The 71,857-nt window shown below is 45.1% G+C and overlaps 1 protein-coding gene across 1 annotated transcript; it reads right to left on the reverse strand.

The window, feature by feature from the left end:
* Positions 1 to 3,032: 3,032 nt before the first annotated feature.
* Positions 3,033 to 57,012, reverse strand: Pafah2 (platelet activating factor acetylhydrolase 2). The gene is made up of 11 exons (XM_004657494.2): positions 56,905 to 57,012; positions 49,377 to 49,512; positions 48,216 to 48,369; positions 46,739 to 46,835; positions 40,981 to 41,049; positions 40,369 to 40,510; positions 30,290 to 30,403; positions 25,005 to 25,096; positions 23,930 to 24,100; positions 19,648 to 19,802; positions 3,033 to 3,314 (listed from the first exon to the last, which is right to left on the reverse strand). The coding sequence occupies exons 2-11, from the start codon at positions 49,464 to 49,466 to the stop codon at positions 3,220 to 3,222; spliced, it is 1,179 nt and encodes a 392-aa protein (XP_004657551.1). The 5' UTR covers positions 49,467 to 49,512; positions 56,905 to 57,012; the 3' UTR covers positions 3,033 to 3,219.
* Positions 57,013 to 71,857: the final 14,845 nt, after the last annotated feature.

Raw genomic sequence — 71,857 nt, forward strand, 5'->3', positions numbered from 1 at the left:
AAGAGAGAGAATTGGCATGCCAGGGCCTCAGCCACTGAAACTGAACTCCAGATGCTTGTACCACCTAGTGGACATATGCAACCTGTACTTGTCTCATCTTTGTGTGTCTGGCTTATGTGGGATCTGGAGGGAGATCGAATATGGGTCCTCAGGCTTTGCAGGCAAGCACCTTAACCACTAAGTGATCTCTCCAGCCCCACACCTTATTTTTTTATATATATTTTTATTTGAGAGAGATAATTGGAGTGCTGGGATCTCCTGCTACTGCAAACCACCTCCAGATGCATGTTCCTCTGTGCATATGGCTTTACATGGGTACTGGGAATGAAACCTGGACCAAACATCAGGTTCTGCAAGCAAGCATCTTTAACTACTGAGCCATCTCTCCAGCCTTCTACCTTACTTTTTTGACACAGGATCTCTTACTGAACCTAGAGCTCAATAATTAAGTTAGACTAGCTAGCCAGCAAGCCCCAGCAATCCACCTATCTCTGCCTTCTCAATGCTGTGATTAAAGGTGCATGCTGGGGATCTGAACTCAGGTCCTCATCTTTGCCTGAAAGAAAGCACTTTACCTGTTCAGCCTTCTCCTCAGCCCCAAGTATCAATAAATCTTTAAGTATGAAAACCTTATGAGTCATTTTCTCTGACAAAAAAAGCAATTAATATAGAAATAAGCAGAGAGCCCACATGTCTGGAAATACACATTTAATCACTCATAGCGTATAAATCCTCTCAGTTAATCATCCCGATTATTCATAACACAGACTCATTTTAGATACACAGGAACTGAGATGAGAAGGAACATAATTTGCTCAAATTTAACCAGTGCTGGAGCCAGAACTCAAAGCCAGGTATGTAACTCCAGAGTCCAGGGTGCTAATGAGATCTTCCTAGTGCATGCCATGACTCCCTGGAGTTCACAGCTCCTCCAGCTTGCTTTGCCCTTGGGTTACTTTGAATTTCCCTTTTGCAGTTGCCTCCTCTGAGGTCCCCTCCTTGGACTGAGGTAAGAAGTCTTGTATGGTGGAGATGGTATTCCACATTGGTATTCTCACACAGTTGGGAAGACTGCCTTTCCATTTAAAGACTTAAAGATTCTACACAAGGGCCACATGGTTAATGAACAAAGAAAGACAGAAGGAAGAGTTTCTTCCAGATGGCTCCCCAACGTGCTCTAGTGCAATACTGCAACATGTCATTAGACAAACGTGAGTACCAATATTCAAATTGGAAATGGAATAATAAGGCAGGTGTGGGTGGCACATACCTTTAATCCTAGCCCTTGGGAGGCAGATGTAGGAGGATCGCCATGAGTTCAAGGCCACCCTGAGAATACATAGTGAATTCCAGATCAGCCTGGGCTAGAGTGAGACCCTACCCTGAAAAAAAAAAAAAAAGAAAGAAATGAAACAATAAAAAGTGGGTCCGAGCCCGGTGTGGTGGCACACACCTTTAATCCAGCACTCGGGAGACAGAGGTAGGAGGATTGCCATGAATTTGAGGCCACCCTGAGACTCCATAGTGAAGTCCAGATCAGCCTGGGCTAGAGTGAGACCCTACCTCGAAAAACCAAAAAAAAAAGTGGGTCCGTATCTTATGTTTGGTGCGAGGACCTTAGTGCCAAAAAAACCAAACAACTAAAGCATGTATATTCAGAGCACGTTGGTTCATGGTATTTGAGGAAAGAGGCTGACCCCAAATTTCTCTAGGAGTGGCCTCTTAGAGCATAAACTGACCAGCAAGTGTCCTCTGTGGCCTGGGTAAATGACTACTTAACTCTGTTATCCTATAAACCCGGTCCAGCTTACTCGAGTTGTTTCCTGACAAAACACACTTTGGGCAAAACTCCAAAGCGACCCAGAGCATCCATGGCGCCCTCTGTGTCTGTGGTGGTTTGGACACAGAATGTCCACCATGGCCCCATGAACTTGGGGTTAAGCTATACGTACTTAGTCCCCAGCCGGTGGAGCTTTGCTAGAGGAGCTGAGGGTGGCCTTGGGATCTGATAATCCAGCACCCCTTGACGGTGCTAGCCTGCTCACTCTTGCCGCTTCCTCCAGGCTGATGTGACACCTGGCTGTCTGTTCTTGCCATGTTTCCCCTGGCATGATGAACATTCCCCTTGAAACTGAGCCAAAATGAACCCTTTCCTCCCACAGGCCACTTCTGGTCAGGTGCTTTGTCCCAGCAATGACAAGGTTACTACGACTGTGTCTTTCGTGCCTCTCCCTGTGTTACGAGACTATCACTATCTGTCTATGGGCTTGCAACTTAGTACTGACTAAGTGCCCAGCACTGTGTTTCATACACTGGGAACACTTGAAAATAAATGGGAAATCAGCGATAATCTATATTCCAAAGAGTTACCTCAAGTGCCAACCAGGTGTGGTAGGAGAAGGCTGAGGGAGGGCCAGGAAGAGAGCACCCAGCTGGCTGGCAGCCCTGAGGATTTCCCCTGGCTTCATCACTTCCACTAAAGAGGCACAACCAGCCCAAGGTGAGAAGCACACCCACCAGGCCACCTCTCCACATCCAGCCATGGCCCCCTATGTGCTCCCCAACTGTCAGGGCTCAACCACTAAAAGCCAGCTTGCTAGGGCCTGAGGGTGTAATTCAGTTGGCACAGTGCATGCCCAGCATGCAGGAAGCCCTGGCACATGTAACGCCAGCACTTGGGAATCAGAGGTAGAGGATCTGAAGTTGAAGGTCATCCTCAGGTATATGTCAAGTCTGAGGCCAGCTTGGGTCTTTAAAAGAAAGAAGTCACGGCTGGAGAGATGGCTTAGTGGTTAAGGCACCCACCTGCAATGCCTTAGGACCCATGTTCAACTCTCCACATCCCATGTGAGCCAGATGCACAAGGTGATGCATGCACAAGGTGGCACATGCGTCTGGAGTCTGACTGCAGTGGCTAGAGGCCCTGAGGTGCCAATTCTCTCTCATAAAAAAAAAAAACCAGCCTGTTGGGCTTGCCTCAAAAAATGAAATAAAATAAAATAAAATAAGTCAGCTTGCTAATTAGTCAATGATCCACGTTCCAAGGTAACTTTAAGTTCAAGACCAAGTACTTAAGTTATCCAATCAGCAGTGTGGTTACATCTTCTCAATCTGCGAAAACAGGTCATGCTGACCATCATAACCATTAACAGGTTATGAGTGCCCCTGCCCCTCCCCATAGAAACTCAGCTCAAGTGACCTGCACATGGCCAGTTGTGCCTACAGACTAGATAGATGGTGTGGGCCGCCTGGAATGAGCGAGGGTCCGATGCCTTCAATGAAGCTGTCCCACTGATCGTAGTCCTCCTTCAGGTCTAAACAGGGAAGAAACAGGAAGGTTAGGCCAATCACCGCAAGGTCCGGTCAAAGAGTGGCACCCATGGGGTCAGTAGTTGTCCTCGGGGAGAAGCGCCTGGGAAGGTGACGGGACTGGGCACAGAGGCTGTGAGGGTTCCGTAGTAATGACAGCCATGACTGCGCGTCCAGGGCCTGTGTAAGTGACTGCGTCCATGGCTCCTCAATGGCAGCAGGGACAACACAGGGCAGCACTCGCCGAAGGGGGGCTTGTTCAAGGGACTGTGCCCGGTGCTTTTTGTATAGTGTTTCGTATAACTTTCACCATAGTCTGTTTAAATTTTATTTGCTTTTATTTGGTGTGTATTATGTGTGTGCATGTCCAAGTGCGTGTGTAGACCAAAAGACAATTTCCAGTTCAGTCATCGCCTTTACGTGATTTAAGGGAGTATATTTTATCATTTTTATTTGTTTATTTAATTATTTGCAAGCAGGGAAAGACAGAAGAGAGACAGAGAGACCAGGAATGCCAGGGCCTCCAGCCGCTGCAAACAAACCCCAGATGAATGTGCTATCTTGTATATCTGGCTTTACATGGGTCCTGGGGAATTGAATTTGGGTTGTTAGACTTTGCAAGCCAAGTGCTTTAACTGCTGAGCCATCTCTCTGGCCCCTATCAATTTTTTTTTTTAAGATTATTGAAATTTCCTTTTTTTAAAATGTATTTATTTAAGAGAAAGAATGTGTAGGAGAATTGGGCAAAGAGAAAATAAATATCCTTCTGAGTATGGTTATGGATGACTAGAGAGGAAGCTAAGGGCAAAAGAGTTATCCTTCTGCCCTCCCTCCATTTTTCCCTTGCTTTCCTCAAGCTGGGTATCAAACCCATCAAACGCAGGGCCCTGTGCATGTTAGGCAAGCAGTCTACCAATGAGCCACATTCCCAGTCCCAGGAGTTTTTGTTTGTTTTCAAGGTTAGGGAATCTTCATCAGCCAGTGAAGTGGGGGAAATACGATCTGATCAGAGGAGGATCCATCATCTCTCAGACACAGGAGAGAAGACAGAAGCTGGGGTGTGCGCGCAGGGGTGGCCTGAAGCAGGTGGCTGAGGAGGGGCCTCTGGGAAAGGGAGGGGCTGAGCCTATGAAGACAGTGCCACACAGGGAGGCAGAGGAAGCATTGCGGCTTCCATTTTCAGCACAGTGGGAGGAAGTTAACTTAGCTGAGAGACAAGCTGAGGGAAGAGGTGCTGGACGTTTGAGGAGGAAGGGGAAAGTGTGAAGCTGACTTCCAGGAGAATGAGAGAAAGTATGAGGAGGTAGGAGGCAGAGACAGGAGCCGGGAGCAGTTAAATAGGAAGGAAGTGGTGACTTTACTGAAAGGCAACATCCTGAATTAGCAGGAAAGGAGGTGTGCTGCACTCCCAAAGGTGTTTTTTTTTTTTTTTTTTTTGAGGGGGGGTGTTTTGTTTTGTTTTTCAAGGTAGGGTCTCACTCTAGCCCAGGCTGACCTGGAAGTCACTATTGTAGTCTCAGGGTGGCCTTGAACTCAGAGATCCTCCTACCTCTGCCTCCCTAGTGCTGGGATTAAAGGTGTGCACCACCACTCCAGCCCAGCTATCTCAAAGGTGTTTTTTAGGAGTGAGAGGGGCAGCTGAGCCACCTATGGTCCATTTTAGTTTCCCATGTGACATCACACTATGTGGCCACCAAAAAGCTTTTCTTTCTTTGTAAAGCCAGTCAGTCTAGGCACACAGCCAGTTTTCGGACTCTGCTTTCTCCCTTATCACCTGGGTCACTGAAAGAGCCTCCATCCGAGCTGAGGACTCTGCCTCTCAACTTGCACTTTGGGGGGGGGGGGGCGGTTTCGAGGTAGTCTCTCTCTAGGCCAGGTTGACCTGGAATGCACTATGATGTCTCAGGGTGGCCTCAAACTCACAGTGATCCTCTTACCTCTGCCTCCTGAGTGCTGGGATTAAAGGCGTGTGCCACCACGCCCGGCTCAACTTGCACCTTACCCATCTTCTGCAGGTAGCCAGACTGAGCCCAAGTCTAATCGTGACATCTGGCTTTGACATCTGGCTTTACGTGGGTACTGTACCCAGGCTATCAGGTTTTGCCAGCAAGCCCCTTTACCCACTGAGCCATCCCTCAGCCCCTACCTTTGCCTTTCAACAGCTCACTGTCCTGAGCTCCAGGTGCACAGAACATTTTCTCCAAATTGACCAGGTCCTGGCAAGCTTAGTGACTTCTGTCAAAAAGACCCTTGTTGTCCCTTTCCTACCTGGGACCTCTCTGCATCTGTCAAGATCAAAGGCAGCAAGGCCTTGTCCAGGAAGCCCCCATTCTGAAAAGCTGTCCTCATGCCTGCTGTGGGCCTGGCTTCTGGGTCTCCCTAGACTTCATGCCCACGACGATCGTGTACGTACTGCCGCGTGTCACTACAGCCCAACAAGCCATGAAGTGTGAAGGCTTTGGAATTAGACAACCGAGCTTGGCTTTGCCACTTACTAACCAGAGAGTCTTGAACAAACTACTGAAATTTTCAGAGATAGGAGTCTCATATGGCCTTGAACTACTGGGCTGGAGTGATCCTTCTGCCTCCACCTCACCAGTAGCTGAGACTGTGGGTGTGATTCATCACACCTGGCTAAATGACTGACATTTTCCAGGCATCATATCTTCATCTGTAAAATGGAGTTAATAAATCAAAATACTGGGGCTGGAGAAGAAGCTCAGCAGTTAAAGGTGTTTGCTTTCAAAGCCTGAGTTCAATTCCCCAGTACCCACATGAAGTCAGATGCTCAAAGCAGCACATGTATCTGGAGTTCATTTGTAGCAACAAGAGCACCTGGCACACTCATTTTCTCTCTCTTTTAAAAAATATTTTATTTTTATTGATTTATTTGAGAGAGAGAGAGACAGAGAAAGAGGCAGGTAGAAAGAGAGAGAATCCTTTTTTTTTCTTTTGAAGTAGGGTCTTACTTTACTTTAGCCCAGGTTGCCCTGGAAGTCACTCTATAGTTCCAGACTGGCCTCAAACTCAGCGGTCCTCCTACCTCTGCCTCCCAAGTGCTAGGATTAAAGGTATGTACCACCATGCCTGACTTTTCTTTCTTTCAAAGAAATAAATAAAAAATATCCATTGGGAGCCAGGTGTGGTGGAGCGCACCTTTAATCCCAGCACTTGGGAAGCAGAGGTAGAAGGATCACCATGAGTTCGAGGCCACCTTGAGACTCCATAGTGAATTCCAGGTCAGCCTGAGCTAGAGTGAGACCCTACCTCAGAAAAAAAAAATAAATACCCATTGGAAAGAGCTGTCGTCAGAATGACATGTAGTATATTAATGCATCCACAGTGCTGAGCAGAATAAATACTGCTCACATCAATTACCTGACATAAACACTGTGGGTCCTCGGCCATCTTGTACAGTCTGCCCCTAGCTCCTCTCGCCATGACTGCCTCTCACGAGCAGCTCAACAGGTTCTGCTATTAAGGGGAGGGATAGTCATGCTACGGTGGGCTTGCCTGTCATCTTTTTAAAAAATTTTTATTTTTATTTTTAATTTATTTGAGAGAGAGAGAGAGAATGAGAAGGTGCACCAAAGGCCTCCAGCCACTGCACATGAACTCCAGATACATGCGCCACCTTGTGCAACTGGCTTGTGTCCCTCTTTCCTCCGCCTCCTAAGTGCTGGGATTAAAGGTGTGAGCCACCACGCCTGCCAAGTTCACCCTTGAGAACTTAGCCACCCACTTATTTTTGAAAAAGCCAATTTCTCACAGTGTCTTAAGGGAGCACCTTGCAGGGAAGTAGGAAGGCTTTCACGCTGGGAGGGACAGACTTGTAGGAAGTAGCACAGAAAATGTCCTTTGAATCACCCTGGGCAGAAAGCAGCTCAAGGGAACAGCAGCTGTGCGCTGAGCAGCTGGGCTTGTGCGTGACATCACAGCGTGTGTAAGTCACAGAGTCAGTGTGGTGCAATTTGGAAATTTCGTAAATGCCTTTCCTGGAAAAATATGGTATCATCTCTTCACCAATACTAAGAGATCATGCGGGAAAAAAAGTTGTCAAAGCACTGAGGAAAAGTGACAGATGAGTGCTGAGCACAAAATGAGACATTTCAATCATTCTCTAGAAGGGGACCATTGAGGAAGAAGAGGCACAAAGAATGAAAGAGCCAAAGGATGGGAAGAGTGCTTTGGAACAGTCTTCCAGACACGAGGTGGTGGTTGTACTCATGACCTCACAGGGGCTGTCACTAGAATGGTACAAGAGGCACATAATATTGCCCCCATTAATATGTTGTTATGGATGATGAACAAGGGCAAAAAAAGGACATCAAAATAGAGAATAGAGGGGGGACTAGTAGGAAAGCAGTGGGGGCTGGGTGAAGGAGGAATGAATGAGAGGGGGCAAAGGGTGGTGGGAAGGGATTGTGATCAGGATACATTGCGTATATGTATGGAGGTTTTAAATAAATTACAGCTGGTTGTAGTGGCACAAACCCATAAGAAACTGCTGAAGAGGGACTGGAGATTTGGCTTAGCAGTTAAGGCACTTGCCTGCAAAGCCTCAGGACACATGTTCAATCTCTCTCCAGATCCCACATTAGCCAGATGCACAGAGGTGAGGCAAGTGCAAGCTTGCACACGCACACTAGGTGGCACAAGCTTCTGGAGTTCAATATCAGTAGCTGAGGCCCTGGAATGCCAATTTTCTCTGTGTCTTTAGTTCTCTCTTTTAAAAAAATCTGCAGAAGAGATAGAGTCAGGAGATTCAGGAGTTTGGGGCTAGCCTAGGCTATACATTTTGGGTCTCAATAAATTACCCAGGATGAGTGTGTTGGCACTTTAGAAACTGAGGTAGGAGACTGGCCATGCATTTGAGGCTAGCACGGGCTACAGAGTGAGTTCCAGGTCAGCCTTGGCTAAAATGAGACTCTGCTTTAAAGAAAAAAGGGGGTGCTGGAGAAATGGCTTAGCGGTTAAGGCCCTTGCCGGCAAAACCAAATGACTCAGGTTCAATTCCCCAGTACCCACATAAAGCCAGATGCACAAGATGATGCATGCATCTGAAGTTTGTTTGCAGTCGCTAGGAGGCCCTGGTGTACCCATTCTTTCTCTCTCTTTCTTTTTCTCTACCTGTCTCTCTCCCCCTCTCTCAAATAAATATACAATTATTTAAGGCCACTGGGCATGGTAATGTACACTTTTTATCCCAGCTTGGGAGGCAGAGGTATGATTGCCGTGAGTTCAAGGCCACCCTAAGACTACAAGTAAATTCCAAGTCGGCCTGCATGCAAAGGAAGGGACAATGCATGGTTGCCCAAAGAACCGAACAGGGAGCAGCTTCAGGCCTCATGGACACTTAGCTTAATGACAAGAGGACATCAGAGCTGGCTGCATATCTCAAGGGCAGCATGTGTCACTGGAGGCTTCTCTAGTCAACTCTTGAGGTGATAGCCAGGGCAACTATATTCATGTGTGGTGGTTGTGTGGGAGTGTGAAAAGGCATCAGTAGGTTAGAGTTAGGTCAAATCTTAGCAATCCAGACCAGCCTGGTCCCCTCCTGAAGGAAGTGGCCTGAACCTAGCACTTGCAAAGGGTCAGGCTCACAAAGGCAATGGCACCCTCCCACCATGCTATGTGTTTCAAAGGGGTGTGGATCAGGGAAGCTCCAGGCCTAGCTTGGCCAGTGGTCACCAATGTGCTTCGGCAAGCTGATACAATCAAGTCTCTCTCTTGGGAATCTGGTCTAAGGAAGAGTAATAATCACAGAAATCTATTGGTGAGCAGAAAAAGTTAGATGGGAAGGGCATAACCCACAAGGTAGAGAGAAGTGTCAGGAGGTTCAAGGCAAGTGACATTCTGAAGAAGCACAAACTGAATAAATGCTATCAAGAGGCAAGAAAAATACCACAGAGGGAGAGAGGCTGACTGGGACACAGAAAAACAGATGTCACAAGAGGAAGAGAGAGACTGAGCCCAGGAGATAGATGGGAAAAGAAGTCAATTCTGCAGATGGCCATGGCTCCTGTATCAACTGCCAACTGGGTCCAGGTACACCCTGACGGGGAAGAAGGGTCCAGGTATACCGTCAAAGGTCAGGAAGGGTCTGGGTACACCCTCACAGGTAAGAAAGGGTCCAGGTACACCCTCACAGGTAAAGAAAGGTTCAGGTACACTCTCACAGGTCAAGAAGGGTCTGGGTACACTCTCACATATAAGGAAGGGTCTGGGTACACCTTCACAGGTCAGGAAGGGTCCAGGTATACCCTCACAGGCCAAGAAGGGTCCAGGTACACCTTCACAGGTAAGGAAAGGTTCAGGTACAGTCTCACAGGTCAAGAAGGGTCTGGGTACACTCTCACAGGTAAGGAAGGGTCCGGGTACACCCTCATAGGTCAGGAAGGGTCCAGGTATACCTTCACAGGTCAAGAAGGGTCCGGGTACACCTTCACAGATCAAGAAGGGTCCAGGTACACCCTGACAGGTAAGGAAGGGTCCAGGTACACCCTCACAGATAAAAGTCCCTTTTCTTCTTAAGATAAACTACTGAACTTCTAGGGATTTTTTAATTTAAAATTTTTTTTTTTTAAATTTTGGAGAGTGAGAGAATTGGCACACCAGGGCCTTAGCCACTGAAATTGAACAACAGATGCTTGAGCCACCTAGTGGGCATGTGCAATCTTGTGCTTGCCTCACCTTTGTGCATTTGGCTTATGTGGGATCTGGAGAATTGAACATGGGTTCTTAGACTTCTCAGAAAAGTGCCTTAACTGCTAAGCCATCTTTGCAGCAACTTCTAGGTTTTAAAACCAAAGAAACTTAACTAGAATATTAACTTTTGGGTCTAGGATGTTGGCAGAATGCTTACCTGGCATGTGCAAAGCCCTGAGTTCGATGTCCAGCTTGGCATAAACCAGGCATGGAAAGCATCCCATCACTTGGGAGGTAGAGGCAGGAGGCACAGAAGCTTAAGGTTATCCTAAATTACATAGCGAGTTCCAGGCCAGCCTAAGGTACATAAGACCCCGTCTTAAAAAAAATGCTGTGAGGGCTGGAGAGATGGCTTAGCGGTTAAGCACTTGCCTGTGAAGCCTCAGGACCCCGGTTCAAGGCTCGATTCCCCAGGACCCACGTTAGCCAGATACACAAGGGGGCGCATGCATCTGGACTTCGTTTGCAGTGGCTGGAGTCCCTGGCACGCCCATTCTCCCCCCCACTCTCTCTTTCTCTGCCTCTTTGTCTGTCGCTCTCAAATAAATAAATAAAAAAAAAAAATTTAAAAAAAAGTGCTGTGTGTGGTCACTCACATCTTTAATCCCAGCACTGGGGTGGCTGAGGTAGGAGTGTCACTGTGGATTCTACCCCAGTCTGGGCTACAGAATGAGACCCTAACTTGAATAAACAAAGAGTCTCAACTTGTTTCCTGTTTGTTTGTTTTTTTAAGGCAGGGTCTCTAACCCAGGTTGGCCTCACAGCAATCTTCCCACCTCAGCCTCCCAAACACTGAGATTAAAGGAGGCACCAGATCTGGCAAGAATATCAATCCTTAAAATCATCCCAATGCTCAGTGGGGAAGACAGCTTGAATGACATGAGAAGACATCGCCTCTGGGTGGAAGCTCGGCCAGGTGGACCAGGGATCCTGAAAGCCTCTGCTGTTTAGTTGGCAGTAACTTATGGCATTTGTCACAACCTTCCATGCTTGGTTTCTCTATGGCATGTCCATAAAGTTTGCCCAGTCCTCACCCTAAGCTCCTTGCAATGCAGCTGAAGGAGGGACAGGACGGCTTAGGACTGAGGCAGTAGAAAAGAAAAACAAGAGTATACCATTCATGGTGAGGATACCAAGGTTCACTGAGGTTAGATGACATGGTGGTTTGATTCAGGTGTCCCCCATAAACTTAGGTGTTCAGAATGCTAGGTTGCCAGCTGATGGAGATTTGAGAATTAACACCTGCTGGAGGCAGTGTATTGTTGGGGGCGGGCTCATGGGTGTTATAGCCAGTTTCCCCATGCCAGTGTTTGGCACACTCTCCTGTTGTTATTGTCTACCTTATGTTGGCCAGGGGGTGATAACCACCCTCTGCTTGTGCCATTGTTTTCCCCTGCCATCGTGGAGCTTCCCCTCGAGCCTGTAAGCCAAAATAAACCTCTTTTTCCAAGAAGTTGATCTTGGTTGGGTGAGTTCTACAAGCAATGTAAACCTGACTGCAACAGTAAAGTGGTAGTGAGGAGTGGGATTGCTGCTGGACACCTGACTGTGTGGCTTTGGCCTTTTGGAGCTAATTTTCAAGAGGAATGTGGAAGGATTTGAAACCTTGGCCTAAGAGACGCCTTGCAGTCCAAGTATAGCTTGATGGTATTCTGGTCAGAGTTGAAAGACCTGAATGCAGTAAGAACTATGGACTGTGAGATTTGGCTTATGAGGGTGAGAAAGAGCTTTGCTTGGACTGGGTTATCTGTTTGTGTGAAAAGCTTACTGTTATGCCTGTGTCCTGAGAAGTTGTGCAGGGTTGCTTTGTGTAGAAATGAACTGTGGTGAGCAGAGGGATATGGCACAGAAAGAAAAATCTTTGGGTGAATTGCTGCCCGTTCAGCTGCAATTGAGAGATTACAACCTTTGAAACTGGGCCAGCTGACCTGCACTGGGGCAAAAGGAAAAATGTAGAGTCTTGTGGAGGGAACTGAGTGCTCAAGAAGTGCCCTGTTCTTCAAAGTCTGCTTTATTCCCCCCTGGATTAACAAATTGACACCCTACCTGGTATTGTGGAGTATAAGAAATGCAGGAAAGAGAGGGTCATTGAGTTTGCAACATGGTCTTGTGGTTTGGAAATGGCCATGGGCAGTATGAAGCAGGTTTGCTGGATGCCTGCATGGAGACCCCATGGGGCCATGAGGATGAACCATGGATTGCAGTGGAGACCCAGTGGAGATACTGGGACTACAAGGTGGCTGCCAAGGAAAGCTGACTGCCCCATTGAAGTTTTCCAGGACTGTGAGTAGCCTAGCTAGAGGGGCAGAATTGGAATGTCAGAGTCTTATTGCTGGTTAGAATTATCAGACTTGGAGATTTGCCATTGACTAAAGTTGTTGGACTTGGAGCTACAGTTTGATGTTTGACCTGTTGAAATCTTATATTGGTTGAATATTCCTTTACTATGCCCAATGCCATCTTTTGCAATGTGAATGTTTATTCTGTGCCATTATGAGTTTTTGGGGGACATTTTTGGTATTACGGCTCAGTTAAAAGACCTTGGGCTATGAGGATGCTTGAACATCATTGGGACTGATAAAAACTATGGGACTTTTAAAGTTGGACTGAATGCATTGTATTTTACATCATGTATGGATATCAGTTTATGGGGGCCAGGGGCAGAATGTGGAGGTTTGATTCAGGTGTCCCCCATAAACTTAGGTGTTCTGAATGCTAGATTCTCAGCTGATGGAGATTTGGGAATTAACACCTCCTGGAGGCAGTGTATTGTTGGGGGTGGGCTTATGGGTCTTATAGCCAGTTTCCCCATGCCAGTGGTTGGCACACTGTCCTGTTACTATTGTCCACCTTATGTGGGCCAGGGGTGATGTCCACCCTCTGCTCATGCCATCGTTTTCCCCTGCCATTGGTGGAGCTTCCCCTCGAGCCTGTAAGCCAAAATAAACCTCTTTTTCCCACAAGCTGCTCTTGGTGGGGTGACTTCTGCCAGCATTGTGAACCTGACTGCAACAGATGACTAGACCAAGCTTAAGATTGCCAAGCTGACTTCCGGTTAAGATGGCGGCGTAGGTACCATGCCAAAGCAGCCTAGGGGGGGAAAAAGACCAAAAAAACTCAGCAAAATACACACTTTTACTAAAAAAGTGAGGTGTATAGGAAATTGAAGCGGCAGCAGAGAAGTAGAAGAGTTCCAGAGCATCCAGAGCCTGCACAGGCGGGAAAAGCGGCTCCGGCAGCTCGGCCAACGGCGCACCAGAAAGCCGCCAGGCTCGGCTCGAGCCGCAGGAAAAGCCAGGTGCGGGATTTTCCCCTCACACCGCGCTCTCCGCAACTCGGGAAACGTGAGGGGAGAGCGGCAGCGAGCAGTGGAGGAGAAGACCGCGAGGTAGAAGAACACGTGGAACAGCGAGACAACCAGAGCAGCCGCGGCTCCCTCCCCTCCCCCACCACCTGAGCCCAGCTCCAGCGAACACAGCAGCGGCCCGGGACCCGGCCGCGCCAACTTGGGCTGACAACAGGACCCAAGCAGGAGCAGAGTTCGGCAGCAACATCAGCGGCTCCAGCACCGGTACCAGCGGCCCCAGCAGCAGCAGACCCAGGAGCGGCAGCAGTGGCAGATCCCGCAGCAGCAGCTTCAGGGGGAGCAGTGGCAGTGGACACAGCAGCAGCAGCTTCAGCAGCAGTGGTGGCTCCAGCAGTGGCAGCTACAGCAGCAGCAGAGGCGGCAGCAGCGGCTCAGTTTGCCCCGTAGGAAAAGCAAGTGCCCAGCTCCAGAAATCAGAACAGCAGCCCGACGACCCAGGCAGCAACTTGACTGAGACCAAAATCACCCAAGGTAACTGGGATTGCACCAGGGAAGGGTCTCACTTGGTCACAAGCTGACTTGGATCCCTCAACAGACCAGAAATCTAAACCTCTTTGTTGATAGAGAATCTGGTCATTATAATAACTACTCTTGCATACATACTCGGGGCTGTTTTTGATTGAATGTGTACAGTGTTTAGTTAAATTTTAGAATCTACCTGTATTTTATTCCACTCAGCCTGCTTGAATACTCCTATAGCAGGGAAACTCAACCCCTAAGAACATCTTTGTAGATACTCTGAGAGTCTTAAGAGCCACACCTAACACCTTAAGGTCCTACCCTGAAAATATATTACATCAAATCAATTGATACAGCTAAGAATACACAGCTAGCTAGAAAATCCAAGCATTAACTTAATCCAAGATGCAAAAATATATACATTATAACACAAGAAACACTAAAAAGCAAGACGATATAAATCCACCTAAAAGTATTAATGCATCAGAAATGTCCTCCAGTGAGAAAGAGTTAGAGGAAATGCCTGAGAAAGAGTTCAAAAGAATAATTATAAATATGTTCAAAGAGGTCAAAGAACACATGAAAACAATCAAAGAAGAAATCAAAGAGGAAATCAAAGGAATCAAAGAAGAGGCAGGACACCAATTTAATGAAATAAAGAAGGCAATACAAGACATAAATAGGGAAATAGAAATAATAAAGAAAACCAGTCAGAATTACTAGCAATGAAGAACACAGTTAATGAAATAAAAAACTCTGTAGAAAATCTCACCAGTAGGATGGATGAGGGAGAGGACAGAATATCTAAGCTAGAAGACCAGGTGGCAGACCTAATGCAGTCCAACAAAGAGAAAGACAAACTTATAGAAAAGTATGAGTGGGAATTTCAAGATATTCGGGACACTACGAAAAGATCCAATATAAGAATTCAGGGCATAGTAGAAGGAGAAGAACTCCACTCCAGAGGCATAGTAGGCATCTTCAACAAAATCATAGAGGAAAATTTCCCCCAAATTGGGAAAGAGGTGCCAATACAGATACAGGAAGCCTTTAGAACCCCAGCCAGACAAAACCCAGAAAGAACCTCTCCTCGCCATATTATAATCAAACTTCCAAACACACACACCAAAGAAAAAATATTGAAAGCAGTTAGAGAGAAAAATCAAGTTACCTACAAAAGCAAGCCCATCAGGATTACAGCACATTATTAAACACAAACTTTTAAAGCCAGAAGGGCTTGGAGTGATATATTCCAAGTTCTGAAAGATAACAACTGTCAACCAAGGTTACTTTATCCTGCAAAGTTATCCATTCAAATAGATGGAGAAATAAAGACATTCCATGACAAAAGCAGGTTAAAGGAGTATTTGAAGACAAAACCAGCTCTACAGAAAATACTTGATAGAATCCTCCATGCTGAACAAAAGGAAAAGCACACATATAAGGAACCTAGAAAAAACAAGCTATACTCAAATACCAGTTAACAGAAGAGAGCACAGGTAGAACCAGAAACACACACACACACACAAATGGCAAACATAAATACACACCTTTCAATAATATCTCTTAATAACAACGGTCTCAATGCCCCAACGAAAAGACATAGATTTGCAGACTGGGTTAAAAAACAGGATCCTACAATTTGTTGTCTCCAAGAAACTCACCTTTCTACAAAGGATAGACATTATCTTAGGGTGAAAGGTTGGAAGACGGTGTTTCAAGCAAATGGGCCTAGAAAACAAGCAGGGGTTGCTATCCTAATATCAGACAGGGTAGACTTTAGTCCGACGTTAGTCAAGAAAGATAAGGAAGGTCACTTTATATTGATTAAGGGCACACTCCAACAGGAGGACATTACAATCCTAAACATATATGCACCTAACATGGGAACTCCCAAATTCGTCAAACAAACACTATTAGAACTAAGGTCACAGATAACACCAAACACAGTGGTGGTGGGTGACTTTAACACCCCACTCTCATCAATTGACAGGTCATCCAGGGAAAGAATAAACAGAGAAGCATCTGGACTAAATGAGGTCATAGAAGGAATGGACCTAACAGATATATACAGGACATTTCATCCAAAGGCTGCAGAATATACATTCTTTCAGCAGCACATGGAACATTCTCTAAAATAGACCATATATTAGGACACAAAGCAAATCTTAACAAATTCAGGAAAATTAAAATAATTCCTTGCATTCTATCTGACCACAATGGAATTAAAACTACAAATCAGTAGCAAGAAAGGCTATAGAGCATACACAAAATCATGGAAACTAAACAATACACTACTAAATGATGAGTGGGTCAATGAAGAAATCAAAAAGGAAATCAAAAAATTTATAGAGTCAAATGATAATGAGAACATAACATACCAAAATCTCTGGGACACAATGAAGGCAGTTCTAAGAGGTAAATTTATAGCCTTAAGTGCCTATATTAAGAAATTAGAAAGGTCGCAAGTAAACGACCTAATGCTTCACCTTAAAGCCTTGGAAAAAGAAGAACAAGGCAAACCAAAAATCAGTAGATGGGACGAAATAATAAAGATTAGGGCAGAAATTAATGAAATAGAAACAAAAAGAACAATCCAAAGAATTAATGAAACAAAGAGTTGGTTCTTTGAAAGGATAAACAAGATTGATAAACCCTTAGCAAATCTGACCAAAAGAAAGAGAGAAGAGACACAAACTAATAAAATCAGAGATGAACAAGGTAACATCACAACAGATTCCAGAGAAATTCAAAAAATCATAGGGACATACTATAAAAGCATATACTCCACAAAGTATGAAAATCTGAAAGAAATGGATGATTTCCTTGATCTATATGACCTACCTAAATTAAATCAAAATGAGATTAATCACTTAAATAGACCTATAACAAACATGGAGATCCAAACAGTTATCAATAATCTCCCAACTAATAAAAGCCCAGGCCCGGATGGATTCACTGCTGAATTTTACCAGACTTTTAAGGAAGAGCTAACACCATTGCTTCTTAAGCTTTTCCAGGAAATAGAAAAAGAAGGAATTCTACCAAACTCCTTCTATGAGGCCAGCATCACCCTGATACCAAAACCAGGCAAAGATAGAACAAAAAAAGAAAATTACAGACCAATCTCCCTCATGAACATAGATGCAAAAATTCTCAACAAAATATTGGCAAACAGAATACAAGAGTATATCAAAAAGATCATTCACCCTGACCAAGTAGGCTTTATCCCAGAGATGTAGGGATGGTTCAACATACGCAAATCTATAAATGTAATACATTACATAAACGGGTTGAAGGACAAAAATCACATGATCATCTCATTAGATGCAGAGAAAGCATTTGACAAAATCCAACATCCCTTCATGATAAAAGTCCTACAGAGACTGGGAATAGAAGGAACATATCTCAATATAATAAAGGCTATTTATGACAAGCCTACAGCCAACATATTACTAAATGGGGAAAAACTGGAAGCTTTTCCACTAAAATCAGGAACAAGACAAGGGTGTCCACTGTCCCCACTTTTATTTAATATAGTTTTGGAAGTCTTAGCCATAGCAATAAGGCAAGAGACACACATAAAAGGGATACAAATTGGAAAGGAAGAAATCAAGTTATCATTATTTGCAGATGACATGATTCTATACATAAAGGACCCTAAAGACTCTACTAGCAAGCTGTTAGAGCTGATCAAAACCTACAGCAATGTAGCAGGATACAAAATAAATACACAGAAATCAGTAGCCTTCATATATGCTACCAACAAACACACAGAGGATGAAATCAGAGAATCACTCCCATTCACAATTGCATCAAAAAAAATAAAATACCTTGGAATAAACCTAACCAAGGAAGTAAAGAATCTATACAATGAGAACTTTAAAACACTCAAGCGAGAAATTGCAGAAGACACTAGAAAGTGGAGAAACATCCCTTGTTCCTGGATTGGAAGAATCAATATCATGAAAATGGCAATCTTACCTAAAGCAATCTACACATGTAATGCAATCCCTATCAAAATTCCAAAGGCTTTCTTCATGGAAATAGAAAAAACAATCCAAAAATTCATTTGGAATCACAAAAAAACCTCGAATATCTAAAATAATACTGAGCAACAAAAAAGAGGCTGGTGGTATCACCATACTTGATTTTAACCTATACTACAGAGCCATAGTAACAAAAACAGCATGGTACTGGCACAAAAACAGACATGTAGATCAGTGGAACAGAATAGAGGACCCAGATGTAAGCCCAAGTAGCTATAGCCACCTGATATTCGATAAAAATGCCAAAAATACTCATTGGAGAAGAGACAGCCTCTTCAGCAAATGGTGTTTTGAAAACTGGATATATATCTGCAGAAGGATGAAAATAGATTCTTCTCTCTTGCCATGCACAAGAATTAAGTCCAAATGGATTAAAGACCTTAACATCAGACTGGAAACTTTGAAACTGCTAGAGGAAAAAGTAGGGGAAACCCTTCAACATATTGGTCTTGGCAAAGACTTTCTGAATACAACCCCAATTGCTCAGGCAATAAAACCACAGATTAACCACTGGGACCTAATGAAATTACAAAGATTTTGCACCGCAAAGGACACAGTGAAAAAAGCAAAGAGGCAACCTACAGAATGGGAAAAAATCTTTGCCAGCTATATATCTGATAGAGGATTAATATCTAGGATATACAAAGAACTCAAAAAGTTAAATAATAAGGAATCAAACAAGCCAATCAAAAAATGGGCTATGGAGCTAAATAGAGAGTTCTCAAAGGAAGAAATACGAATGGCATATAAGCATCTAAAAAAATGTTCTGTGTCACTAGTCATCAGGGAAATGCAGATTAAAACTACATTGAGATTCCATCTCACTCCTGTCAGATTGGCCACCATCATGAAAACAAATGATCATAAATGTTGGCGGAGATGTGGAAAAAAAGGAACCCTTCTGCACTGCTGGTGGGAATGCAATCTGGTCCAGCCATTGTGGAAAACAGTGTGGAGGTTCCTAAAACAGCTAGAGATTGATCTACCATATGACCCAGCTATAGCACTCCTAGGCATATATCCAAAGGACTCATCTCATTTCCTTAGAAGTACATGCTCAACCATGTTTATCGCTGCTCAATTTATAATAGCTGGGAAATGGAACCAGCCTAGATGTCCCTCAACAGATGAGTGGATAATGAAGATGTGGCACATTTATACAATGGAGTTCTACTCAGCGGTAAAGAAAAATGAAGTTATGAAATTTGCAGAAAAATGGATGGACCTGGAAAGTATTATACTAAGTGAAGTAACCCAGGCCCAGAAAGCCAAGCGCCACATGTTCTCTCTCATATGTGGATCCTAGCTACAGATGACTGGGCTTCTGCGTGAGAATGAAAATACTTAGTAGCAGAGGCCAGTAAGTTGAAAAGGAGACATAAAGGGTGGAGAAAGGAAGGGAGGAGGATACTTAATAGGTTGATATTGTATATATGTAATTACAATGATTGTAATGGGGAGGTAATATGATGGAGAATGGAATTTCAAATGGGAAAGTGTGTGGGGGGGGGGAGGGAATTACCATGGGATATATTTTATAATCATGGAAAATGTTAATAAAAATTAAAAAAAAAAAAGATTGCCAAGCTTTCAGATAATTTTTTTTTCTCTATATTTCTATATTAACTCTCCTTCAGTCAGGTTTTCCATTTGCCAGAAATCTCCCAGGTCCCAGTCATGCCAGGACACACCACTGCTACAGGGAAGCACAGGGGACCCCACACATGCTCTACAAGCCCCCAACAGTCTCCTTACCAAGGTGCTTCTGCAGGAAGGCCAACATGCCCTGTACCATAATCTTCTGACCTTCATAGGGGTCCAAGGTTCCACGATTGAAAGAGGAAAAGAATTTACCAACCAAGTGACCGGTCACAAAAGCAAAGTCAGTCTGACTCCGATGAACAGAACCCCTGGGAGAAAAGAGAAACAACTGACAGGAGTCTGGTGACCAAGCCTGCGCATGCAGCAGGCACCTATTGTATGCAAGGTGCTTTCCAGGCATATGGAGTTTCCCATGACAGAATCTGAGGAGAAAATGGTCTGCCTACAGTCATACATGTGAAAGGACATGGAGCCAGGATTTGAACCCAGCTGTGTCTGGCTTTAAAGCTGGCTTAGACCCTGAATCACAATGTCTGACCATACAGGGAAAAGGCAGAATATATTAGCTGAGGGCTGAAGGAAGGCAGTGAAGTTCCCAGCATCTGCCATTCCTGTTATTGCTATCTGTTATGCTGTGGTTTTTAAATATATATATGCTATATGTATAATTTATTATTTTAATACATAATTCAAACAATGAAACAGTGAAAACAAGTATGTAATTCCTGAAAGTGAAGACAAAGACCATTAAAAATTAAGTCTAGAGGCAGGAGAGAGGGATCAGCAGTTGAGTTTGTCTACAAAACCCAACAACCTGGGTTCAATTCCTCAGTACCCACATAGACCCATATGCACAAAGTGGCCCATGCATCCAGAGCTTGTTAGCCGTGGCTGCAGGCTCTCATGTGCCCATTTTCTCTGTCTTTCTATCTCTTTCTCTCTGTTTGCAAATAAATAAATAAAATATTTTAAAAAGAAAAGAGTTAAATCTTACAATGGGAAATGGCTTGTGGTAGAAGGTGACTGATTGTTCAAAACTAAATAAATAAACCATCATAGTTATCCATTGCAGGAAAAAATTCAGGTGAAGTTGAGATTATACTGTAATAGTAAAATGTATGCTGTGGCTTTTATCCAGTGATGTCCAAACATTCACAAAACATGGTTACCTCACTGTCAGAACTGTGCCACAGAGTAAATGGAGAAAACACTTGCTTTATTTAAATAATCAGAACAGGGCTGGAGAAATGGCTTAGCAGTTAAGGCACTTGTCTGCAAAATGTAAGGACCCACGTAAGCCAGATGCACAAAGTGGTGCATGCTTCTGGAGTTCATTTGCAGTGGCTGGAGGTCTCTCTCATATATATATATATGCACACACACACACACACATATAACAATATTTACGATATATATGATATATACATACATATATGATATATATATCATAAATAAATAATAAAGTTTTTTAAAAAGCCAAGTGTGATACACACTTTTAATCTCAGCACTCGGGAAGCAGAGGCAGAAGAACTGCTATGAGTTCAAGGCCACGCTGAGACTACATAGTGAATTCCAAGTCAGCCTGGGCTAGAACAAGACCCTACCTCCAAAAATTTTTTTTATATTTAAATAATCATGAGCTGGAGAGATGGCTTAGTGGTTAAGGTGCTTGCCTGCAAAGCCAAAGAACTCAGGTTCAATTTCCCAGGACCACATAAGCCAGATGCACAAGATGCTCATGTGTCTGGAATTCATTTGCAATGGCTGAACGTCCTGGCATGTCCATTTCCATTTGATTTCTCTATCTCTCTCAAATGAATAAATAAATAATTTTTTAAAAATTTAAATAATCAGGCTGTAATCCCAGCACTCAGGAGGCAGAGGTAAGAGGATCACCATGAGTTTGAGGACATCCTGAGACTACATAGTGAATTCCAGGTCAGCCTGAGCTAGAGTGAGACCCTACCTCGAGGAGAAAAAAAAAAAAAAAAAAGTTAAATAATCAGAAAAGTAAGGATGTAAAAAAATGAGTTCTTTGGGGCTGCTGGAGAGATGGCTTAGCGGTTAAGCGCTTGCCTGTGAAGCCTAAGGACCCCGGTTCGAGGCTTGGTTCCCCAGGTCCCACGTTAGCCAGATGCACAAGGGGGCGCACGCGTCTGGAGTTCGTTTGCAGAGGCTGGAAGCCCTGGCACGCCCATTCTCTCTCCCTCTATCTGTCTTTCTCTCTGTGTCTGTCACTCTCTAATAAATAAATAAAAATTTTTAAAAAATGAGTTCTTTGGTTAAGTCCTTTAGCTATAAATGAATGAACTTAATAGTTAATTAATTCATGAGACTGAGGATGGAGCTCACAGCCTTGTACAAGCTAGGCAAATGCACCACTCAGCAATACCCACAGCCCTATAAATACAGTTAATTCCAAGTGAAATCATCACACGGTTTACTTTGGGCTAAATTTACTAAGCTATTGAAAGTAGTCAGATATCATGCCGAAAAACTGATTTTTTAAAAAAATGTGGGCTGGAGAGATGGCTTAGTGGTTAAGCGCTTGCCTGTGAAGCCTAAGGACCCTGGTTCGAGGTTCCATTCCCCAGGACCCACGTTAGCCAGATGCACAAGGGGGCGTACGCATCTGGAGTTCGTCTGCAGTGACTGGAGGCCCTGGAGCGCCCATTCTGTCTCTCTCTCTCTGCCTTTCTCTCTCCGCCTGTCGCTCTCAAATAAATAAATAAAAATAAACAAAATTTTAAAAAATGTATTATTTAAGCCAGGCATGGTGGTACACGCCTCTATTCCCAACATTCAGGAGGCAGAGGTAGGAGAATTGCTATGAATTTGAGGCCAGCCTGTGAGGACAGAGTGAATTCCAGGTCAGCCTGGGCTGGAGCAAGGCCCGACCTTGAAACAACAAAACCAAAATCAAAAGCCACCATTTGTGCCGTCTCAAGCCTCAGCAGGAGGCCATTTGGAGCATGAAGCTTAGTGACTTGACAGCCTACTAGTGTCAGCCTGTCATACCTCTGTCACACAGTGGGAAATGGCACAGCCCGGACTGGCCTGTTCTTCCCCGGCCCTCGCCTCCTCACTGCAGGCTCAGGGCAGAACCTGGGTCTGTATTTCAGTGTATGACTTCAAATCATGCTCCAACTTGCCAGGTGTAAGCTAATGTTGTTCAATGCATTCAATGTATATTGACTTCCATACTGGTTTGTCCAAAACCAAAGGTAGCTTTGAAAAACCATGTCTGGAAATGTTTGGAACGTTAAGCTGAGTGACCTTTTGGGGCTTTGAGTAGCAAATAACTGACTTCATAATTGCGTTAATTGTGTTGTTAAAAGTGTTTGGGAGACTTTTGTGCTTGTTATGTGGAAATAAAGTGTTCGATTTAAAACAAACAAGCAAAAAATGAAAAGAAAGAATGAGGAGAAAAGAAAAGAAGTAGGGCTGGGGACTGGGGAGATGGGTTAATGGTTAAATGAACTTGCTTTCAAAACCTGCCGGTCCAGGTTTGATTCCCCAGCACTCATGTAAAGGCCAGATGAATAAAGTAGCACATGTGTCTGGAGTTTGTTTACAGCGGCTAGAGGTCCTGGAATACCATCCTCATTCTTTCTCTCTCTGCTTACAAATAAATAAATAAATAAAATTTTAAAAAGAGGAAATGAAGGAGAAAAAGAAGAAAAACAAAAGAAATGATACAGTGTTAATAATTAAGTCCTGACTCCTTACAACGTGCTCTCCCCAGACACAAACTGGCCTGGATATCCATGACCTCACAGTGCCTGACACTACCTGCACAAGACCATCATAAGAGGAGGAAAAGACCATGACATCAAAATAAAGGAGAGACTGATTGAGATGGGGAGGGGATATGATGGAGAGTGGAGTTTCAAAGGGGAAAGTGGGGGGGAGGGAGTGTACTATCATGGGGTATTTTTTTTATAATCATGGAAGTTGTTAATAAAAATTTGAAAAAAAAATTAAGTCCTGAGCTGGGGAGATTGCTTAGCAGTTAGGAACTTGCTGGCAAAACCAAAAGATCCAGATTCAATTCCCCAGTACCCACGTGAAGCCAGATGCATAAGGTGGCACACACATCTGGGGTTGGTTTGCAGTGGCTAGAGGCCCTCACCAATTCTCTCTCTCTTTCAACTCAATAAATAGTTAAGTCCCTTTGTGTACTCTTCCCTTCTCTATAGGCCACAAGTGACCAAGTCTGACTGGCCTAAGGAAACGTTCTAGCATTCTTGTCCCCTACAATGCTATGAAGTTAAAGTGATGGCAAATCCTAAAGGAATTATGATTTTGACCTCAGGTAGTATTCAGGCATTCTATTAAAGTGCAGAAAGTTCTGAATAATCCAGAATAAATGAAGGAGCCCTGACTGATGGAAAATGGAGAAGACGCTGGTGTCATGCTGTTGGGGAGTACTCACAGGACAGTCACAGTCCGGGACTGTTCATGCTGGGCACATAGTTTCTTCATCAAGTTGATGCTCTCAGCTGTCTGGAATTTCTCAGTGTTGATAAAGAACACAGGGCCCCGGGCCTTGGGGTAAAAGTCATGTTCCAGAGGAAACATCCAAGCATCCAGGGCCACAGCACACCTGGAAAGGGACCAGACATTTGGAGCTGCCACAAACAAATCCAGGCAAGAATAGTTAGGGTGGGGTGGGGGGAGGCTTCTTCCCTCCAATGGTCTGAAAGCTCAGCATGTTAGCAAGTGGGTGCCAGGACCCACACCCTTCCATTAGGATCTTGGTCTGTCTTACTTATCACCAGAGATTCTTTTGGAACTTGCTCTCTGAATTCTCTGACTCTACTCTCAAGTGACAGGCTCCAGTTGCACAAAATGCCACTTCCCTCATTTAATTGCTCCCTTGTTATTCATTGAGCCTATTGTGTACTCGGTCCCTTGCTTGGGATACTGTGGTGGCTTATATTGACTCCCAACCTGACAGGACTGAAAGTCACCTGGAAGCGATTATTTAGATAGATCTTCTCTGTGCATATCTGTGAGGAATTAGCTTGACTAGGTTAATTGAGGTGGGAAGACCCACCTTAACTTCGGGCAGCACCTGGGGTCCTGGACTACATAAAATGGAGAGAGAGAGAACTATATCCCCCCTGCTGATGTGAAGATGTGACACTGGCTTCCTGCTTCTGCCATGCTTCCCCACCATGATGGACTCCACCCTCTGGAACTGTAAGCAAAGTAAATCCTTTTCCTGCCATAAGCTGCTTCTTGGCAACAAGAGAGTAACAGATGTAGATACAGAGACCGGAGAGAGAGTCCTTGCGCTCCAGGAACTTCCGGGCCAGTAGAAAAGACAGTTTGTTTGCAGTAACTAGAGGCCCTAGTGTGCCCATTTTCTCTATGTCTGCCTCTTTTTCTCTCATAAATAAAACATATTTTAATTAAAAAAAAAAAAACCTTGCTGGATGAATGTTAATGAACGAGTGAGTGGTGTGTGGAGCGTGAGCAACAAACAGCCTCACTGAGAAACTCACCGAAACTGGGCCTCCTGAGCCAAAGCCAGAATAGCTGTGGATCCTCCAAATGAATGTCCCATCACAGCCACACGACTCATGTCAATGCTGCCCTGAGGAAAGCAGAGAACTTAGCCAAGCAAAAACTCAAGGCCAGTATTTATTTATTTTTGTTTGTTTTTTATTTAGTTAGTTTGGTTTTTCAAGGTAGGGTCTCACTCTAGCCCAGGCTGACCTGGAATTCACTATGTAGTCTTAGACTAGCCTTAACTCATGGTGATCCTGCTACCTTTGCCTCCCAAGTGCTGGGATTAAAGGCATGCAGCACCATACCCAGTTTTATTTTGTTTTCTGGAGGTAGGGTCTCACTGTAGCCCAGGCTGACCTGAAATTCACTATGTAGTCTCAGGGTGGCCTTGAACTCACAGAGATCCTCCTACTTCTGCCTTCAGAATGCTGGGATTAAAGGCGTGTGCCCCCACACCCGGCCAGTTTCACTTTTAAGAATTCTGATATAATAGATGAGTGAGTCCACCAAAACCACACTATTAAGAACTTCTGGCCTAGGTGTGATGACACACCCCTGTAATCTAGCATGAGGCTGAGGCAGGAGGATGGCCAGTTTAAGCCCAGCTATATAGCGTACACTGTCACAATAACAAGAAAAGGAACCTTGGGGTAAAGTTTAGTAATAAAGTGCCTACTGAGAATGCCCATGGCTTTGGATTTAATACCCAGCACCACACACACACACACCTTGCCCACAAAGAAGCTCGTATCTACTAGAGAGCCACTCTTTGCTATAAATAGCCTTCTGAAAATCATGTTTTTCACCTTTACTTGGTAATCCTACCATCTGCTACATTCAAATGTGTATGGATAAATGAACAGATAGAAGTTTCCAGGCTCTACTCGGGCTCATTAGGATCACGCCAAGAAGCAGCTCTTTCCATCCTCAACAGCCCCTGCTGGACTGAAGCTGGTCTTCAGGGAAGCCACGGACCACGTGGAAGGAGACATGGGCCAGTCCTGCCATGCCCCGCTCCGCTCTGGGGCAAGTCCTGATGGTGCAGAAACCACCTCAGGCTCTACTTCCTCTTGGGATATCAGTCCTGATTTTTATCCAAAGCTGAGGGGAGAGTCTGTTTGATATAACTGATCTGCAAGTATCTATTTCTGGCTATTCCCAGAAGCCTTCAGGGCATAATTATATATAAAGCCACCACCACTGCCTGCTATGGGGGTGGGGAAATCTCTCCAGGCTTTGCAGCCCAGCCTCTGCTCAGAAGTCTTGCTCTCCTCAACTTCCAGCCTAAGTTCGGCACCTAACTTCTCCCCTTGGCTCAGTACCTTCAGATCAGCAACTAGGGAGGATGACTTCTTTTAAATTTAATTTAATTTTTTATTTAGTGGGGACAAAGAAAGAGAGAGAGAAAGAGAGAGAGAGAATGGGCATACCAGGGCCTCCAGCCACTGCAAATGAACTCCAGACACATGCACCGCCTAGTGCATCTGGCTTATGTGGATACTGGAGAATAGAACATGGGTCCTTAGGCTTCACAAGCAAGTACCCTAACTGCTAAGCTGTCTCCCCAGCCCTTATTTATTTATTTATTTGAGAGAGTATGGGTGTGCCAAAGCCTCCTATCACTGCAAATGAGTTCCAGACACATGTGCCACTTTGTACATCTGGCTTTATATGAGTACTGGGGAATCAAACTCAGGCAAGCCCAACATACTGGCTTTTTTATTTTTTTTAATGTGAGAGAGTGAGAGAGAGAGAGAGAGAGAAAATTGGGATGCCAGGACTTCTAGCCACTGTAACTGAACTCCAGATGCATGTGTGACCTTGTGCTTGCCTCACCTTTATGCATCTGGCTTATGTGGGACCTGGAGAGCTGAACATGAGTCCTTAGGTTTCACAAGCAAGCACCTTAACCTTTACACCATCTCTCTAGCCATAGCCCCATCCCCAGATTTTTAAAAGTATTTTATTTAATTGAGAGAGAGAAAGAGGCAGATAAGAGTGAAAGAGAGAATGACTACAGCAAGACCTCTAGCCATTGCAAACAAACTCCAGACACTCCAGACTCTACCTCAAAAAAAAAAAAAAAAAAAAAAAAAGCCACCCTGTGCATCTGTCTTTATGTGGTTACTGGGGAATCGAACTTAGGTCCTTAGGCTTTGCAGGCAAGTTCCTTAACCATTAAGCCCTCTCTCCAGCCCCAAGATATTTTTTCATATGTGTGTATATGTGTTTGCATGCATGTGTGTATGTGTATATGTTATGTTGTATATGTATATATGTGTATGTATGTGTGTATATGTGTGTACATATGTGTATGTGTTGGTGCATGTATGTATATACATTTGGATGTATGTGTATGTATATGTATTTATGTATGTGTAGATGTGTGTGTGGATATATGTGTATGTGCATGTTATGTTTATGTGTGTGTACATGTGTATGTGTTGGTGTGTGGCTATATGTGTATGTGGGTACACACATGTACCATGGCACATGTAGAGATCTAAGGACAGCCTTGGGGTGCTTGTCCTCTCCCTCCTTCAGTGACACAGAGTCTTCCGTTGTTTAGCTGCTGCCTGTGCCAGTCCAGGTGGCTCTTGAACTTCTGGATTCTTCTGGCTCCCCGTTCCACTGATGCAGGAGCACTGAGATTACAGACACATGTACCACTTTGCATCTGGCTTTATGTGGGTGCTGGGGACTCAAACCCAGGCTGGCCAGCCTTATAAGCAAGCACCTTCAACTGCTGAGTTATCTCCTCAACCCCTCCTTCAGCTTTTCAAAAATACGTGAATATATTCATATGCTTCTAAAATCATAAGTATAGGGCTGGAGAGATGGCTTAGTGGTTAAGGCACTTGCCTGCAAAGCCAAAGGATCCAGGTTTGATTCCCCAGGATTCATGTGAGCTAGATGCATAAAGTGGCGCCTGTGTCTGGAGTTGGTTTGCAGTGGCTGAAGGCCCTGGTACACCCATTCTCTCTCTTCTCCTCTTCTTCTGTCCCTCTCGAATAAATAAATAAATATTTTTAAAAATTGTTTAAAATCAGAAGTATATAGGGAAGTCTACCACCTACCCAGTTTCTTTTCCACGTAGCTGTCTGTTTCCTACTCTTAAACAGGTACCAATTGCTCATGTGTCCCTACAGAACTGGCTTCTGCATATAGAAGTAAACCTTGATATACACTCCTCCCTCTTTTTCCACAAGCATCTCTGCATAAAGTGTCTTTGCATAGCAATAGAGTTCAGAAAGAGCTTTGTTGGGGCTGGAGAAATGGCTTAGCAGTTAAGGAACCAGGTTCGATTTCCCAGGACCCATGTACAAGGTAGCTCATGTGTCTGGAATTCATTTGCAGTGCTGGATATCCTGGTGTACCAATTCTCTTTCTCTTCCTCTCAAATAAATAATAAAATATTTTTTAAAAAATTTTCATGTTGGGAGGGGATATGATGGAGAGTGGAGTTTCAAAGGGGAAAGTGGGGGAAGGGAGGGCATTACCATGGGATATTTTTTATAATCATGGAAGTTGTTAATAAAGAAATTTGAAAAAAAATTCCCATGTTGGTCTGGAGAGATAGATTGCTTAGCAGTTAAGGCACTTGCCTATAAAGCCAAAGGACCTAGGTTCGATTCCCCAGGACCCACATAAGCCAGATGTACAAAGTGGCATATGCATCTGGAGTATGTTTGCAGTGGCTGGAGGCCCTGTTGCAGGCATCTCTTTCTCCCTCTTTCTCAAATAAATAAATAGAATTTTAAAATTAAAAAAAAACAACAACATGTTAAACTGGGCATGGTGGTGCATGCCTTTATCCCAGCACTCAGGAGGCAGAGGTAGGAGGATCACCGTGAATTCAAGGCCACCCTGAGACTAACTCCAGGTCGGCCTGAGCTAGATATTCGACCTCAAAAAATAAATAAATAAATAATAAAAATAAAATCCCGGGCTGGAGAGATGGCTTAGCAGTTAAGCGCTTGCCTGTGAAGCCTAAGGACCCCAGTTCAAGGTTTGATTCCCCAGGACCCATGTTAGCCAGATGCACAAGGGGGCGCATGCATCTGGAGTTTGTTTGCAGTGGCTAAGCAGCCCTGGCACGCCCATTCTCCTCTCTCTCTCTCTCTCTCTCTCTGTCTTTTTCTCTCTCTGTCTGTCACTCTCAAATAAATAAAAATAAACAACAAAAAAATTTTTTTTAAATCCCATATTAAAGTCTGAGTCCATTGGGAGTTTCCAGTTTCTTTCAACATGTGTGGGTAATATTTGGAGGTTCATGAGTGTAACTATTAAAAATATACTAGAAAGCTGGCTATGGTAGTGCATGCCTTTAATCCCAGCACTCAGGAGGCAGAGGTAGGAGGACTGACAAGAGTTTGAGGCCACCCTGAAACTATGTAGTGAATTCCAGGTCATCCTGAGCTAGAGTGAGACCCTACCTCGGAAAAACCTATATATATATATATATATATATACATACATACACACACATACACATGTTAAGCGGGCATGGTGGTGCACACCTTTAATCCCAGCACTTGAGAGCAGAGATGGAAGAAGTGCTGTGAGTTCGAGGCCACCCTGAGACTACATAGTGAATTCCAGGTCAGCCTGGGCTAGAGAGAAACCTTAACTCAGAAAAAAAAGATTAGGATAATTGGGGGGAAAATGATGGGGAGTTGGAGGGTTGGAGACTGTGTTTTTACTGGTACCAGTTCCAAAGCCAGGACAGTCATGCAAAGGAAAGAATTGGCCTGCATAAGTGGAGGCTATTTGCTACTCAACAGCCCCTACCATCAGGGAAGGAACCATTTCTCTCCCATCCATGTGGCTGTGGTGGGGCCCCTAATCCTGAGGCTCAGGTTCCCTGGTCCAGAAGTGCTATAGCCCCGGCAGGCCCATCTAAACACGCTCTCTTTCTGGCACAGTGACTGGCCTAGGGGGATTGTGTTCTCTATACAGGACCACAGCCTGGAAGCTAAGAGCTGCTCAAACACAGGACTGGGCTGCCAGCAACCATCTTTCTTGTGTGAAGAAGAGAATCTGGTGAGAATGAAGACCACATACACAGAGAGAAACTGAGGCAGAGGAAGTGGAGGAAAAAGTATAGAGATCTGATGGCATCTGAGCCCCTGACTACCTTTGCTGGCCTAGAGGCCACCTGGGGCCCTGCAAGCAGCAAATTTTCTTTTGGTTTAAGCTAGTCAGTTAGGCTTAATGCTTGTAACCAAGGAAGTTCTGGTGAATATGCAATTTTGGGCCATACCCATTGCTGCCATACCTTCAAGGTCATCAAATCCAGTCCATCAGGCAAGACATTGAGGACGGTCTTTCCAGCGTTGACCTCCTCCAGGATCCTCAGCACCCGCACACACTCTCGGGCCCGCTGGTGCACCTGAAACAGACAGAGCCAGTCCTGGTGGGAGCTGGAGCGCTCCACAGCCCCCCAGCAAGAACCCCAGCCACGCACAGAGCCGAGGCAGGGGGCAGCAGGAGTCTGCCCTGCCCATCTCAGCAGGCACCTCACAGCTCACGTGGCCCTGCTCAATGGCATAATAGAATCAGCCCAGATGTTCAGACTCCACCAACCTAACCACAGGGTTGCCAGGATGAACAAATGAAGTCCTGAAAACAAAAGGAACTGAGGGTGTTAATTAGCAATCCAGTACTGGGCTCTATGCATCCATGTACAGCACACTTCATATGTGCGTGCATGTTTATGTGTGAGTGTGGACATGGTGTGTGCCATGGCCCACCTATGTAGAGCAGAGAACAATTTTTAGGTGTCAGTTCTCACCTTCCACATTGCCGTTTATTTTGTTTTGTTTTGTTTTTTGAGGTAGGGTCTTGCTGTAGCCCAGGCTATCTTAGAATTCACTATGTAGTCTCAGGGTAGCCTTGAATTCTTGACAATCCTCCTACCTCTGCCTCCCAAGTGCTGGGATTAAGGGCATGTACCACCACACCAGACTCCCAAATTGGGTTTTAAAAAGTATTTTATATATTTGCATGGGGGGGAGAGAGAGAGAGAGCATGGGCACACCAGGGCCTCTAGCCACTACAAATTAACCCAGATGCATGTACCATATTGTGCATCTGGCTTTATATGGGTAGTGGGGAATCAAACTCAGGTCCTTAGGCTTTGCAGGCAAGTACCTTAACTGTTAAGCCATATCTTCACCCCCCACATCATTTTGTTTGTTTGTTTTGTTCTTTTTGGTTTTTCTAAAGTAGGGTCTTGCTCTGGCCCAGGTTGAACTGCAAAAATTCACTGTGAGGTCTCAGCCTGGCCTCAAACTCACAGCTATCCTCTTACCTTAGCCTCCAGAGGGCTGGGATTAAAGGAATGTGCCACCACACCCAGCAGAGAGTGGGCATGTTAGGGCCTCCAGCCACTGCAAACTCCAGATGAATGCACTACCTTGGGCATCTGGCTTTATGTGGGTACTGGGGAACTTTGATCCTTTGCAGGCAAGTGCCTTAACTGCTGAGCCATCTCTTCAGCCCTCCACATTGTTATTCACTATTCCCTTAGCTAAGCTAGCTGGCACGTGAGCTTCTGGAAAATTCCCCTGTCTCTGCCCCTTCCTCCTGGGCTACAACAGACAACCCCACACATCCAGATTTGCATGGGTGCTGGGAATCGGAACTCAGGTACTCACATTTACGGAGCAAGCACTTCATCCGTGGGGCCATCTCCCCAGCCACTATGCCACACTTTTGCTGTTCCTGTCTGCCTAGCACTGACTTGTCACCCCCTTTTGTTAACTATGCCTTTAAGGGCTGCCCTGGCCTGACCTGAGCAATCTAACCCTGTGCTTTTAGTAGGAACTTTCATTTTGTCCCTTCTCCCCAGTGAGGAATCCTGCTCCAGGAGTTTCTGAATTTGAGCTTGGCTCAAGGTGGGGGGCTGGAGAGATGGCTTAGCGGTTAAGCGCTTGCCTGTGAAGCCTAAGGACCCCAGTTCAAGGCTCTATTCCCCAGGACCCACGTTAGCTGGATGCACAAGGGGGTGACCATGTATGGAGTTCGTTTGCAGTGGCTGGAGGCCCTGGCGCACCCATTCTCTCTCTCTATCTCTGCCTCTTTCTCTCTCTGACTGTCACTCTAAAATAAATAAAATAACAACAACAAAAAAAGACGGGGTGCTGGGGAGCAACTGCTCCGTCTCCTGCTGATGAAGCTGAGTGTACGCAAGCTCAGAGCAGTTGTTCCAACCACAGAAAGTAAGCGGGCTTACAGATGAGCCCATGACAGACACAGACACGAGCTCATTGTCTCAAAGAGCGGGTCGTGGGACACTGGAGGCTGGTTCCAGTCATCTTCGTCTGACCTCCTGACATGAACCAACCAGCTCCCTTCCACCTAATCAATCAAGTGTAAGTTGGACTTCTTTTCTTTATTTCAGTTTTTCATGTGTATGTGTGGGGGTTGTATTATGCATGGACAGTGTGTATGCATATTTACATGTATGTGTGGGTACGTCCATATGTGTGAGTATGTGGAGGTCACAGGTTGATCTTTGGCATCTATTCACTTGCTGTTCCTCTTATTATTATTTTTTTCTTTCCATGTATGATCTCACTGTAGCCCAGGCTGACCTGTAATTCACTAAGCATGTAGTCTCAGGTTGGCCTCTGAACTCAAAACATCCTCCTACCTCAGCCTCCTGACTGCTAGGATTAAAGGTGTGTGCCACCATGCCTGGATCAACTGCTGTCCTCCTAATTTGTTAAAAATGTATTTTAATTTACTTATTTGAGGGAGAGAAAGAGAGAAAATGGGTGACCCAGGCCTCCTACTACTGCAAACATACTCCAGACCTAGGTACCACTTTGTGCATCTAGCTTTACATAGGTACTGGGGAATTAAACTCAGGTTATCAGGCTTTGCAAGTAAGTGCCTTTAACCACTGAGCCATCTTTCCAGCCCCAGTTGGCCTTATTGAGACAGGGTCTCTCTCTCTCTCTCTCTCTCTCTTTCTCTCTCTCTCTCTCTCTCTCTCTCTCTCTTTTGAGGTAGGACCTCACTCTAGCTCAGGCTGACCTGGAATTCACTATGTAGTCTCAGGGTGACCTCGAACTCACAGCGATCCTCCTGCCTCTGCCTCCCAAGTGCTGGGATTAAAGGCATGTGTCACCAAGCCCAGCTGAGACAGGGTCTCTGCTGAACCCAGAGCTTGCCAATTTGGCTAGTCTAGCTAGCCATCTTTCCCTGAAGATATGCTGTCTCTGGTTCCTAACAGCTGGGATTATAGACAAGCTATCATGCTCTCCCCCAGCATTTCTTGTTTTGTTTTTGTTGTTGTTTAGTTGATTTGTGTTTTTGTGTATTTTTTCTGTTTGTTATAGTAGGAAAAGGCTTATTAAAAATAACCAAACAGTGTGCACATTACAGTTACCGTTTTGTAGAATGCCTGCTTAGCGGTTGGCACTTGGAAATGGCCGTGAGGGCTTTTATCTAGGAGGTACTCCCCCACCCCTGTGACAATGTAGTGTCAAAACCCTCAGTACCAGTGGGGAAGGCAAAGGAACCGGGCAAGAAGAACAACTGTGAAGAATAATTTTGCAGATCACTCTGAACAAAGGTGGAAGTGTTGGGGAAAAATACGATGTACTAAACAGAAACTGTACTACTGGGGGGAAGGGACTAGCCCACAGAAACTTCTACATATCCTTGCTAATTTTGTATTTTAAAGTCCTAGGCACATAGTTCTCAAGGAAGGAAATACTGAGCAAAGCCCTGGGGGGCCACACCATTGCAGCGAGCTGAGCTACTGGGGCAGGGGCTGGGGGACAGGCAGCAGACATACTCACCCCTCACTGTCAAGGAGAAAAGAGCTAGATGTGAGCAAGATAACGCACAGGAAGCATAATTATTTTCTTTAGCTTCTAAAAGTTGGGCAAAAAGGATTTCCCTCCTTTACTATGATAGTAGCTCATCCTATCCCCTCTCCAAAAGACAAAGAAACAATGATTTTTAAAGGGAATTAATGTGTTGGAGCAGTTATTTAGAAGTTGTTTTGGGGAAAACAAAGCCAGAAACCTCATGAAATATGCCTCTCATACAATATAATTAATAATTCTAACTTAGGTTGTAAAAGCCAACTTGAGTCTCATACTCCCAGATAGCTGATTGTGTTTTTGTTTTTTCAAGGTAGGATCTTACTGATGAAGAATAGGAGAAAGCTAGCTTTTTTGAGGCAGTTTCAACTAGGGATTGAGGCTCAAACAGGACCATGAGATGCTACCCCACATGCCACCACAAAAATGGAACTCAAGCCTGATCAATACCCCTGCCTGCTGCCCAGTCTAGCACACTACCTAGACAGCTGGCCCTGGATGGACTGGCCCAGGGATCTGCCTTCAATCTACCAACCAATCAGGTCTTCCCCTTGCCTATAAAGGCTCCTGTCTTCTGGATGCAGCCTGCGTATCTCTCTTCCTTGGGGGCCACAAGGATACATGTGAGTCTGGCTTCCCTGCACCACGCCTGGCTGGGTACGGGGGTGGGGAGGAAGAGCACAAAACCGTTTTTGGTTTGAATGCCTTTTCTGCTTATCTCTGCTTTATAGTTTGGGGTAACTTCTCTCTTTGACTACATGCATGATTTTCCTCTGGTTTCTGAACCTACCATGTGTGTACTTTTCTTAGAGAGGGTTTCCAAAACCCCACAATTCATGATTTCTCCCTTAAATAAGCCCCACAATTTGTCATTTCCCCTTAATAAACTTATAAGTCATAATTTATCCTGCTTGAGTCCATCTTTATTAATTCTTTATTAAAAGTAGGACAGGCTGGAGGGATGTCTTAGTGGTTAAGGCATTGGCCTGCAAGCCAAAGGACCCAGGTTCAATTCCCCAGGACCCACGTTAGCCAGATGTACAAGGGAGTATATGTGTCTGGAGTTTGTATGCAGTGGCTGGAGGCCCTGACACACCCCTGACACACTCTCTCTCTCTCCCCATCTTTCTCTGTCAGATAAATAAATACAGAAAAATAAAAAATATGTTTTTTAAAGTAGAACAGCCAGGTATGGTAGCACATGCTTTTAATCACAGCATTCAGAACGTTGAGGTAGGAGGATTGCCATGACGTCAAGGCCACCCTCAGACTACATAGTGAATTCCAGATCAGCCTGGGCTAGAGTGAGACCCTACCTCAAAAATAAATAAATAAGCCGGGCGTGGTGGCACACGCCTTTAATCCCAGCACTCGGGAGGCAGAGGTAGGAGGATCTCCATGAGTTCAAGGCCACTCTGAGACTACAGAGTTAATTCCAGGTCAGCCTGGACCAGAGTGAGACCCTACCTCAAAAAACCAAAACAAAATAAAAATAAAAATAAATAAATAAATTTAGGACAGAACTCAAAATTTGGAGTTCATAAATTCCGAGAGACTCCCCTCCTGGACCCCCAAATCCTGCATCTTTACTAGCACAGGCTGACTTGGAATTTACACTGTAGCACCAGTCTGACCTTGAACACACAGCTATCCTCCTACCTCAATCTTCCAAGTGCACCACCATCCTTGCTTCCCAGCCACATTCTGGGAAGAAATTATTTATCTGTGTGTGTGCATGTGTAAGAGTCTTTACTAATACCCTGTTCATTCCTACTGATATAGAAAACTCAGACACACTATGATTAACATTTTGAGAAAAAGCACATAAAAGGGATACAAATTGGAAAGGAAGAAATCAAGTTATCATTATTTGCAGATGACATGATTCTATATATAAAGGACCCTAAAGACTCTACCAGCAAACTGTTAGAGCTGATAAACACCTACAGCCATGTAGCAAGATACAAAATAAATACACAGAAATCAGTAGCATTCCTATATGCTAACAACAAACACACTGAGGATGAAATCAGAGAATCACTCCCATCCACAATTGCTTCAATGAAAATAAAGTACCTTGGAATAAAGCTAACCAAGGAAGTAAAGGATCTCTACAATGAAAACTATAAAACACTCAAGCGAGAATTGCAGAAGACACTAGGAAATGGAAAAACATTCCTTGTTCCTGGATTGGAAGAATCAATAGTGTGAAAATGGAAATCTTACCTAAAGCAATCTATACATTTAATGCAACCCCATCAAAATTCCAATGGCGTTCTTCACAGAAATAGAAAAAACAATCCAAAAATTCATTTGGAATCACAAAAAACCTCAAATGTCTAAAATAATACTGAGCAACAAAAATAAGGGAGGTGGTATCACCATACCTGATTTTAACCTATACTACAGAGCCATAGTAACAAAAACAGCATGGTACTGGCACAAAAGCAGACATGTAGATCAATGGAACAGAATAGAGGACCCAGATATATAAGTCCAGGTAGCTATAGCCACCTGATATTCGATAAAAATGCCAAAAATACTCATTGGAGAAAAGACAGCGTCTTCAGCAAATGGTGCTGGGAAAACTGGATATATATCTGTAGAAGAATGAAAATAGATTCTTCTCTCTCTCCATGTACAAGAATTAAGTCCAAATGGATTAAAGACCTTAACCTCAGACCTGAAACTCTGAAACTGCTAGAGGAAAAAGTAGGGGAAACCCTTCAACATATTGGTCTTGGCAAAGACTTTCTGAATATAACCTCAATTGCTCAGGCACTAAAACCACAAATTAACCACTGGGACCTCATGAAATTACAAAAGATTTTTTTTTTTTTTTTTTTTTTTGGTTTTCCGAGGTAGGGTCTCACTCTAGCCCAGGCTGACCTGAAATTCACTATGGAGTCTCAGGGTGGCCTTGAACTCATGGCGATCCTCCCACCTCTGCCTCCTGAGTGCTGGGATTAAAGGAGTGCGCCACCACCCCCGGCCATCACAAAAGATTTTGTACTGCAAAGGACACTGTGAATAAAGCAAAGAGACAACTTACAGAATGGGAAAAAATCTTTGCCAGCTATATATCTGATAGAGGATTAATATCTAAGATATACAAAAAACTCAAAAAGTTAAATAATAAGAAATCAAATGGGCCAATAAAAAATGGGCTATGACCCCAATTGCTCAGGCAATAAAACCACAGATTAATCACTGGGACCTCATGAAATTACAAAGATTTTGCACTGCAAAGGACACAGTGAAAAAGCAAAGAGGCAACCTACAGAATGGGAAAAAATCTTCGCCAGCTATATATCTGATAGAGGATTAATATCTAGGATATACAAAGAACTCAAAAAGTTAAATAACAAGGAATCAAACAAGCCAATCAAGAAATGGGCTATGAAGCTAAATAGAGCATTCTCAAAGGAAGAAATACGAATGGCATATAAGCATCTAAAAAAATGTTATACATCACTAGTCATCAGGGAAATGCAGATTAAAACTACATTGAGATTCCATCTCACTCCTGTCAGATTGGCCACCATCATGAAAACAAATGATCATAAATGTTGGCGGGAATGTGGAAACACAGGAACCCTTCTGCACTGCTGGTGGGAATGCAATCTGGTCCAGCCATTGTGGAAATCAGTGTGGAGGTTCCTAAAACAGCTAAAGATTGATCTTCCATATGACCCAGCTATAGCACTCCTAGGCATATATCCAAAGGACTCATCTCATTTCCTTAGAAGTACGTGCTCAACCATGTTTATCGCTGCTCAATTTATAATAGCTGGGAAATGGAACCAGCCTAGATGTCCCTCAACTGATGAGCGGATAATGAAGATGTGGCACATTTATACAATGGAGTTCTACTCAGCGGTAAAGAAAAATGAATTTATGAAATTTGCAGGAAAATGGATGGACCTTGAAAGGATTATACTAAGTGAGGTAACCCAGGCCCAGAAAGCCAAGCGCCACATGTTCTTTCTCGTATGTGGATCCTAGCTACAGATGATTGGGCTTCTGTGTGAGATGGAAAAAACTCAGTAGCAGAGGCCAATAAGTTAAAAAGGAGGTATAAAGGGAAGAGAAAGGAAGGGAGGAGGGGACTTAATAGGTTGGTATTGTATATATATAAGTAGAAGAATAGATTAATGGGGGTGAAAAGGCCCAAAGTGAGGTCAGGGGAAGAGATTGAGTAAAGGAAAGGTGGAGGGAGGGCTAATCAAAATTTAAGAGGATACAAATAAATCATATGGAATCCTCCGGTTTTGGACAATGGAATACTCAGGAGCTATAGGTCATTGTTAGAAAATTTTCAGTGCCAGGGATGGGATACCTCCAGTGAGTTGCTGGCTAGGGAGGAACCTGATGCCCCCAAAACATTATAGACCATTGCCAAGGCCCTTGGTTTCCCACCAGAAATAGATGGTAAGACCCTATTGCTGAAGACTCCACATACTTGGGCTGCAAGGCCACTGAGAAATCCTGCTGGAACTGAGCTGATAACCTCCTCCGTGTAGACCAGCTGACAGAAAGCTGGAAGAAGCCATCCTACATGTAGTTCAATGGGAGAAAGAGATACCACCAGTGAACATACTCAACAGTGGACATTGCAAGCCTTATAATTGGCCAGCCAGGCCAAATGAGCCAACAGGTGCAATAGTGGCATGTCTATCATGGTGGAAACCAACTGCCCTCCAATTGGACTAGAGGCCCACTCCATGGATAGGAATACATCCCTGATACTGAAACCTTAAAACAGGGGTAGTCATGAGCCCTAGGGGTATAACATCTGCTGATCTGCTGATGTCTGGATAATTGTATATACTATGCTTATCAAACTGCCCAGTAAGTACTTCTCTTAATATTTATACCCTTATATTAATGCTACTCTCATTTTGAGTAGAGAATCTTCTTTTTTCAGTTGGCAGTGACCTTGAGACAACTCAGAAGGTATCACAGTGCTGGAAAGAAGTGACTGGAGTATCGCGTAACATCTCGATCACACCTTCCAAGGCTCAGGGTCTAATGTGGAAGAGGTGGCGGAAAGAATGTAAGAGCCAAAGGAAGGATAGGAATCCTTACAACATGCTCCCTCCAGACACAAAATGGCCTGGATATCCATGACCTCATAGTGCCTGACACTACCTACACAAGATCATCATAAGAGGAGGAAAAGATCATGACATCAAAATAAAAGAGACTGATTGAGAAGGGGAGGGGATATGATGGACAATGGAATTTCAAAGGGGAAAGTGGGGGGAGGGAGGGTATTACCAAGGGGTATTTTTTATAATCATGGAAAACATTAATAAAAATTGAGAAAAAATATAAAAAAAGAATATAGAGTGTAACATTTTTTAAAAAAAAGATTTTGAGGGCTGGAGAGATGGCTTAGCGGTTAAGCGCTTGCCTGTGAAGCCTAAGGACCCAGGTTCGAGGCTCGGTTCCCCAGGTCCCACATTAGCCAGATGCACAAGGGGGTGCACGCGTCTGGAGTTCGTTTGCAGAGGCTGGAAGCCCTGGCACACCCATTCTCTCTCTCTCTCTCCCTTTATCTGTCTTTCTCTCTGTGTCTGTCACTCTCAAATAAATAAATAAAAAATTTAAAAAAAAAAGATTTTGAGAAAAGGTTAGTTAAAAGTCTTACCCATGGGGCTGGAGAGATGGCTCAGAGGTTAAGGTACTTGCCTGCAAAGCCTAAGGAGAAGGGTTAATTCCCTAGTACCTACATAAAGCCAAATGCACAAGGTGAGGCATGCATCTGCTAGAGGCCCTGGTGTGTCCATTCTTTCTGTCTCTCTCTGACAGGCATGGTAGTATATACCTTTTTTTTTTTTTTTTTCTTTTTTTGTTTTTTCAAGGTAGGGTCTCACTCTGGTCCAGGCTGACCTGGAATTAACTCTGTAGTCTCAGGGTGGCCTTGAACTCACGGCGATCTTCCTACCTCTGCCTCCCGAGTGCTGGGATTAAAGGCGTGCGCCACCACGTCCAGGGTAGTGTATACCTTTAACCCCAATACTGGGGAGGCAGAGGTAGGAGGATCTCTGTGAGTTCAAGACCAGCCTGAGACTACATAGTAAATTCCAGGTCAGTCTGGGCTAGAACGAGATCTTACCTCAAAAAAGGGGGGGGGGGCTTACTCATGGAGTGCTATGGTCTAGATATGTCCACCAAACAAACATCTATTGCTTGTTAGTTCCCAAGGTGATGCTACTGAAAGATGGTAGAACCTTTAGGGCCAAATGGGAAGTCTTTAAGTCACTGGGGACATGCCTTCAAAGAGGACTGTGGGATTCCCCCTCCCCTCCACTGCCATCTAAGACCCTTGCTAGAATCAAAAAACAACAGGTACACCTGATCTTGGACTGGAACGTCTAGAATGGCAAATTAAATGAACCTTTTCTCTTGTAAACTAATCACCTCTAGTAGTTTGTTACAGCATCTGAAAGCTAACTAGTATGGTAACTACAGTGGAGACATATTTACCACACTCCAAAGAGCACAAGCCTACCTGGGGATTCCGAACATGGAAATTTTTCTCCCCTTCTTTAATTCGACGGTGGGGGATCCATTCCTCCTCCAGTGTCTCCTTGGTGGGATGGCTTTCCTCTGAGGGCTGCTTGCAGAAGTAAGTGATGGCAGCTGACTGGTCCCTGAAATATACATGCCATCAGAGAGAAGGAAGATAATGATGAGCTTACTTCTCCCCTGTACCCCTGCTTCCAACCAAAACACTTGTCCCCTCATGCACTGTGGCTAGCTGGGCAGGAAATCTAGGGGCATGAAAAGGAAAGTAGAAAGACATGGGTTCTGGTGACAGACCTGAGTTTGAGCCTGAGTCAGCTGTGTCAATTCTTAGCAAGTTATTTAGCATCTTTGAAGCTTGGGGTTCATCTACTTAAAACAGATATGATTCCTGCCTTCATGGTTATTGGGAAAATTGGAAATAAGACATTTGGGCAGGGGATGTAGCTCAGTGGTAGAGTGCCTGTCTAATGTGTGAAGCCTGGGTTCAATCCCCAGTAAAACACACACACACAATCTAAAAAGAAACAATATACTGAGAGGGGACTACCCTACATTCCAGCTCCCTTGCAGGTCAATTGGGACTGGCATGTCTCACCTGTGCTCTGGCAGAGCCACCACAAAGCCACGGGAGGCCAACTCCATACAGAAGGCAGAGTACAATGTCCTGGAGATTCACAAAGAAATGGGAGAAGAACAGATGATTAGGCTTCTGCACGAGAAGGAAAATACTTAGTAGCAGAGGCCAGTAAGTTAGAAAGGAGATATAAAGGGAAGAGAAAGGAAGGCAGGAGGGTACTTAATAGGTTGGTACTGTATATATGTAAGTACAATGATTGAGATGGGGAGGTAATATGATGAAGAATGGAATTTCAAAGGGGAAAGTATGGTGGGGGGGGGAAGGTATTACCATGGGATATTTTTTATAATTATGGAAAATGTTAATAAAATTGTGAAAATAAAAAAAATTTAAAAAGAAATGAGGAGAAGAAATCAAAAGATTTGCCCAGCTTTCACCCCAGTCCCAACCACACTCTCTGTTAGTGGCTATCTCCAAAGAATGGCCGGGCCAGTGTCATGGGCAGCTGTCCTCCAGGGACTTGCCCCAGGTAGTGTAGCGCTCATTCCCTGGGGCTTGAATGTGCTCTTCACCTTCTTCCCACCCTCTGAGCCAGCCCGCCCCAAACCCGAGACTAGCTACTCAAATGAATTTTTACTGCTATGTATTGATATGCATTTTTGTTTGTTTGAGGCAAGGTCTTACTCTGTAGCCAAGGCTGGCCTCAAACTCATGGCAGGCATCCTGCCTCAACCTACAAGAAGCAGAGACTCACTCTAACTAGGCTGAACTGAAACTCACTCTGTAGCTCCAGGCTGGCCTTGAACTCACTGTGATCCTATCTTTGCTTCCCAAATGCTGGGATTAAAGGCATGCACCACCATGCCCAGTTTATAATCTTGTAGAGAAGACAGACATTAAAGAATTACATGGGGTGGGGGAGTATGCTGGTGCTGGAGAGATGGCTCAGCAGTTAAGGCACTTGCTTGCAAAGCCTAACAACCCAGGTTTGATTCCCCATGCCCATATAAAGCCAGGTGCACAAAGTGGCACATGTATCTGGAGTTCATTTGCAGTGGCTGAAGGCCCTGGAGCACCCATTCTCTCTGTCTCTGTCTCTCTCTTTCTCTGCTCGCAAATAAATAAATAAAATATTGAGGGAAAAAAAGAATTACACAGGGGCTGAGGAGATGGCTCAGTGGATAAAATGCATAGGTTCATGGATTGGAGTTCAGATCTCCAGCACCCATGTACAATGCTAGGTAGATGTGGTGTCCTAGCTTTAATACCAGCACTTAGGAAATAGGCAAAGGGGACTTCTGGCGCATGCTGGCTAGCTGCACTAGCCAAATTAGTAAGCTCTAGGCTCACATGAGAGACCATCTCAGCAAGCAAGCACCTTTAACTACCGAGTCATCTCCCCAGCCTAACCCTGCCTCAAAAAAAATAAGGTGAAGGGAGATAGAGTAAGAAATCTGACATTAACCTCCAGCCTCCACACAACCCCCATGCATGCCCATACACATGTGGACATACATACATACATGCACATAAATACCACACACACAAACACACAAAGAGGAACAATTGCACAAATAAGCTCATAACAATTATGTTACGTACTGACAAATACAGACTGTGCTAGAAAATTTAGTCTGCTATAATATAGGGGTTAGGCTGAGTATGCCTAAGAAAGTGACATCCGCCAGGTGTGACGGCACACACCTTTAATCCCAGCACTCAGGAGGCAGAGGTAGGAGGATCACTGTGAGTTTAAGGCCACCCTGAGACGACAGTGAATTCCAGGTCAGCCTGGGATAGAGTGAGACCCTACCTCGAAAAACCAAAAAAAACAATTGACATCCAAGTTGGGTGTGGCAGCACACATTTGTAATCCCACAATTTGAAAGATTAAAGGAATGGAATTAGGGCTGAAGAAATGGCTTAGTGGTTAAGGCGTTTGCCTGCAAAGCCAAAGGACCCAGGTTATCCAGGGAGCACAGGCATCTGGAGTTCATTTGCAGTGGCTGGGGGCCCTGGCACACCCATTCTCTCTCTGTCTCTCTCTCTCTCTCTCTCTCTCTCACCCTTTCTCTGTTAAATAAATAAATAAATTAATTAATTAATTAAAAAAAGAGCTATTAAAAAGATTTTAAAAAAATTAGCGCTGGAGAGATGGCTTAGTGGTTAAGGAGCATACCTGAGGAGCTTAAGGACCCAGGTGCGGTTCTTCAGGTCTCACGTAAGCCAGATGCACATGGTGGCACATGCATCTGGAGTTCATTTGCAGTGGCTAGAGGCCCTGGTGTGCCCAATCTCACTCTCTGCCTCTGTCTCTCTCTCTCTGTCTCTAATAAATGAATAAACAAAAATAAAATGTTAAAAAAAATTAAAAGCTGGGTGTGGTGTTGTATACCTTTAATCCCAGCACTTGTGAGTCAGAGGTCGGAAGATCACCATGAGTTTGAGGCCACCCTGTGACTATATAGTGAATCCCAGGTCAGCCTATAGCAAAACCCTACCTCAAAAAATAAAACAAGGCTTGGTGGGCGTGGTAGCACATGCCTTTAATCCCAGCACTCGGGAGGATGAGGTAGGAGGATCTCCATGAGTTCAAGGCCACCCTGAGACTACAGAGTGAATTCCAGGTCAGCCTGAGCTAGAGTGAGACTACCTTGAAAAACCAAAAAATAATAATAATAAATAAAAATAAAAAATTAAACATTCTCTCTCTCATAAATAAATAAAACATTTTAAAAAATAAAAAATAAGCCAGGCATGGTAGAACATGCCTTAAATTCCAGCACTTGGGAGGCAGGGTAGGAGGACTGCCATAAGTTTGAGGCCACCCTGAGACTACACAGTTAATTCCAGGTCCGCCTATACCAGAGTAAGACCCTACCTGGAAAAATAAATAAATAAAAAATAAATAAATAAAACAAACTATCAGGACAAAAAATTCAGTTAGGCCCAGATTTCAATTCCTAAGCTTCTCATATAAGTCAGACACAAAAAAGTGGTGCATCTGGTGTGTGTTTGCAAAGATCCTGGCATGTAAGCACAGACACACACACAAGACATGGAATTAAATAAGTAAAAATTTCAAAAAACATAATAAAGTTTCAATTAAGAGAAGGATGAGGGCGCTTCACCCCCTCTTGCCTCCCTCATGGTGGGAGCCCTCTGTGCTCCCCGACTTTCTTTCTCTTAATCTGGTAAAGTCTCTCCAAACCTCTTTTAAAAAAAAAAGGACAGGAGCTAGAGAGATGTTTCAGTGGTTAAAGTGCTTGCCTCTAAAGCCTAACAACCTAGGTTCGATTCTGTACCCATGTAAAGACAGGTGCACAGTGATATGTGCATTTGGAGTTTGTTTGCAGTGGCTAGAGATCCTGGCATGTCCAATCTCTCTCTCTGCTTATAAACAAAAATCTTTTTTAAAAAATGTTTTTTAAACACTTTTATATATTTATTTGTAAGGAGAAAGAGAGAGAGAGAGAGAATGAGTGAATGGGAGCACCAGAGCCTCTTGCCACTATAAACAAACTGCAGATGCAAGTGCCACTTTGTGCATCTGGCTTTATGGGTACTAGGAAATTGAACCCGGGCCAGTAGGCTTTTCAGACAAGCGTCTTAACCCCTGAGCACAAAGTGGTGCATGCATCTGGAGTTCATTTGCAGCAGCTGGAATACCTGGTACACCCATTCTCTCTGTCTCTCTCCCTTTATCTCTCTCTGCTTGCAAATAAATGAACTATTTAAAAACTATACACATAATAAAAATAAAATAAAAAAGGATAGGTTTAGACACAGCTGGCAACAGTGATGCCATTTCATCATTTCATGAGATTGGGCACACCAGGGCCTCTAGCCACTGCAAATGAACCCTAAGGACAACTGACATCATCACTGTCCCTAAAAATGGCTACAATAGAATGAATGCTGAAGGACTTTCATAAGACTTAATGAAAATTTTACTGTAACTTGTTCTAAGATTAATGAAACTTGAAAAAGTTAATAAATTGCATGAAATTTTTAAAAAAGAAGAAGGGCTAGGGAGATGTCTCATCATTTAATGGCATTTGCTTGCAAAGCTTGATGGCTCTGGATTCAATTCCCCAGTACCCCATAAAGCTAGATGCACAAAGTGGCACATGCACCTGGAGTTCATTTGCAGTAGCAAGAGGTCTTAGAGTGCCCATATTCTCCCTTCCTCTCTTTTCTTTCTTTCCCTCTCCCTCATAAATTAATAAATATACTTTAAAAATATTTTATTGGAAAGAGAGAGAGAGGTAACTAAAGGGAGAATGGGTGTGCCAGGGCTGCTAGCCACTGCAAATGAACTACAGATGTGTGTGCCACCTTGTGCATCTGGCTTTACATGGGTACTGGGGATTTGTACCTCAGTCCTTTGGCTTTGCTGGCAAGCACTTAACCACTAAGCCATCTCTCCAGCCCAGCTCATAAATATACTTTTTTTTTTGCGGTAGTGTCTTGCTCTAGCCCAGGCTGACCTGGAATCACTATGTAGTCTAAGGCTGGCCTCGAACTCATGGCAATCCTCCTACCTCTGCCTCCCCAGGGCTGGGATTAAAGGCATGTGCCACCACGTCCAGCTCCCTAAACATACTTTTTTTAAAAAAAAATTTTTTTTAATTTATTTATTTGAGAGCGACAGACACAGAGAGAAAGACAGATAGAGGGAGAGAGAGAGTGGGCGCGCCAGGGCTTCCAGCCTCTGCAAACAAACTCCAGACGTGTGCGCCCCCTTGTGCATCTGGCTAACGTGGGACCTGGGGAACCGAGCCTCGAACCGGGGTCCTTAGGCTTCACAGGCAAGCGCTTAACCGCTAAGCCATCTCTCCAGCCCAGCTCATAAATATACTTTTTTTTTTTTTTTTTTTTTTTTGCGGTAGTGTCTTGCTCTAGCCCAGGCTGACCTGGAATCACTATGTAGTCTCAGGCTGGCCTCGAACTCATGGCAATCCTCCTACCTCTGCCTCTCCAGGGCTGGGATTAAAGGCATGTGCCACCACGTCCAGCTCCCTAAACATACTTTTAAAAAAGAAAAAAATAGGAGCTGGAGAAATGGCTCAATGGTTAAGACACATGCCTACAAAGCTTAACAACCCAGGTTCAACTCCCCAGTACCTACATAAAATCAGATGCACAAAGTAGCATATGCATCTGGAGTTCATTTGCAGGATGTAGAGGCCCTAACGCACCCATTCTCATTCTCTCTCTGCTTGCAAATAAAAAGATTAATAAAAATATTTTTAAAAAAATTAAGTCTGGAGCCTGGCATGGTGGTGCATGCCTTTAATCCCAGCACTTGAGAGGCAGAGGTAGGAGGATCACTGTGAGTTTGAGGCCAACCTGAGAATAGAGTGAGTCCAGGTCAGCCAAGAACAGGGCGTGACCCTACTTCGAAAAAAACAAACAAAAAAATTTTTTTAAGTCTGGGCTAGGAAGATGGCTCAGTAAGTATAGGCACTTCCTTGCAAAGCTTGACAACCCAGGTTCAATTCCCCAGCACCCACATCAAGCCAGATGCGCAATGTGGTGCTTGTGTCTGGAGTTCATTTGTAGTAGAAAGAAGTCACGAGTGGAAGAAGTTTAAGAAGGTGAAGAGGGGTTACCAGGAAAGAAAGTGGACCCCGTGCAAGGGCATGAGGCAGAGGGAAGGCAGGACAACAGGCAGTTGGAAACATCCATCGCCCCTCCCTTTAAGAGTACATTAACACTCAGCAGCCGTCACTAGACAAGAATGATGTCAGGATCTGGGGGACAGAGCTCTTACCTGAAGCCTCCTAGGCCATGGGAGAAGATGATCAAGGGGTATCCAGAGTCCGTTGTCTTCAAGGGCCCGTTCCAGCTGGCAGGCAGGCGACAAGATCCTGGCAGAGACATGGGCTATGGAATCTCTGGCCGCCCGGGAACTGCAATAGCAGGGCAGCGCAAGCCCACGCAGGGGTGGGCATTTCGGGCCCTCCCCTCTGAAGAACCGCCAATGGCCCTGCTCAGCCCAGGGCAAACACCCCGGGGAACACAACAGAGAATAGGATAAAGCCACCGGTGTGGGGTGAGGGGGGAGCTCGGCTCACTGGTAGAACATTTGTCTAGCATGTGGGAGACCCAGTGTTCCATCCCAGCACCACCAGGAAAAGAAGTCCAAACAGGTAGTACTAAAGAAATCTGGGACAGGTCCTTGAGGTGCCAAGGCCAAGGGTAGAGTTCCTGGGGTGGCAGAAGCCAGTGGTTAAATGTGTCCCTACACAGAAGGAGGAAGGAGAAGAGAGTAATGCAGGAGAATGCATGTGCCCCTTGAGAACCAAGGACGTCTGGTCTAGAGCGCCTAGTGCACAGGCAGAGCATTGGTCTAGCATGTGTGAAGCACTGGGTTCGAGCCCTGGTACTGGGAAGATAAGTGTGAGCTACACAGCCACTGGCCCAGGATGACGATGAGTTTACCCTGGGTGAGGGAGTCCCAGCTAACACTTATGCCCTCATCAGATGTCCCAAACACTGCACCAGAGGGTTTATACACACCCCCACACCACAGGTCTACAAAAAGATGGTGTTCAGACAGGGTAAGTGGCTTGCTCAAATGTTGGGAGCCATAGAGCAAAAGCCTCTCCATTTTGCCTGGGCCTGCTCATAAACTGACTCATTACTCAGAAAGCTGGTCCATCCAGCTTTCTGTTAGGTACTTCTGGAACCGGTCAGCAGGCTGCTTACAGAATCTTATTTTTTGCTAAAGGCCAGTTTATGGTCGGGATGTGAAGCCTGGCGCAGTCAGGATGTTAAGCCAGTGAGGCAAGATTAGATGAACACCTAATTACATCCCCTCCAGGCTTCCTGACAACTCCTTACCCTGGCCATGTCCCCTTCCCCCTACAGCCCTATTATAAACCTACATGTAAGAATAAACTCTCGAGGCCTTGACAAACATCTAGCATGGTCTCCTTCTTGTGTCTGTTTGCCTTCTTTCATTCGGGTTAATTTTCACCTCGCTTCTTTGTTGGACTCCCTGCTGGCTGGGGCACTCAAATCCCACACTAGTAAATTACAAAGTCTGGATTTCAATCCAGGAGAGTGTACCTCCACCCACACCATAGACAGATAGAGAGACAGAGAGAGACAGAGTCCTCTCCCAACTCTCCACACCACTTATTATAAGAGGACTGGACTCTTCAAGCTAATCTGGCTGGATTTCTCCTTGGGGCCTAATGGAGCAGGAGCAACGGGGAACGTGTCCAGAGCCAGGCCAGCCTTACCCACAGCCAGGTTTAATAGCAGCCCTGCCCAGCGCTTGTTAAACTGCAGGTAGTCAGCCAGGCCCACGCAGTACTCATAGCGGGGGATCCACAGGGGCTGCTCCGAGGTCCCTTCTGCTGCTTGGCAGGGGTAGAAGAGCCGGAAGAAACTGCCCTGGAGGATAGAAGACAGCAGCTGTTCAGAGCGAGGGGCCCAGGCAGGACAGCGACACTCGGAAACAAAGGCTGCCTTAGCATACCTGAGTTTTACATGTATAAGATCCAGAAAGAAGCAATTTTATTGTTAGCATAACAACAGATTTCTGTTCTTTCAAGCAGCCAAATGTATTCTGAATTACATCCCGGCAGGGCACCAAAATATTTCGAGGGCTTGGGACAATGAAGGGTTTCTATCTGGCCCTGAGCCCAGGCTCAGAGGAACTAGATTTGCCCTTGTGTCAAGTGGGGTAGCATTGGTGGGACGCCTAGGCCGTCCCTCCAGGCTGGCTTCCCGGAAGGAACAGCAAACTCATTGTACAAGGGAGATGAAGAGCAGTCTCACAGTAGAGAGAAAAACCTAGGATATTGGTTTTTGTTTGGTTTGTTGGTTTTTCGAGGTAGGGTCTCCCTCTAGCCCAGGCTGACCTGGAATTCACTCTTCTCAGGGTGGCCTCGAACTCACAGCGATCCTCCTACCTCTGCCTCCCGAGGGCTGGGATTAAAGGTGTGTGCCACTACATCCAGCTAAAAACCTAGAATATTGGCAGAAGGAAATTCTGAAGGAAGCAGATGGAAGCCAGAAGCAGAAGAGTGAGGAGACAGTCCTCTCATCCAGGACGCCTCAGGAAGCTGAGAGCAGTGGGCATGCAGCCCAGGGTCGCTCCTGTCATTCATTTGCTTTAGGAGGAGACGGAAAACCTTTCCAGGATGGTAGGGGGCAGGGGTTTGTGAGCTCTCGGAAGCCAGAGGCTCCTTTTCCTCCTCAGGGAGAAAGAACTTGTTGTCTCAGTCCCTTGAGAGGGAGAAAAAGAGCAGGAAAACAGACCTAAGGGCTGAAGACCAAACCCAGAGCAGCTCACACGGCCCTCCTGCTCCAAATGCACACTTGCATCCATGGTGGTTTAAGTCCCAGCAAGGGTAGACGCAGAGGACTGGTGCGGAGCCGGTGCTGGGGACACCTACCTGGACACTCTGCCCCTCCATCACATCCCCGCAGCCTACGAGGTGGGGTCCTGAAACAGGCGGAAAGCACACCGACTGGCTGGTCCCCATTTCATCACCAGCTGAACCAAAGACTGGGCAGTGTTGAACTTGATGGCTGCGTAGTGAAACACAAACGGCCTCTGGCTGGTTTCTCCCTTGCCTGGCATTGCTTCTGTGGGTCACGTGCCACTCTTGCCCACTTCCCCAGCCTTACGGCCCCGCTCTTCCTTGCAGTCATCCATTTAATCATAACCATCATCGACTTCGCTATGTTGCTAACATTTAGGTGCTGCAATATTCCCAGCCTGAGGATATATGGTCTCTCTCTAGCCCAGGCTGACATGGGATTTACTATGTAGTCTCAGGCTAGCCTCAGACTCACAGGGATCCTCCTACCGCTGCCTCCCAGATGCTGGAATTAAAAGTATGCGCCACCACGTCCAGCCTTATTTTATCTCTTTTTGATGACAGTTAGAACTTGTAGTTGCTTCACTGTCAGATGATAAACATGTGTCTTGTGGCCACAGCCTTAAGTCTTGTGCATTTCCTCTCGCCAAGGGGGAAGCGTCAGAACCTGCGACTAAGCAAGCTGCCCTCATCTTCTCACTCTGGCTAAACAACCCATTGAATATGAATACATACATACATACATATATATATATATGATGTATGTATGAATGATTTTGGTGAAGAAATGAGATAGTGGTAATGAAGAGGCCACTCTCACACTTCTCAAAACTTACTAACAGGGCTAGACAGATGACTCAGCAGTTAAAAGTGCTCGGTTGCAAAGCCTGTCAGCCTGGGTTTGAGTCCCCAGTACCCACATCAAGCCAGACACACAAAATGGTGCATGCATCTGGAGTTCATTCACAGCAGTAAGAAGCACTGCTCGTCCTATACATTACCCGCCCCCCCCCCCCGTCTCTCTCTCTCTCTCTCACTCTCTGCCTGTGCATGCATATACAAATAAGTTTTAAAATCCCTTTCTTGTTTAAATCAATAGACTTTATTTAAAAAAAATTTTTTTCTTTATTTATTTGAGAGTGACAGAGAGAGAAAGAGGCAGAGGGAGAGAGAGAGAGAATGGGCGTGCAAGGGTTACCAGCCACTGCAAACGAACTCCAGACGCATGCGCCCCCTTGTGCATCTGGCTAACGTGGGTCCTGGGGAATTGAGCCTTGAACCAGGGTCCTCAGGCTTCATAGGCAAGCGCTTAACCACTAAGCCATCTCTCCAGCCCCAGACTTTAGATTTCAGTCGCTGGTAATCCAAACTACCTAAATGGACAAAGCCCTGGGCCCAGAGTTCATCGTAACATTATTCTGCTGCTTTTAGGAGACCCTGGGAGAGATCGGACTTCAGGGGAAAGCATGCCCAGGCACAAAGAGACTTCACAGATCATCCCTTCCCAGTCCTAGTACATACATGGGCTTTACTGTCAAAGAAACGGGTCCTGAGAGATTCAGTGAGCTGCTCAAGGTCAGAAGAACAACTATAATTACACTCAGATCTCCTGGCGGCCTACTTCCAGGCATCTGGTCCAGAGAAAAAGCCCAAAGAGTCATCCCATGGAATGTCAGGAGATAATGATTTTCTTTCTGCTATAGACTTAATTCCTTCCTTTTGCGATTTGGAAGCAAAGTGAAAAGAACCCCACTTCTTCTGTAACAAAGAAGCTAAGCTCAGGGGTGAAGATGGCTCAGTGGTTAAAGGCCCTTCCTTGCAACCTGGGTTCAATTTCCCAGCCACCCACCATGGGAGAGGAGGCTCACTTGCAGCAACAAGAGACTCTAGCAGGCACATATGTGCAGACACATACTTTTTTTCTTACAAAAGAGAAGCCTGGGGCTGGAGAGATGGCTTAGACGTTAAGGCATTTGCCTGCAAAGCCAAAGGATCCAAGTTTGACTCTCTAAGACCCATGTAAGCCAGATGCACAAGGGGGCTCATGCATCTGGAACTCATTGCAGTGGTTGGAGGCCCTGGCATGCCTTTTCTCTCTCTCTCTCAAATAAATAAATAAAATATTTTAAAAAAAATTAAGCCAGGTGTGGTGGCGCACACCTTTAATCCCAGCACTTGGGAGGCAGAGGTAGGAGGATTGCTGTGAGTTCGAGGCCACCCTGAGACTCCATAGTGAATTCCAGGTCAGCCTGGGCTAGAGTGAGACCCTATCTCGAAAAAAAAAAAAAAATAGAAGCTTGGTTTGGAGAGATGGCTCAATGGTTAAAGGCAGTTGCTTACAAAGCTTGCCAGCCTGGGTTCAATTCCCCAATACCCATGTAAAGCACAGATGTACAGATGTAGCACATATATCTGGGGTTCATTTGCAGAGGCAAGAGACCCTGGCATGCCTGTATTCTCATTCTCGTGTGTATGTGTGTCAATTAAATAAATATTAAAAAGAGAGAAAGGGGCTGGAGTGATGGCTTAAGGTGGTTAAGGTGCTTGCCTGCAAAGCCAAAGGACCTAGGTTCAATTCTCCAGGACCCATGTAAGCCAGATGCATAAGGTGATGCATACATCTGGAGTTCATGTGTAGTGTGGCTGGAGGCCTTGGTATGTCCATTCTCTGTCTTTGACTCAAATAAATAAATAATTATAAAGAAAGAAAGAAGCTGGGTATGGTACGGTACACACCTTTAATCCCAGCACTCGGGAGGCAGAGGTAGGAGGATTACGAAGAGTTCGAGGCCACCCAGAGACTACATAGTGAATTCCAGGTCAGCCTGGGCTAGAGTGAGACCCTACCTCGAAAACCAAAAAAAAAAAAAAAAAAGTGGCACTATAACCATATGAGAGTGCTACAGCTAATTATTAAAAAAAAAAAAAAAAAAAAGCAGCAGCTAAGTGTCTGTTGCAATCAATGGGTTGCATAACCAGAGTGAGGAGATGAGGGCAGCTTAGTCACCGCAGGTTCTGACGCCTCCCTCCTGGTGAGAGGAAATGCACAAGACTTAAGGCTGTGGCCACAAGACACATGTCCATCTTCTGTCAGTGAAGCAACTACAAGTTCTGTCATCAAAAAGAGATAAAATAAGGCCGGGGATACACGCCTTTAATCCCAGTACTCAGAACACAGAGGTAGGAGGATTGCCGAGAGTTCAAGGCCATTCTGAGACTACATAGTGAATTCCAGGTCACCCTGGGATAGAGTGAGTCCTTACTTGAAAAGAGAGAGAAAGTCCCATGAGCTTGGGAGTGGAGATCAGGGGAAGATGGGAAAGTGTGGGCAAAAGCAGACTAGTAATGAAGGGTATGTGAGAAATGAGCAAACAGGGACGGATGCAAGGGGACTAAAAGCTGAGGCAAGACCTGGTGAGAGCAGTTCCTACAGTGCTAGGCCAAGATGTTAGAATCTGCTCTGGAAATAAGGTGGTGGCTACGAGAGAAATTCAGTGTCACAGACCTGTGTTTGAGGCTCAGCCCCATCTAGATTGCAGAAGTTACCTGTTCCCTCTCAATTCCCCACCTGTGTAATGGGAATCCTGTCAGTCTCATGGGAGTTGCTATGGAGATAAATGAAACAATGCATTTAAAGCACCTTGAGTTGTACCTGGCATTTGGCAAGTATCTTGGAAATATTTTTTATGTATTTTTAAATTTATTTATTTGAGAGAGTCAGTGTGAGTGCGGGTGTGCCAGGGTCTCTTACTGCTGCAAATTCCAGATGCATGTGCCATGCTGTGCAGCTGGCCCTATGTGGGTACTAGGGAATTGAAACCAGGCTGGCAGGCTTTGCAAACAAACTCCTTTAGCTCCTGGCCATCTCCCCTGCCCAGAAGTAGTTGTTGATTGTGAGAAAAACAAGATTGTGAGGGAATAAAAAACAGAGTTTGACAACTGAGTAGATTTGGAGAACCAAAGGAGAGGACAAGATGAGTCAGGGTGTGAGATTTTGTGACCAGAATGACAGCAGCTCTTTAAGAAAATGTATTTCTCAAGCTGGAGAGATGGCTCAGTGGTTAAGGGCTTGCCTGCAAAGCCTACCCAGTCTCAATTCCCCAGTACCCAAGTAAATCCAGTTGTACAAGATGGCACATGCATGCACCTGGAGTTTACTAGAGTGGCTAAAGGCCCCGCCCTACAGTGCCCCCTTTCTCTGTCCTTTCTCTCTGCTTGCAAATGAATGAATGAATGAAGTGATTTTTGTCCCATCCCTCAGGGAGCAGTTCTTAAAACAAGTGTGAGGAAAGTGTGCTTGAAAGCCACACAGGGGAAGGGGTGGGAGAACACAGAACTCTCTGGTGATCCTGTTGAAAAGTTTTTGTTTTGCTTTGGTCTTTGTTTTTCAAGGTATGGTCTCGCGTTAGCCCGGGCTGGCCTGGCACTCACTCTGTAGTCTCAGACTAGCCTCAAATGCACAGCAATCCTCCTAACTTGGCCTCCTGGGTGCTAGAATTAAAGATGTGTGCCACCAAGCCTGGTTCCAGGTAAGTTTTTGAAAAGGTCATCAGCTCAATTCTGCTTGGAAATGAAGAAGGTAGCTGACCAGAGTGAGGCTAACATCAAAGCGACTGTTGCCTAGACTCATGGTGACTGATGCCGTGAGAAGAAGAAAAGAAAAAAAGAGGGGCTTGAGAGATGGCTTAGCAATTGGGGTGCTTGCCTACAAAGCCAAAAGGATCCAGGTTCAATTCTCTAGGACCCACGTGAGCCAGATGCACAAGGTGGCGCACGCATCTGGAGTTCGTTTTATAGTGGCTGGAAGCCTTGGCATGCCCATTCTCTCTCTCAAATCAATAAATAAAAATTTTTAAAAATATTTTAAAAAACCAATCTGACTTGCAAATTTTGCAGAAGAGACCCTATTTCTAATAAATGCCAAGGAATTCTCCAAGGAAACAGTCCAAGTGTCTTCTTTGGTTCACCTTGACTCAACAACTCCTGGTCTACCTGTCTAGGAGCTTTTCCATCACCATGGCCACGTGAAAGATCTCCTAGTTCTCTAGAGAGTATTCTGAAACCTTCCCAAATTTCCTCCTTTCAATTCTGAGCAAGGGTGTCTGGAATCTAGCCAGAGTGCCTCAGGGTTTATCTAGCAAGTTCTCAATGACTTGCCTACAGCAGTGGTCCAGGTGGAATCTAGGTCAGAAGTTCCTGAACCCACATCCCCATCACCTGGGGATCTGTAAGGCTGTATTGCTTCCATTCCCAGAAGTCAACGTTTGGTTTTTCATTTCTATTCTTGGCAGCACTGGGGGTGGACTGTAGGCCCTAGTATATGCTAGGCAAGAGCTTCACAACTGAGCAACACCCAGGAACACCAACTGGCTGTTTTTAAACCCCAAGTATTTCTGATTTGGCAGTATTGGAAAACCTCTGGTCCAGATGGGACAAGGTGTCTTCCTCATTCAGAGTTACGTGTGTGCGTACAGCAAACACTAAGCACACCTGTGTTCTGGTTCCATATTAGGATTTCACTGCGTGTAATCCCCATGTTCCTGCCAGTCACCAGGCTTAATGCGGTGTCCTGCATATGGCTGCCCTCAATTATTATTTCATCTAGTGAGTGGATATTTAATGTTCACACACTCATGCCTTTTTTTTTTCCCTCTCTCCAGGGGTAAAGACTGTTTTCTGGTTCTTTGTAGGGCAAATTATTTACCACATGCTCTCGCAGACAGCAGGGACACACTAAGGGTATGTTCTTCTGGCTTTGATCTAAATTATCTCAATCCTTCTCTCTCTCTTTCTTTGGTTGTCTGAGACAGGGTCTTTCTAAGTTGCCCAACCAGGCCCTGAGCTCATGATACTCCTGTTTCTGCCTCTCGGGTGCTACAATTACAAGCACAGGCCACCACACTTAGATCAATTCTTTTTTTAATTTGTATGTTTATAAAAGCATAAAGCTTAAACTGGGTGTAGTGACACACACCTTTAATTCCAGCACACAGGAGGCTAAGGTAGGAGGACCACAGTGAGCTCAAGGCCAACCTGAGACTACATAGTGAATTCCAGGTCAGCCTGGGCTAGAGGGAGACCCTATCTTGAAACATCAAAATAAATAAATAAATTTTAAATATTAAGAAAAGCATAAAGCTACATGATATAATGGGGAAAGAAAGGTTTTGTTGACTTTGAATTCTACCTCTGCTACTTATCATCTGTGAGATCTTGAACAAGTTCTTTTTACAAAATATATTAAGCCGGGCATGGGGGAGCATGCCTTTAACCCAGCACTCAGGAGGCAGAGGCAGGAGAATGAGACTACATAGTGAATTCCAGATCAGCCCGTGCTAGAGTGAGACCCTACCTGGGGAAAAAAAAAAAGGTGGCACTATAACCATATGAGAGTGCTACAGCTAATTATTTTAACTAACTACAAACCTCTCTGAGCCTAAATTTCTTCTACATAAAATAGGCACACTTAAGTGACGCTTAGGTAAGGAAATTGATTTTGCCTAGGGCCTGGTACATTTTAAGTGCTCATAAAATGTCAGGAACTAATTAACAATGCTTATGGTTCTCTTTCAACATACTCGGCTGGTCTCTTTCATTTTCTCTGGAGTAAATCCTTTGGCAGAATGGATTCTTCCTTTCATACCTTTTCAGGCCTGGCATACAGCTCCCAAAGCCAGAGTCCACTAAACTGGCAGAGAGAGCGAGCCCAAAGGAAATGGGCAGGCTTACAAGGCAGCTGTCTTCCTGCTGGGGCCTTGCTATAGTGAGCAGTGACTTCCCCTCTGACAGTTGTGTGGACTTTTCATCACAGGCTATTTCAGGCCAGAGTCCAAGATAAGCACCCCTCTCAGATTCCTTTCAACCAAAGCTCCGTGGAGTGTAAAAGCTCATGGATCTGTCTGATCTTTGGTCTCTGGAGGAAGTGAGGAAATATCCTGGTTTTGGAGACATCAAGCGCTCAGGGGACAGGATTGAGCAACGAGACGGAAAAACTATAAAAAAGGAGTCGGGGGCGATAAGAGAGTTCTAAAGCACTCATAAATGACATCAAGACAACCTGTGTTGTTTATGGAGCCCTGACAGTTTACAGAACGCAGTCTCACTAAATGGGCTCACTGGCTCCAGGACGTAACCTCATTCTCATACTCATGGTCACCTCCGTTTTCGAGATGAAGAAAGTTGAGTCCCAGAGAGCGTGCAAGATTGTCCCGGGTCACAGTGAGTGAGAGGTGGAGCTCGTCGGCTGCGCTTCCAGTTCACAGCGCTGGGGAGAAGACTTGTGGAGTCTGCTTCCACCAGCATGGAAAACGAGACAGCGAAGAGTGCAGCACAGAGCGGAGGACATAAAGAAGCCGGTTTCAGGAAGTCGAGGCCGTGGGTAAGAGTGGGGCTGACGGGACAGGGTCCCGTCCGCGATGACCTTAGGTGTAAGGTGGACACTGTCTGCATTTGTTCGAATAGGATACAGAGATAACGAAGATTACAGATTAGTGTGAAGATCCTGGGACTGAGAGACAAGAAGACCCCACACCACAATGGCAGAGGAAAATGTCTGCGTACAGGTCGGTTGAGAGCCGGAGCCTTCTCCAATCAAACTTACCCAGTCAAGGTGATCCTTCAGAAACATCAGACTCTTCACTAGACGGAAACCAGAAACTCCCCGGAGCCCGTGGCCCTCTGGGAGTTGTAGTTTTTTGTTTCTACATATGCATTTAAATCCACTTTCTTGTCCCTATGTCTTGAACTACAAGTCCCGAGGGGCAACGCGAGAGACCACGCCTTGCAACCCTGGGACTACAATTCCCAGAGTTCTTCGCGACTGCCCAACGCCGGGGATGCGGTGCGATTCCTCCCCCTGGTGGTCCCAGGAGCAGCTGCCACGATGCCAAGCCTCGAGCGGAGGGTTACTACTCTTTACATTGACAGAGTAACCCTCCGCCTCACCGCTCCTCACGTAGTCCCAGGCGTGCCTGCAAACACAAGGAGCTTCACTTTGTCCTCAGGGGCGTGGCGTCGAGGACGGGGCTTGATCTGTGTCCCTGAACCCGTTGCTTACTGTGAGAATACGAGTCCTTCCATTTAAATGAAGCCCACTTGTAACCAAGCGGTTACCTGTTGACATCCGGGGTTTTCCATTGTTCTCTTCATGGTTCTCACTAGCCAAGAACAGGGAGGAACCTGAGAGCTCTTCGGAGGCCCACCTCTCACCCCCTTCCATTCACTCCCACTTTCCTGCCCCGTTGGATTTTAGACACTCATAGGGGAAATGAATATTGTCCCTAGTTTCAACGGAACTCACAGTCCAGCAGAGAATCCAGACAAAGGAATAATTACAGGAATGATAGGTGTTCATAGCATTATTGCACAGTGAGTGTGGGATCCTTGAAATGGGGCACCTACCCGTCCAGCCTTGGGGGAAAGGGTGTTGTGTCCTCAAAGTTTCTTAGTGGGAGAAATGTTAAAATTGGGACAGAAGAAGCCGGGTGTGGTGGCACACGCCTTTAATCCCAGCACTTGGGAGGTAGAGGTAGAAGGATCACTGTGAGTTCAAGGCCAGCCTAGGACTACAGAGTGAGTTCCATCCAGGTCAGCCTGTACTAGAGTGAGACCTTACCTTGAAAAATACCAAAAAAAGAAAAAGAAGGGCTGAAGAAATGGCTTGGTGGTTAAGGCGCTTGCCTGCAAAGCCTAAGGACCTAGGTTTGATTTTCCAGTACCCACTACATGAGCCAAGATGGCATATACACCTAGAGGCCCTGGCGCAGCCAATCTCTCTCTCTCTCTCTCTCTCTCCCTCTCCCTCTTCCTTTCCCTCTCTCTCTCTCAAATAAGTAAATAAATAAGGGGCTGGAGTGATGGTTTAGTGGTTAAGGCATTTGACTGTCAAGCCAAAGGACCCACGTTAGCTAGATGCACAAGGTGGTGCATGCATCTAGAGTTCATTCGCAGTGGCTGGAGGCCCTGGTGCGCCCATTCTCTCTCTCTCTCTCCCCCTCTTCCCTTTTCTCTGTCAAATAAATAAATATATAATAATTTTTTTTAAAGTTCCCAGAAAATGAATACAATTTTTTTTTTCAAGGTAGGGTCTCACGGTAACCCAGGCTGACCTGGAATTCACTATGTAGTCTCAGGGTTGCTTCGAACTCACGGCGTTCTTCCTAGCTCTACCTCCAGAATGCTGGGATTAAAGGCATGTGCCATCACCCCGGGCTCGAATACAACAAAATTTAAGAAAGAAAGAAAAAAGTAAATAAATAAAATGTTTTTCAAAAAGAAAAGAAAAGGAAAATTGGTACAGAAGGAAAGGACTTAGCCAGCAGTACAGTGAGTGTTAAAATTTCAAATGGGGGCTGGAGGGATGGCTTAGTGGTTAAGGCGTTTGCCTGCAAAGCCAAAGGACCCAGGTTCGATTCCTCAGGACCCATGTTAGCCAGAGGCGCAAGGGTGTACATGCATCTGAAATTCGTTAGCAGTGGCTGGAGGTCCTGGAGTGCCCATTCTCTCTCTCTATCCCCTTTCTCTGACAAATAAATCAGTAAAAATAAAATATTTTTAAAAATTTCAAATGGGACCTGGGTGGGCATGGTGGTGCGTGTCTTTAATGCCAGCACTTGGGAGGCAGAGGTGGAAGGATCACTGTGAGTTCAAGGCCAGCCTGAGACTACATAGTGAATTCCAGGTCAGCCTGGGCTAGCGTGAAACCCTACCTCTGAAAAAACAAAATAAATAAATAAATAAATTTTCAAATGGGGCTTGAGAGCACTTGTTTGTGAAGCTTGCTGGCTCCAGTTGATTCTCCAGCACACATGTGTGGCACGCATGTACCCACACACATACAGACAAATGAATAAATAAAATTTTCAATGGGGTAAGTTCAATGTCACACAGCATAGCTGTGGGGCACGGAGTAGAGAAGGAGAGGGGAGGCAGGGCTCCCTCCTCAAGAGCCCTGAAAATTTACAAAAGAAACTGGATCATCCAGACAGCTCAAATGCATGGGACACATGCATGGAATTCCAGAGTTTCATGTGCTGAGTTTCAGGTGATGGTGTAGTTCAGGGCTAGCCTAGGCTAGACTGTCATAAACAGCACAGCAGTAAGAATAAGAACATGCACCTATACTCAAGTGAAAATGTTCAACAAACTGGGCGTGGTGGCGCACACCTTTAATCCCAGAACTTGGAGGCAGAGGTGGGTGGATCACCCTGAGTTCAAGGCCAGCCTGAGACTACATAGTGAATTCAAGGTCAGCCTGGGCTAGAGCAAGACCCTACCTCAAAAAACATCAAAAGAAAAAAAAGAAAAGAAGAGAAAAATGCTCAACAGCTCATTACAAACTACTAAATGAGGACCAAATTTCTTTTTCCTTTCTTTTCTTTTTTTTTAAATATTTTTTGTTCATTTTTTATTTATTTATTTGAGAGTGACAGACAGAGAGAAAACAGATAGAGGGAGAGAGAGAGAATGGGCGAGCCAGGGCTTCCAGCCACTGCAAACGAACTCCAGACGCGTGCGCCCCCTTGTGCATCTGGCTAATGTGGGACCTGGGGAACCGAGCCTCAAACCGGGGTCCTTAGGCTTCACAGGCAAGCGCTTAACCGCTAAGCCATCTCTCCAGCCCTCTTTTCTTTTTTTTGTTAATCAGTTTAATATATGTCCATAGGTATTTCACACATGAATGCTTAAATTACAAAGTTAGCTGCCATGGTCCAAATGTGTGGGACTTTAAGAAAGCTTATACTACTAGAAAGATAGGTTAGCATATCAATGTTGATTTCTGAAATGTTAGGGTTCATAAAACAAGTTTAATTCTAGAGTTATATAGTGTTAAAGTAATAAAAATGTGTTGTTTTTATCATTTTAATGTTAACAGTTACAAAGGCAATAATAGCACATGTTTTCACAGCAACTGTTACTGCCTCAGAACACACAGTGTGTCAATAAATAGTCCCACCCTTTCCCATCCCTAGCAAAAAAAAAAAAAAAAAAAAAACAAAAACCTGATACAAGCAGTGACTTAAAATGCTTTCTTAGCAGGAGACATTTATAAAATGCAGAGATCTGAACAAGCCAAACACTTCTGCAGACAGATGGGCCTGGGCTTTCTCCTGAAGAACCAGAAAGAACTCAGAACAGTTTGGAAAGCTCATCTTCAACGTGTACTTATGCATGTCCATGGGTATCTGTGTCAAGGAAGAGCATACCAATTCTCAACTGTGGAAGGGATATAAGCCGAGGGAGAAGCAACAACAGAGTCACAGCACAGAGAAAGAACAAAGCTTCTCCATGGGCATCCAACAGGATGCAGCGGAGGTCCCAATTTCTTTTAAAATAAAATATTTTATTTAGTTATTTATTTATGAAAGAGAGAGAGAAGGAGAGAGAGAGAAAGAGAACCGGGCATGGTGGTGCACATCTTTAATCCCAGCACTCCTGGGAGGCAGAGGTAGGAGGAGCATTGCGAGTTCAAGGCCACCCTGAAACTACATAGTGAATTCCAGGTTAGCCTGAGCTAGAGTAAGTTCCAGGTCAGCCTGGGCTAGAATGAGACCCTACCTCAACCTCTGCCCCTGAAGTTATTATTTTTATTTATTTGTAAGGACAGAAAGAGGGAGATTGAGGTTGGGCACGCCAGGGCCTCTTCCTGCTGAAAACGAACTCCAGACACATGTGCCACTTAAGCATTTAGCTTTATGTGGGTACTGGGAAATCAAACACAGACTACCAGGCTTTGCAAGCAAGCACCTTTAACCACTGAACCATCTCCCCAGCCCCAGGCTGGAGGTCTTAACTCTCTAACAAACTGCCCTCCTTGAGGTGGAGTCTTGCATTGCTCTATCCACATTCCCTCAAATCACCAATGCCTAGAATCCCTCTGCTTCCCATTTCTCTAGGCTCGTTTCTCCTCCTGAACCACTAAGGCCACCTCCATTCTTCCAGGAGCCACACTAGAGCCATCAGGAGGTTACTGACAATACTACATGATGGAAATTGAACCCTGTATTTAATTAAAGCTGTGGTTGATGACAATGGCCACACAACATAAAAATCTTAGTGCTCACGGGAGAAGCGCTCCTATTGGCTAATTAATCAGGGCTGCGCAGCTGGCCCAGAGCACTCATGACGAACTAGAATCCCTGATCATGAGAAGGAGGCCGGAGGTCATGTCCTTCAGTCTTCTATACTCCAGCCAGGCATGGGGAGGCCCTTTGTGGGCCAGCTGGACAGGTGACAATATCAAGCTTGCTTTCCTACCTTTGTTACTTGAAAAAAAATCTTCCCTGACCCAAGCAAACTATTTCCTCTAGCAAAATAAAATAACACCAGTTACATTCCTTTCTAACCTCGTCTTGTTATTTTTTAAAAAAAATTTTATTTGTTTATTTGCGAGTGACAAACAGAAAGAGAGAAAGAGGCAGTTAGTGAGAGAGAGAGAGAGAATGGACATGCCAGGGCCTCCAGCCACTGTAAACGAACTCCAGATGCGTGCGCCCCCTTGTGCATCTGGCTAATGTGGGTCCTGGGGAATCGAGCCTCGAACCGGGGTCCTTAGGCTTCACAGGCAAGCGCTTAACCACTAAGCCATCTCTCCAGCCCTCATCTTGTTATTGTTGTCATTTGGGGTTTGTTTATTCATTTTGAGACAGAGTTTCACTCTATAGACCAAGATAACCTGGAATTCACAATGTAACCCCAGACTGGTCTTGAACTCAAAGCTATCCTCTTGTCTCAGATTCCCCAAATGCTGAGATTACATGTATGTGCCGCCATTTCTACCTCTTGTTTAGTCTTTTCAGGGATGAAACCCAAATACCTTTCAGTTTTCAGCAACTTGTTGAGTTCCAGCCTTTGCATTGAAGACCTCAACCTCTAATATCACAAGGTTCCCTTCAAGCCACCTTCCATACAGACCCTGAGCATTCCACTGAGACTCAGCCCATCTGAACTGGTATTTGGAGGAACACCTTTGGGTTTTCTATTCTTTCTCCTCCCTGCTGAAGTTTGTGGACAATACTTTTATCTAACTTGATTTTTTTTTCCCTAAGTGAGGGCTCACTCTGGCCCAGGCTGACCTGGAATTCACTATGTTGTCTCAGGGCGGCCTCTGGAGTGCTGGGATTAAAAGCGTGCACCACCATCCCTGGCTTTTTTTTTTGTTTTGTTTTGTTTTGTTTTGTTTTGTTTTGTTTTGCAAGATAGGGTCTCACTCTAGCCCAGGTTGACCTGGAATTCACTCTGTAGTCTCAGGGTGGCCTTGAACTTGTAGCAATCCTCCTTCCTCTGCCTCCTCCCCAGTGCTGGGATTAAAGGTGTGCGCCACCACACCCAGCTTTTTTTTTTTTAACATTTTTTTAACGATTTTTTAATTTATTTATTAGAGACAGAGAAAGGGAGAGAGACAGAGTGAGTGAGAATGGGCACACCAGGGCCTCTAGCCACTGCAGACAAACTCCAGATGCATGTGCCCCATGTGCACCTGGCTTACGTGGGACCTAAAGAATTGAACCTGTAGCCGGGCGTGGTGGCGCACGCCTTTAATCCCAGCACTCGGGAGGCAGAGGTAGGAGGATCGCCATGAGTTCAAGGCCACCCTGAGACTACATAGTGAATTCCAGGTCAGCCTGGACCAGAGTGAGACCCTACATCGAAAAACCAAAAAAAAAAAAAAAAAAAAAAAAGAATTGAACCTGAGTATTTAGTCTTCACAAGCAAGTGCCTTAACCGTTAAGCCATTCCTCCAGCCCTTTTTTGCTTTTTTTTTTTTTAATTTTTTATTTATTTATTTGAGAGCGACAGACACAGAGAGAAAGACAGATAGAGGGAGAGAGAGAGAATGGGCGCGCCAGGGCTTCCAGCCTCTGCAAACAAACTCCAGACGCGTGCGCCCCTTTGTGCATCTGGCTAACGTGGGACCTGGGGAACTGAGCCTCGAACCGGGGTCCTTAGGCTTCACAGGCAAGCGCTTAGCCACTAAGCCATCTCTCCAGCCCCTTTTTTTGCTTTTTAAATAAATATTTTTATTTGTTTATTTGAGAGAGAGAGAGAGAATGGACACGTCAGAGCCTCTAGCCACTGCAAACAAACTCCAAACACATGTGCCACCTGCGCATCTGGCTTTATATAGGTACTGGGGATCAAACCCAGACTGACAGGTTTTGCAATCAAGCTCCTTTAACCCTGAGCCATCTCTCCAGCCCAAGGAACTGTTTGTTTGTTTGTTTGTTTATGAGATAAAGAGAGGGAAAGAGAAAGAGGCAGATATAGAGAGAGAGAAAGAATGAGTGCGCCAGGACCTTTAGCCACTGTAAACAAACTCCAGATTCATGTGTCACTTTGTGCATCTGCTTACGTGGGTCCTGGTGAATCGAACCTCAGTCCTTTGGCTTCACAGGCAAACTCCTTAACCACTCAGCCATCTCTCCAGCCCTAGTTTTAGTTTTATTTTTGTTTTTTTCTTAGGTTTCTTCCACCCTGGGGTAGGGTCTCACTCTAACCCAGGTTGACCTGGAATTTCCCCAGCTTTCTAAATGGATTTTTCTTTTCTTGTTATGTGAGAGAGCAAGAGTGGGAGTGAGTGAGAGAGAGAGAAAGAATTAGCACATCAGGGCCTCCAGCCACTGTGATTAAACTCCAGACGCGTGTGCTTCCTAGTGCAAATGTGCAACCTTGTGCGCTTGTGTCACCATCCTGGAGAGTCAAACGTGAGTCCTTAAGCTTCACAGGCACATGCCTTAACCACTAAGCCATCTCTCCAGCCCCAACTTGACTTTTTTTTTAATTTTTTTTTTTTTTTTTTTTTTTAGTTTTTTCAAGGTAGGATATTGCTGTAGCCCAGGCTAACCTGGATAACACTCTGTAATCCCAGACTGACCTTGAACTCACAGTGATTCTCCTACCTTTGCCTTCCAAGTGCTGGGATTAAAGGCCTGTGCCATTACACCTGGCCAATATATATATTTTTTCAAGGTAGGGTCTCTCTGTAGCCCAGGCGGACCTGGAATTCACTATGTAGTCTCAGGCTGGCCGTGAACTCACAGAGCTCCTCTTACTTTGGCCTCCCAAATGCTGGGAATAAAGATGTGCGCACCACACCCGGCCCAGCTAAATTTTAAAATGTTTTTGGGTGTGTGTGTGTGTTGTGTGTGTGTGTGTTATTTATCTGTGTGTAGATATACATGCAAAGACCAGAGGACAATGTCGGGTGTCCTCTTCTATGACTCTTCCATCTTATTTCCTTGAGACAGAGCCTCTCACTGAACCTGGAGTTTGTAGTTGTTTTTCTTTCTTAAAAAACAAATAATTGCCAGGCATGGTGGCACATGACTTTAATCCCAGCACTTGGGAGACAGAGGTAGGAGGATCGCCATGAGTTCAAGGCCACCCTGAGACTACATAGTGAATTCCAAGTCAGTCTAAGATAGAAAAAAAAAATTAAGAGCTGGAGAAATGACTTAGCAGATAAGCATTTGTCTGTATAGCCTAAGGACCCTGGTTTGAGTCTCAATTATCCAGTACCCACATAAGCCAGATGCTTAAGGTCGTGCATGCATCTGGAGTTCGTTTGCAGCGGCTGGAGGCCCTAATGCACCCATTCTCTCTCTGTCTGTCTGTTGCTCTCAAATAAAATAAATAAATAAATAAAAATAAAAAAATTAGCCAGGCGTGGTGGCGCACGCCTTTAATCCCAGTACTCGAGAGGCAGTGGTAGGAAGATCGATATGAGTTCGAGGCCACCCTGAGACTACAAAGTGAAATCTAGATTAGCCTGGGCTAGAGCAAGATCCTACCTTGCAAAGCAAAACAAAAAGTTATTTATTTGTTTGATAGAGAGAGAAAGAGAGAGAGGTACACTGGGACCTCTTTCCATTGCAAATAAACCCCAGATACATGAGCCATTTTGTGCATCTGGTTTTACATGGGTACTGGGGAATCTAACCTGGGCCAGCAGGCTTTAGAAGCAAGTACCTTTAACTGCTGAGCCATCTCTCCAGCCACCAGCTTGCCATCTTTCAATTAGACCAGGGAGCCCCAATGGTTCTTCTGTATCTGTGCCCCCACCATCACCTAGGGGCTAGGATTACAGGCCCATCTTTTTTTTTGGTTTTTGGAGGTAGGGTCTCACTCTAGCCCAGGCTGACCTGGAACTCAATAGCTCTAGGCTGGCCTTGAACTCACAGTGATTCTCTTACCTCTGCCAGTGCTGGGTTTAAAGGCATAAGCCACCATGCCTAGCTTATAACGTTTTTTAAATATATATTTTTAATTAATTTATTTACTGATTTGACAGGAGAGAGAGAGGGGGAGAGAATGGGCATGCCAGGGCCTCTAGGAACTGCAAACTCTAGACACATGCATCTTGTGCATCTGGCTCACTTGGGTACTGGGGAATCAAACCTGGCTTCACAGGCAAGGGTCTTAATTGCTAAGCCATCTCTCCAGTCCCAAAAACTTTTTAAAAATATATTATTTATTTATTTATTTATTTATTTATTTATTTATTTATTTGAGAGAGATAAGAGAAAGAGAGAGAAAGAGGATGGCTGGGTGCACCAGGGCCTCCCACCATTGCAAACGAACTCCAGACACGCGTGCCACTTTGTGCACTGCTTTACGTGTCTGGCTTTATGTGGGCACTGGGGCATCAAACGCAGGCCATCTGGCTTTACAAGCAATCACCTTTACCCACTAAGGCATCATTCCAGACCCATTTTTATAACTTTTGACACTGCTATTTTATTCTCAATGCATAATGCCCACGCTGGTGCTGTTCTTGTTCAAGGCCACCAGTGACACACGTGAACTGTGAGGGAACAGAACAAGCTGCAGTCTTCCTCTTGACACCGAGGAAGCACAGGAGCAATTCAATGTGAGGGTGCTGGGAAGGACTCCTTTATGTGGTCTGGGCTTCTGTCAGACCATTTTGGGGAGGATCAAAGGAAGCGAAGCACTGCTTTGAGCTGAAGTGGGAGTAATTCGATGACGGAGTGTCTTCTTATCGAGAAGGAGGGAAGGCTGGACTCGAGCCAAAGCTGTCATGGGTTAGAAGCAGCACTCTTGACAGCAAGAACAGGAAGCGGGTTTTGGTCCTTTTCCCTGTTTGAGTGCCCGTGTCTTATCCACGTGCAGATGTGATAACAGAACGGTTCTGCTGGTGCCAGGATGCACTGCAGTAGCAGAGTGGCCTTGTCCGCTCTTGATGTTTTGTGAACTGTATGTTCCATAAGGAAGCATTAAGGGCAGCTGAGTGCCAAGCCACCCCTGGGACTGAGGGACTGCTTTTCTCTCTCTTGCCTGCTAAAAGGCATTGCTGTCTCTGGGGACCAGGAATGGGGGCCGAGTCCCTAGAAATGACTGGACTTTGTGTCCTGGGGGCTTCATAGGTAGTGGGGAAATAATTGGGTTTGGAGACAGGAGACTGAGGGTTTTGTTTGGTTGTTGTTTTGTTTTGTTTTTCAAGGTAGGGTCTCACTCTAGCTCAGGCTGACCTGGAATTTACTATGTAGTCTCAGGGTGGCCTTGAACTCATGGCAAGCCTCCTACCTCTGCCTCCCGAGTGCTGGGATTAAAGGCATGCGCCACCATGCCCGGCTTTGACGCAAGCTTTTAATTGTGCACAATAGAGCCGGTCCTGCGGCTGCCTCCCTACGGCGGGAGTGTAGAGAGCAGTCTGAGTCAGCTTCTCAGGCTCTTTTTATAGGGAAAAACCATAGAAATCACAGGGTCGGGGGTTTTCAGAGGCAAGCAAGCGTGGTGACAGAAGCCGACCAGCCTTACAGTTAAACTACTTCCCAGAACGTTATGAATACACAATCCTGGGAACAGTAACAGGGAACAATTTGTGGCCCCAGCTCAGACATAGAAACTCAGAGAAACAGACCCTTAACTTAGTCATTATACCAAAATGGCTCTTGCTGTTAAAATGGGGTCAGGTTGGCTCTTCACAATCTCAGGTTGGCTTTGAACTCACAGCAATCCTTCTACCTCTGCATCCCAAATGCTGGGATTAAAGGCATGTGCCACCATGCCCGGCTCACTTCTCACTTTGACAAATTTTGAGAGACTGAGGTTTTGGGGAGGTTTTTGTTTTGTTTTTATGGGTTTGTTTGTTTTACTAAACCCAAGGCTTTGCACATTCAAAGCATATGTTCTGCTACTGGCCTATACCCTCAGACCTAGGGACTGAGTTAAAACTCTAACTGAGGGCTGGGCATGGTAGTGCACTCCTTTAATCCCAGCACTTGGTGCTTGCTTGCAAAGCCTGCCAGCCCAGGTTCAGTTCTCCAGTACCCATGTAAAGCCAAATGCACAAACAAGTACATGTGTCTGAAGTTCATTTACAGCAGCTGGAGGCCCTGGCATGCCCATTATCTGTCTCTCTCAAGCAAATAAATATTTAAGAAAAAATATGTTTGGGGGTGTTGGGAAGATTGCTCAGTGGTTGAGCAGAGAGTGGTCATCACCCCCTGGCCAACATAAGGTAGATAATAGCAACAGGAGAGTGTGCCAAACACTGGCAAGGGGAAACTGGCTATAACACCCATAAACCCACCCCCAACAATATACTCCCTCCAGGAGGCTTTAATTTCCAATTGCTATCAGCTAGGGAGACTAGCATTCAGAATACCTCAGTTTATGGAGGATACCTGAATCAAACCACCACACCCATAAACTCACATTCACATATGCAAACTTTAAAAAAAGTTTAATGGCTGGACATGGTGGCACACACCTTTAATCCCAGCGCTTAGGAGGCAGAGGTAGGATGATCACTGTGAGTTCAAGGTAAGCCTAGGACCACAGAATGAGTTCCAGCCTGGGTTAGAGTGAGACCCTACCTCGAAAAAAAAGCAAGAATTTTAATGTATTCAGCACATAGTCTATGCCAGGCCTTGGGTTCCATGCTGGATATAAAGCAATGAATAAGAGGAATTGAGCTGGAGAGATGGCCTAGTGGTTAAAGCATTTGCCTTCAAAGCCAAAGGACCCAGGTTCAATTCCCCAGGACCCACATAAGCCAGGTGCACAAGGGGGCGCATGCACCTGGAATGTGTTTGCAATTGCTGAAGGCCCTGGCATGCCCATTCTCTCTCTCTCTCTCTTTCTCTCTCTGCCTCTTTCTCACTCAAATATATAAATAAAAGTTTTTTTCTTTTTTTTTTAAAAAAGAGGGATTAGTGTCCTGCCCATCTTCTGCTTTCATTCAAGCTAGGAAGGAGGAGGAAAATGCATAACCAGGACAGTTGCATGCTGGGTTAGCTCTCTAGGACAAAGCCTTCTCTGATGGAGACTGAGAGCAGAGAACCACTATCAACAGGATGGTCAGGGAAGAGTCAGGTCTCATCCAGCAATACCTCCATGATGATTATTTACCAGGCAACACATGTCATGAAGTTAGTTCTCTTTCTCATTGAATCCACGGAGAAAATATTCTTTCCATGTTTCAGGTAAGAATGTGCTCAACAGGTGGAGTGCCAGCCTAGCATGCATGAAGCCCTGGTTCCTTTTCCCAGCAGCACATGAGTTGGGTGTGGTGGCACATATGTGTCAAGCTAGCACTGTGCAGGATGGAGACAATAGGGTCAGAAGTTCAAGGTCATCCTTAGCTGCATAGCTAAACAGCAAGTTTGAGGATAATCTGGGATATATGAGATCTGAGCGAGAGAGAGATGTGACTACTGTACCATATGGCAGAGGGCCAGAAGATGGAGTCCAATCCCCTGGGCCTGGCCCAAGGCCCATTGCATCTTGACCCCTGCCAATCCTTCTTATCTGATCTCCTCATTCTTGCCTATGTCTCACTCCATGGAGCACAGCAAACTGCTTAAAGATCATTCCATTCTCCAATCCTGCCCTGTCACCTCCTCAGACTTCCCAAAAAGCTTTTTCAAATGTGGTCTGCAAAAAAATGTGTTCAGGGCTGGAGAAATGGCTTAGTGGTTAAGGCACTTGCTTGCAAAGCCATAGGACCCAGGTTGGATTCCTTAGCCTTAGGACCCAAGCAACCCAGATGCACTAGGTGGCACATACGTCTGGAGTTTGTTTGCAGTGGCTAGAGGCCCTGGTGCACCCATTCTCTCACTCTCTCTCTCCCCACCTTCTCTCAAATAAATAAAAACCAAATTTAATTTAAAAACAAGAAGCCAGGCATAGTGGCGCACACCTTTAATCCCAGCACTCAGGAGGCAGAGGTAGGAGGATCGCCATGAGTTCAAGGCCACCCTGAGACTACTAGAGAATTCCAGGTCAGCCTGGGCTAGAGCGAAATCCTACCTAGGAAAAAAAAGGCTGGGGAGATGACTTAGCGATTCAGGCACATGCCTGCAAAGCCTAAGGACCCCAGTTCGATTCTCCAGGTCCCACATAAGCCAGATGCACACAGTGGTGCATACATCTGGAGTTCGTTTGCAGTGGCTAGAGGCCCTGGTGTGCCCGTTTTCTCTCTCTCTCCCTCCCTCTCTCTGTCTCTAATAAATAAGTAAATGAAAATAAAAAATATTTTAGCTGGGTGTGGTGGCACACACCTTTAATCACTTGGGAGGCAGAGGTAAGAAAAACACCAGAGTTCGAGGCCTGCCTGAGACTACATAGTGAATTTCAGGTTAGCCTGGACTAGAGTGAAGCCTTACCTCTAAAAAACAAAACAAAACAATCTTTTAAATTAAGAAACAAGATAAATAATTAAAAACTGTGGGCTGGAGAGATGGCTTAGTGGTTAAGGTGTTTGCCTGTGAAACCTAAGAACTCATGTTCGAATCTCCAGGTCCCACATAAGCCAGAGGCACAGTGATACAAGTGCACAACGTCACATATGCACACAAAGGAACACATGCATTTGGAGCTCGTTTACAGTGGCCTAAGGCCCTGGCACACCCATTCTCCCCTTTTCCCTTTCTCTCTCTCAAAATAAATAAATAAATAAAATATGTTTTCACAACAAAGTGTCTAATTAATAAGACTTTAAAAAATATTTTATTTTTATTTATTTGACAGAGAAAGAGGGAGAGAGAGAGAGAATGGGCGTGCCAGGCCTTCCAGCCACTGTAAATGAACTCCAGACACGTGTGCCCCCTTGTGCATCTGGCTAACATGGGTCCTTGGGAATTGAACCTGGGTCCTTTGGCTTTGCAGGCAAACGCCTTAACCATTAAGCCATCCCTCTACTCAAGATTTTTTTTTTTAATGTGTTGAAACTATGTGGTCCACACAATGTCCACAGGGTTAGTGTCTCTTCCTCACTATGACAAAACATCTGACATAAGCACTGGAAAGGAGAAGAGAATTACTGAGGTGTGCAGTTCCAAAGGCTGTGGTCCGTGGTCACGTGGGTCATGTGGGTGAGGTGCAGCATCATGGTGGCGAGCACAGCGTTCGGCAAACGTGCTCACTGCATGGTGGGAAGGAGGCAGAAAGAGAAGCCAGGAAGGGCCAATGACCAGATACGCCCTCTACAGCATGCCCCAGCGACCTATTTCCTCCAACCAGGCCCCATCTCCTGGTAGCCCATTCAGTAGGAACTTGTCAATGGGTTAACCCATTGTTAAAATCAATACTCTTGGGCTGGAGAGATGGCTTAGCAGTTAAGGCACTTGCCTGCGAAGCTTAAGGACCCGGTTTCAACTCCCCAGGACCCATATAAACCAGATGCACAGGGGGCGCATGCATCTGGAGTTCGATTGCAATGGCTGGAGGCCCTGGCGTGCTCATTCTCTCTCTTTCTCACTCTCATTCTCTTTGCTTCTTTCACTCTCTCTCTCAAATAAAAAAATAAAATAAAATAAAGTAAAATTCAGCACTCTTGTGATCAGTCACCTTTCAATACTGCCACCAGCTGGGGACCAAGCCTTCAACACATAAACCTTTTTGGTCCAAACCATAACATCATAACATTCCTCTTCACTCCATCCCTGTCACCTTCCACCAAACACTGTACCTGATTCTGGGAAGGACCATGTCTGAGCCGGTGTGGCGCATCCCTCCTTTGTTTCATCCAATTACCACAATAGTCCTAAAGGGTCATTGGGACCAACCACAGTTTGCAGGCAGGTAGGAAACTAAGGTAGATTGAGGCCAGGTAGCTTGTCCAAGGTCTTGTAGTCAATGACTGACAAGGACGAGACTAAAATTCCAATCTACCTGCTGCACTCCCACACCCTGACACCAAGCTGGAGGGAAAACACAGGACCTGGCGTCTCAGGGGTATGTCCCATTCTCCCTCTCCCAGGCCTCCCTAACTCGGAGGGGAGCTGAGAGGAAGTGGTCCCCAAGGGAGTCCACAGGAGCTCAGAGGAAGAGCAGGCAGAGGGGCTGTCCTGTAAGGATGAGGGAAGCTGGCAAGGGCATTGAGCTTTCTGGCTCCTTCCAGGCCTTTGGGAGTGTTCTTGGCTTCCACCACATCAGGCTTCCCAGCATCTCTCATCAGAAATGAGTGGTGCTGGAGGCGAAGCCAGCTCAGAGAGGCCAGGGCCAAGGCAGGCCTGAATTGCCACTCCAGTCTTCTGGGTCTGGCTCCCAGCCTTGTTATCACGGAGTCTATCAAACGCCTGGTGAAGGCT

Source organism: Jaculus jaculus, chromosome 5 (genome assembly GCF_020740685.1).
Source record: "Jaculus jaculus isolate mJacJac1 chromosome 5, mJacJac1.mat.Y.cur, whole genome shotgun sequence".
NCBI classification, from domain to species: domain Eukaryota; kingdom Metazoa; phylum Chordata; class Mammalia; order Rodentia; family Dipodidae; genus Jaculus; species Jaculus jaculus.

What these genes read in the sequence shown, in the direction of transcription:
- Pafah2 (XM_004657494.2), bottom strand. Translation starts at nt 49,466, where the DNA reads ATGGGGACCAGCCAGTCGGTGTGCTTTCCGCCTGTTTCAGGACCCCAC. An exon ending in TGGAGGGGCAGAGTGTCCAG is followed by an intron (nt 48,370 to 49,376) that starts GTAGGTGTCCCC and finishes TCTATCCTCCAG; the next exon opens with GGCAGTTTCTTCCGGCTCTT. An exon ending in TCCATGTTCGGAATCCCCAG is followed by an intron (nt 30,404 to 40,368) that starts GTAGGCTTGTGC and finishes TGTCTGTTTCAG; the next exon opens with GTGCACCAGCGGGCCCGAGA.